General features: G+C 32.6%; 3 protein-coding genes across 4 annotated transcripts; 1 reads left to right on the top strand and 2 right to left on the bottom strand.

The window, feature by feature from the left end:
• Nucleotides 1–2,974: 2,974 nt before the first annotated feature.
• SP555 (SPRY domain-containing SOCS box protein SP555) lies at nt 2,975–5,603 on the bottom strand. The gene is made up of 2 exons (XM_085955259.1): nt 5,584–5,603; nt 2,975–3,868 (listed from the first exon to the last, which is right to left on the bottom strand). Exon 2 carries the CDS (start codon nt 3,849–3,851, stop codon nt 3,114–3,116), a length of 738 nt encoding a protein of 245 aa, XP_085811385.1. The 5' UTR covers nt 3,852–3,868; nt 5,584–5,603; the 3' UTR covers nt 2,975–3,113.
• Nucleotides 5,604–8,110: 2,507 nt separating this feature from the next.
• LOC147066371 (lysosomal phospholipase A and acyltransferase-like) lies at nt 8,111–15,618 on the top strand. The gene is made up of 6 exons (XM_085955257.1): nt 8,111–8,430; nt 9,551–9,925; nt 10,906–11,133; nt 12,138–12,309; nt 12,998–13,120; nt 14,017–15,618. The coding sequence occupies exons 1-6, from the start codon at nt 8,337–8,339 to the stop codon at nt 14,264–14,266; spliced, it is 1,242 nt and encodes a 413-aa protein (XP_085811383.1). The 5' UTR covers nt 8,111–8,336; the 3' UTR covers nt 14,267–15,618.
• Nucleotides 15,619–22,601: 6,983 nt separating this feature from the next.
• Nucleotides 22,602–30,503, bottom strand: LOC147066370 (TBC1 domain family member 20). 2 transcript variants are annotated; one of them, XR_015071582.1, is made up of 8 exons: nt 30,239–30,503; nt 29,962–30,081; nt 27,972–28,216; nt 26,133–26,335; nt 25,792–26,008; nt 25,033–25,142; nt 23,981–24,465; nt 22,602–23,436 (listed from the first exon to the last, which is right to left on the bottom strand). XR_015071582.1 is itself a non-coding variant. In XM_085955256.1 (7 exons), exons 1-7 carry the CDS (start codon nt 30,381–30,383, stop codon nt 24,222–24,224), a joined length of 1,284 nt encoding a protein of 427 aa, XP_085811382.1. In that variant the 5' UTR covers nt 30,384–30,503; the 3' UTR covers nt 23,713–24,221. The 2 variants fall into 2 exon arrangements, 1 of the variants encoding a protein (XP_085811382.1); XM_085955256.1 differs by lacking the exon at nt 22,602–23,436 and having other exon boundaries at nt 23,713–24,465.
• Between the last annotated feature and the right edge of the window lie 30,445 nt (nt 30,504–60,948).

Below are 60,948 nucleotides of genomic sequence, written 5' to 3'. Positions count from 1 at the left end.
GTCAGCATCTTTAACCATCAGATCATTAAATAAACACAAGCATACTATTATAATGGAAATGGAGGGGAGGGGTATGAAATGAAAACACTGACATATTATATTGTTTGACATTATTATTAAGTAGAAAATTTCCTAATAAGTTTCAGTCAATTTTAGTGTACGAAAATAATATGAAATTTACAAATATAACTAAATAACCTTATGAATTCAAACACATTTTATGCTAGGTATTTAAAATTGATTTATTCCTATAAGCTGTAATTTATACAATAATTTACCCGGAGACTGGTTGGAGATGATATTAACAGTGGGTAATGATAAATATGTAGGTATTGTTTAGTGTGCATTTGGTATGTTTTAGCAACATTATCTCTCATTTTATAATTCACCTTTCAGATAATCACCCAATCTCCAATACAATGTATGTCAACTTACATAATAATCTCGCCCTAAAAATATAGGTACTTTGTATGATAATTTAAATTATCGTTTAGCTAACTTTTTTATAATGCCATAATTCGTTTAAAATTATAATTATCAACCCAAAAATTAACATGATTTTTTGTTTCAATTTATCAGTTCAATCAATTTCAAATTTTACAGAACACATCTAACACGCACATCATTGAATGAAAATCTTGCAAATCAATAATTATATCATTTAGAAAATATAAATAATATAAAAAAAAACAAGAATTGTTCCATTTTGTTAACAAACACTATGTTATTGTAATTATTCTAGGATGGCTTGGCTTATTTAATTTTTAGAAATAGGTATGTTATGTTACAAACATATTATAAAGGCTGTGAGAATTCCAATTTCTGATAAAAATTGATGATAGGTATGTAGGTACTATTATTTATTATAGATTAAATATTTTAATTTGTCACCATACATAATTATTATATTTAATTAAAAGGTATTGTGAACGATGATTCAATTTAATAGTATGTCCTGTAATTCATTTTGAATCCTAAGTACAAATTTCATAATTCAAAAGTGCAAAGTATGACATATTTACAGGAAATAAAACTTTCAACTAAACTTTACTACAAAAGTTGATAACATAAACATAAATCACTAGGTACCTGCTTAAAGATTACACATTACAATAAAATTTGAGCCAAAGACATGCGTCACAAACCCATTCATACCAGATAAAGTTTAATGACAATAGTTTTTGAATAGAAATTAATATGAATTATAAATATTAAAATATTACTTTTATAAATTTGGATAAATTTAAATGAAAGAAGACTAGAATTGTTAACTATTTCATCCCTACTTTCTTTATAATTTGTTTTAGAACCATTAGAAATAAAAATCTATTTTTATCAGTTGGTATTTATTTACCTATATACATGGTTAAATTTCATGAAAAATATGTGTCATATTAAATAATTTTCATGTGTCGATTATCGAATGATTATTACGAATTGTCGCCAAGTATACAGTGCATCTCAAGATCTTAATGAGTCCTTACATTACACCAATAATTTATTATTATGTTTACCTATTTAACTTTTAACATTTCCAAATAAAATTATTTCCCCAATGTGTAAGTAGTACGTTGCGATAAAATGTCTACCAAATAAATATACAAATATTAATTGCACACTATAAACATTAGGCAAATAGCACTAACCTTGTCCTATTTTGAGAAATTTATGTTGCCTAAGATAAATAAATAGGTCATTGTTGCAATATTCATGGTGAACTGACATAAGAAAATATTCTTATAATAAGGTCTCATAAATCTATTTAAAATATTTTTTTCTTGAACTAACTAATTTAAAATATATAATAAGTGTGCCCGGACTAGATTGCAATTAAAAGTGACAAACTTATTCAAATACGGGTTATGTGGAAATAATAAGTACATACTTGCATTTATTACCAAAATGTAAATAACCATCGGGCAAAAATTATCAATCAATAACTTGCAAGGGTTTAAGAGATTTTTCATGATAAATTCATACTGCCCCAAAGTTCAATACAATTATTTGAGATTTCCATTTGATATAATGAATTAAAATTAACAATCGTCGATCAAGGGTACAAGTGCACAAGATAATAATATATCATCGACATAATTTATTTTCATGACATTATCATTAATTGATATTTTTTAATGGGCTGCCTATAAAAAGGACCTTCTAAAGTCAATACATACAATAGTGAGTGAAAATTATTTGAACATGGCACATTATTATCTTCAAGAATAATCAGTCAAATTTCACATATATACAGACAATATTATCGTACGTGTTCAGAGATGTATAACAATCTTCATAGGTCAGTAAGGTTACAGATTTACTATACATCTGTATTTTCGAAAAAAATATTATTAGTAAGTACATATTAGATACCTCAGTCTATATAAGAATGTTTTTTGGGTATTACAAATAATATACACAAAAAATAACAAGTCAAATAAAATATCTAATAGGTATATTATTATTAAGTTGCATGCTATGTATGTCCCTGTTAATATGACTTCCCGGTATAAGTATACTGATGGTAGAAATTAGTTAGGAATAGCTACAAATCAAATATTATTTTAATTGAAAGAATTACTTTATTTAATTTTAAAAAAATATTCAAATCAAATTTTAGGACAAGACGGATCTGAAGCCATTTAACTCGGTCTTGTTGCAGAGCCCATTCTCAAGAGATAATGTGGTTAAAGTGTACTGTTAACTGTATGATAACAACAAATAGCTGTGAAAGTCTCAAGCAATTCTTATTCATTCAATACAAATATACACTAAATTTTAGAATGTTATATTCTTTATCATTGCAAAAACTCAGAGCTCATAGTTATCAGTGATAATTTGCATAAATCATGACGGATCGATAGCTCAATGAATAAGAACACTCAACCGGACAGCGAAAGTTGTCAGTTTGAGTCCAAAATTATTTTCTAATAGCTATAGTCCGTAATTTTTCAAAATTGTGAATTATCAAGCAATTCATAAAGTGTTTACTCTATGTGTCTTGGCTTACTGTTTTTATGGTTGATGTATTCTTGCAAGAACTAAAACTACATAAAACCCAACAAAACTTGCTATATTGTACGGACTTATTATATTGTGTATTTACCTATGTTAGGTCACTTTTTCTTTTTAAAAAAATTCATAAGAGCATATTTTTGATCCGGAACGATACGTTGACTAGATTCCATGACCGCTTCGATTATATAACGTTTCATTTGCAAAGGCAAAAGTAAATTCTCCACATCATTTTTATCACAGATTCTTTTAACGATTTCAGCTCTGCAACGATCTTGCAGATTAACAAAGTTCCTACGCATCTTGCAGAGGGTCATCTGAGTCTTGGCGGCGGTAGAACTTATCATGGGGTGCAGAGGTTCCCTTATCTTGTGTAGGCCTCGGAAAGCGACGCCCAGACTGACACCGTCTTTGTAATAGCTGATGGTTCCGAATATACCATCAAACAATATGCCGATGACAGCCGGTTGGTTTTCTACAAACGGTTTAGTGTAGTGGAACCAACGGCCAGCGTGCCACACCAAGCCTCTGTGAGATAATGCCCATCCGTTTTCGTCTTCTCCGATCAAGTTGGTGAACGTTTCGGCTTGCAAGCGAGCTTGCTTGGTTCCCACCCCGAACATCATGCTCGTGCCGAACACTCTATGTGAGAGTTTTATCTCCCAGTAGAATCGCCCATTGTTGAGGATACGAGTTCCCCTTACAGCGGCTGTTCCACTGCTCCAGTTAGGATGGAAGTGAGCGACTCTCAGTAAAGAGTCTGTCAGCTCTACTTCAGAACTGCGATCTCGTCTGTCCCAGCTCCATTCATCGCTGCAATCTAACATCGGTATTTCCATTGATAGGCGAGCCGAACCTGTATAATTAATTATTACACTGAGATTATTTCTTTATGTGGAGCTTTTCAATCACATTTTCCAGTCAGAACTTTAATGTGAAATATTTTGCATGTTATACATTCACTGCTGACCAGATAATTACTAATTAATTACCACATTTAAATATCATGCTAATTATATCTAATGGCCAACTAATGCCAAGGCGACAGTCGCGTTGTCAGCACTAAATGAGTTAATACAGGTTCAATTACCGGTGAGGTAACAATATTTTTATGTGATTTACTCAAAGTCTGGGTATTCGTGTACATAATTGTTTTGTTACTACTATGTCACTACACTACTATCATTTGGCGTCATGGCATGTTAGTTGTAGTGTTAAATAGAATATAACATGATTATTATAAAAAAAAAACAATCATTCAGTTATGGCCTGCAATTGTTTTGGTTCTGATAAAGAGTATCTCGTTGCTGAAATGTATGGTGTATTGCGGACACGTTATGTTAGTGATAGACACATTAAAATTTATTTTTTTAAAGATACAATACTATTTAATGGAAATATGTTCGCACCGTAACAGGATAACAAGTAGCAGGGAACATATTGTTTTAATCCAAAATACGACTACTATAAACGTTGTGTCGTATTCCGTTCCACAGTACAGGACGTCAATGGATGTCCTGTCATATCACATCTCACAAAATACGACGTTTATAGTCGCCATGTCCGCGAATGTGTCAAATATTATGTGTTTTAATGAAAATCATACGTTTATTCTGAAATCCTATCTCCAAAATTTTATGGAGTCAATAGGTTATCTGGGTAATGTATTTACTCGAACTTCTATGTTTACATACATTAATTAATTATTACTAGCTGGGCCAGCTGGCTCTTGCCAGTCTGTCTCGTTAATTATTATAATTAGTGAGTTATTGAACTCTGATAGGTACCTAGTATACATAATTGTATGACATGTTTTTGATTCGAATTAGCGAAGTGCCATCATGTACAATTCACCTAGTCATATTATAGGTACTGTTTACACTAATTTAAAAAAGATAATATATTTAATGTCATTGTTAATGTTTAAAACCCAGGTCAGTGAAAGAATTTTGGAGGTAAGAGGGGTACCTACAGTTCTTTCGTGATACGATTGCGATGATGTGCCATGAACTTATCATGTAATTAAGTACGAGAATAAAATTGACTAAAGCGTCAATGACATTGAGCTACTTTACGAGCTGCTTGTTGGCGAATTTACAATCTGCCTGTAAAGTCGCCCAGTATCATCATCGAACAAGCTAACAAGCAGATTGTAAACAATCTACCGAGAAAAATTGAAAGCTGGTCAACTTTACACGCTACACGCCGGCGTGTGGGCCTACTGCGTCTGCGCAGTAGAGCGTAGTAGCGACCTCCCGGTAAAAAAACGAACTACGTTCCATCAAAATGGTCGCTAGCCTGTTGGCTTCTCAGCGAATGGAAAGTTTTGTGTGTCATCATCACAATCGCAGTAGCTGAATCGCCCGCTTTTAAATACGCCAACAAACAGCTTGTAAAGTAGCTCAATGTCATTGACGCATTATGTAGAAATAGATGGTTTCAACTTGCACGTATCACACAATTTCATGGAAAGTTATCTAAGAAAAAATAAAAAATATCGATACAATTATAAGTGATAAGATATTGTGTTATTTAACAACATATTATTGAATTTCAAAGGCCACATTATACGTAAGAGTTTTATCACACTATCGTGCATCTACTATATTAGCTATCTACGTGATCATGACCCAGAAATGTCAAGTTTTATTTATTTACAGGGCAAGAAACTACTTACAAGTAAAAAAAAATATTGAGATACAAATGTTTGACTTTATAAAACACACATGGTGTGCGATTTATTTGAACGGGCAGCTCCTTCGAAGATTCATTATTTTACGACAACGACACTACTTATCCACAACATATTACGCTCCTTGGCGATATTTATCTTTATCATGCACTTTTGAGTTTGCGCATCCGTCATAATAAAACGCATAGACGAAGACGATCAATAGTGTTTTTGGCTATTCATAATATTCATAACATAGATAATATTCATAATGTCACAACACAATAAAAATATGTACCACAAACAATAATATTATTTTTCTACTTGACGTCAGTCGTTGCTTGTTGTCACGGACTGAGGGGAAGAATACTAAGTTGAAATTCAAATATAAATTTAATTGAAATTTTATTGTTTAAACAATTATTCACATTTTTTTATACTTCTTGGTAAGTACACAATCATGATAAATAATAATCTCTAAACAAAGAAAATCACGTTATACAGCACTCATAAAAAATGACGTAAGTATTTTAGCAGTTTCAGCAGCACTATAAAATCGTATCAATACTAGCTTTCAGCGTTCGAAATGGACCGGAACGCAACGGAGCACAGTTCCAATTCGGGAAATCCACGATACTACCGCTCTGTCTCGTTCCATTCTGGCATTCCGGGTCGGGAATTATTACATTGAAATTGACATTAAATAAAGTTTAATAAGAAACTTGATAATAATGTAGTACACACTAATGTTTACAAACAATAATAAGATCTTCTATTTTTAATTAGGTAGGTACTAGGTATATTATATTTTATAGGGTATTTTTGTACAGTTCGGGCTTGGTTTAACTCATTGTGAAACGCTTTTGCCAATATGTATTAGGTATAATATTCAAGTATTTTTACTGCTACATGATGGGAACTAGGTACACGGCTGCTTCTTTATGCAACACACGATATGTGGACATCAAATTTTCAATCTGTTCATAAACACTCACAAGAATATTTACTAAAATCACTAATATAACAAAATAATCCCTAGGTATTGAATTGGGGTAAATGTGTGAACATATTTATTAATTAAATTTAATTACCTACCTATTAACTGATATTTATAATTAATTCAACAATTAATTTTGCACTTATAATAATTAGTCACTAAAATTTATGTGTTTTGATTACATACCTATGTAGGTACCTCCTGATATTATTGTTTTTGACACATATATTTGTGAATATTAATCATAATGAACCCAATAATAATAACACAACTGCCTCTTGCACTCTTTACAAATCAATTCTTGTGACGTCATATTGCATATTATTTATTGTATTAGATATAACTCTAACAGATAATATATTATTATTATTGTACTAACTTAGTGAATTCTTTATCATACCTACTAGGTATAATAATATCTTCATAATTTTATTATTTATACCACTTTACTGTAGTAAGTACTTACCAATCTTATTATTTATTTCAGTTCTAAACAACCATAATAAATTTAAAATATTCTATGACACCTGAGTAGGTACTTACACGTGCATTGATTTACCGGCAACAATAGTGTGTAAATTCAACAATCGCGATAATAACTGTTTACCAACACCCAAAAAGAGCTGACTGTCTCGTCAATCGCATTTTTCAAGATGTTGTCATTTCGTAGGTATGAAAATTTGTAAACGTCTCGTAAAAATTCAGAAGCCTCTGATTTTTTTTTGATCCATGCATGCAATCTAGCAACTTGCACGATAGTATGTATTTACACGCAGCACTCGAAATGGAGAATTTTACGAACCGGGGCGCTCGGTAATTTTATGAAGATATTAACATAGTTATCTAATTTTATGTGTTTTATAAAAAATAAGTGTGTGATTTTTTGTTATATTATGGCCATTCTAGCTCAAATGATAAAAGTATTTTTTCCATGAGATGGAACGACAATGTTGCCGATTTTACAACCGGAGCGGTGCTCCGGTGCGTTCTGATCCATTTCGAGCCCTGTTTACATGGCATTTTCTTGTTATGGCCGCGATAATAATATTATGTAGGTACTGTCATTAGTGAATATATGCGCGTGTAAACGGAATACTTACCTATTAGGTAAGTACCTATATTAAAAACGCGCACGCGAAACACGCGTTCAGAAAACAAAAAGATTGAATTCAATCTCTTTGTCAGAAAACTATTTTATTTTTAAACAAAACTAAATCTGAATTTATTTAGAAGAAAAGTATGCTTTAGCATAATATTTTTATAACCGTTATCTAGTCGATTAATTATTTTATATTATATTATATTATTATTTTATCCCATCGGGCCAGTATGAAATTCCGTCCGCTCGCAAGTCTATGGTTCGTGACCTACAAACAAAAATGTAATCGCTGAACAGCTGAGCGAGTAAGCAATGAAACGACCAAAAGTTCATAGTAATCAAAATCATCCTTACCGTTTGACGCTTTGACGTTTGACATATTGTCAAAATTTGTGTAATTTTAGGTGTTTCTTATTGAAATATTATTGCCGTAATCGATAAAATACAAAAAAGAGATGATTGAAAACCTTGTGTAAATGAGTGTGTCAGAATTTTGTTATTTCTAAATTTAATGATTTATTTGTAGTTATTTTTCATTATAGTCAAGTGATAAGTTGATGAATAATAATATGGTATTTACAACAGCATCCTTCTCTGTAATATTATTCACATTCTGTATTTGTGTACAAGGGAGGTCACCAGTGATATTAAGTGAGTTATAACACTGTCAATAAAATAAATAGTGTATTAGTAGGCGCCCTGTTAAAGTCACTACAATAAATTCTCATTGTCATATTAGTTACGAACCGATTATGTATTTAATTGCTGTCACTTAATGTTCGGGGAAACATTTGATCGGCTGGCAACCTGTGGGTGTGGGTTCAAATTCCATAACTGGGTAAATTTTCCAAGTTTGTGTTTTCAATTAAAGTGTGATTATATCTCGGACACGGAGCGAACAGGTGAATCTAAAAATCGAATATAAAAAGGAGGGGAATCATTAAACAAACTGATACCTCCTGTACCCGAACGATTGAACACCCAGACAGATTCACAAATTTATTTAAAAAAAATTAGATACCTACTTATTGTGTTATTGAATAATATTAATAGGTAATCACTATGACATGACAAAGCAATACTTGATCATTTTATGTCATCTGTCGTTTTCCCGCATGTATTGTTCATTTAGTCAGGTTCCGAAAAATGGTCATACAATATCACCAAAACAATGCATTGATCGCTCCTCTATTCATTGTTTTCCCGCACTAATCGTTTAAAATTTCATTCATTTTGCCATATTTTTCTGGATTGATTATTTTTGGGTGGAAAAAAATGTACATAAGTTCTGGGATACAAAAAAATGCCCCAAAATAAACCGGTTCTCCCTCCCTGAAAATTCGGCTGTCACTGACTAAGTACTAACTCTGGTTGCCAACCATGGTTGTTCCCACACGTCCATGTTGTAAACAGCGTATTGAATGATATCTAGTGCTCTTATGGAGTCGGATGGCATCCACTGTAAACTCCATTTATTTATGCAAATAAATGTGGAATTTTTATTGTTATTTATTCAAAATTTAAATTTTTTCCTTTATATTACATTCATTGTCTTCCCGCGTGTATTGTTTGGTTCATCTAATCACTTCAAAAACGATCGATCAAGAATCCACTGTGTTGAGTTAAGATTAAATCCAAAAAATATAATGTGATGTTTGTATATCTAGTGAGTATAATTCCGGGTAGCAAAGATTTTGCATATAAAATAGAACAATGCCTGGGTACTGTAGAGACCAAAATTATACATATTAATTTGTATTTCAACTCGTAGTTCCGGGTGATGGAGGAAGCCAGCTCGAGGCAACTTTAAACAAGACAAACGTCGTTCATTATCTGTGTCAAAAAGCAACATCAGATTATTTTAATATCTGGCTCAACAAAGAATTGCTAGTGCCCCTGGTAATCGATTGCTGGATAGACAATTTGAAGTTGCACTATGACAATGTTACCAGAAAAGCGGAGAATCCGCAGGGAGTCACAATAAGGATTCCCGGTTGGGGAAATCCGGAAACCGTGGAATGGCTGGATCCTTCTCATGCATCGGCCGGTGCATATTTTAAGGACATCGGAAATGCTCTCGTCGGCCTCGGTTACGTAAGAAATGTATCCATCAGAGGTGCTCCGTATGATTTCAGAAGAGCCCCGAGTAAGTATTAAAGCCAAGATTCATTCTAATGGGAATATATTTTGCTAATTCTTCTTATTATTCTGTCTCAAACTTGTAATCGAAAATATGAAATAGGCAATATTTTGATTCTCATAATTTAGTAATTATCAGCTAATCGATACTGTCAACCTTCTATTTTAGCCTATTCCATACTTGAAACTTAGTGTACCTTTTTAAAAACATTGTTTTTACTGATATACCCAAATTCAGACAAACAGTTAAACAATATTATTGTACAGTGAGAAAACTATTATAGCACATTTATAATGCACACAATTATTCCAGTTGTAGTTTATAAAATAAACATTCACCTGTATATCAGCAGATGAACACATACAACACTTGACGAAACTGGAAAGGTGATATGAAGTACTTCGAGTTTTGGCGATCCTGCCCAACATTCTCTTAATGAGATAATTAAAAATGTATCCAATTTTTCTCTTTTAATCAAGCATTGTGTATTCAGTGTATTGTAACAAAATTCATACTGATTACAAATACTTATATATTATATTTTTAATAATCTGCTAGTGCAGACTTCTTGTTTATCTACTAAAAGACACAGCTCAATAATTAAGGTTATTTTCATTTGTCATTTTTTAATCAATGTTATGAATTATATTTAACAATAATACAAATTATTTTTAATGATTTCCGAGTTGTTCAGAACTACGTTGTCTTTCGTTTATTTTCTTTGGGTGCCAATAACTTGTTATTGATGAGTTTGAAATGGTTTAAAAGTCACATATATTTTGAACCCTGTTCGAATCTTGTCTCTGGTTAAATTTACATGTGGTTTTTTCAATGTGTATTTAGATCCAAAGCATGGACCCAATGCAGTGAGTAAATGGCTAACAATGATTCATCATTAAGAAAGGATAACCTCCACTTTCCGGACACTGTTTCATTTCACCATGGAGTGAAAATGGCAATTTACCCTTTTATTATTATTATTTTAGATGAAAATGACGAGTACTTCGTAAACCTGAAAGCTCTGGTAGAGGAAACATACAGTCTAAACAATGATAGTAAGGTAACCATATTGACCCATAGCATGGGTGGTCCGATGGGGCTATATTTCCTTCAACAGCAGCCTAAAAAATGGAAAGATAAATATATACAACGGATGGTCACCCTCGCAGCCCCCTGGGGTGGAGCAGTGAAGGCTGTAAAAGTTTTTGCTATAGGTAACACTTAAGTAACAACTGTGTTAGATTTAGTTTATTTTAGTATTACTTATTGATTATCTTCATCATTTTGGCTATGTGGCATGCGGGTTTTCGACCACCTCCAGAAAGGAAACCTACAAATAACATACGTCTAAAAATATATCATCGCTAAATATTATCAACAGCCCAATATGACAAACGAAATAATATACTTATAATATGTTCTATGACTGAAATAAAATAAATGATAAATAATAATCACGAGATAAAATTATTAATTATTTTTAAAAATATTCTATCTTTATATGAGGTGATTGAACAAATAGAAATATTTTTTTTAATTATTGCATTATTAATTATTATTTCAATAAAGCGTCAATGCAATAGTCCTCGTTTCTAAATATATAAGCTTTGCCTTATAAGCCTATAGATTCGTATGAATAAAAGCAGACTGCTGAATCGATATTAATTCAATACTCGCTAGTTTGTCACTTATTATTTATTTATTCTACATTATTCTGACGATAGATGGCTCTCATTTATATTTTATTTTTTAAATATTAATTATTATTCTGACAATATATTCAATTGGTTCCCGCACATTTTTTTATTTAACTATTTAAATTTAAATACTTTCTATCTATTTTTCGTAGAAGGTAGGCTTCAAATAATCGCCTACTATGGAGCCTTCGCCACTGATCTCCACTTATCGATATTTAGGTATTACTCTGGCCGATCATTCTGGTCGTTATTGTGTCTAATGAATAAATTATTGATCACTATTAGCCCATAATACATACTTATATATTAATATTGAAAAAATAAAAACAGTAGGTAGTGTTTAATTTTTTTAGTGCATTAAAATAAAATGCATATTCCAATTATATAGAAGATAAGTTGATTACTTACATATCACAAAAAGTTGATGAACTACGCTGCAAGAGTGTCTGAATGAAGGTATAAAACATGTCGATGGACGAACTATTTGTGTGATCTCATCCTGTTGTGAAATATTTTTACAGGAGACAATTTAGGATCTTACGTTTTGCGTGAGAGCATTTTACGAGAGCAGCAAATAACTTCTCCGTCACTGTCTTGGCTTCTACCGTCCCCACTTTTTTGGAAGGAATCTGAAATTCTTGTACAAACTGATAAATTTAATTACACCATAAAGGATCTGCCAAAGTTTTTCAGGTGAGTGTTTTATTGAGACCATTTTAAGAGTAACTTAAAATTCTTTGTCTCTACAAGTAATTTTTAGAATAGTTTTATTTTATGAAATATTTTATGACAGCTTGAAAGCTTAAAACCATTAAAATATTATCGCACAAGCAGTAGGCTTATATTTAAGAAATTATAAACCCAACAATCAAATTTGCTCTTATATTTTTTACTGTTGGTACCTACGTGGAATGAATTTATAAAAAAATAGGTTTTTTGTATCAGAAATGAGAATTAGAATGAAATATTATTGTCCATTTTCTCAAGTTAGTGGTGGACAATTAAAAAAAAAATTGTGTGCACTTGGATGCCTGCGAGCACCATGTTGCAGTCCTCTACTTAAAGTGAGGGTTGCATAATGCGTAATGTGTAATATCATGTGTTGTGACATTTAACATTCTGTAAAAAAACATCTGTATTATCTAAAACAATAGAATGTTTCATTTGAATCATCTTCAATGCATGTTTAGCAACTTGTAATATGATGATGTACCTATTTATGTAACTAATTTTATTTTAAAATGGCCCCCATGGACCCTGGACCTGCCTGACAGTATTGCGGGTAGTACTTACGGGTCTTGCGCAATGTAGTTCTGGCACCGTTTGTGACTCACTGTATAGATTGATTGTTCAAAAACATCCATGTCTATTTTGGTTACAGTGACCTTGAGTGGACCCCCGGTTGGGAAATGCGCAAAGATAACATCAAGTATTCAATGGACTTTTCACCGCCCGGTGTGGAACTCCATTGTTTGTACGGAACCGACGTTCCTACTGTGGAAAGGTACTATTATATTCTATTAACAGATACTCTCTGCATGGTTATTCTAACATATCACTTAACACCAAAATCAATAAAAAAAAGTTATAAATGTGATATGTCGCATTCTGACAGTTAATTAATAATAAGAACTGTCAGGTATGATCCTTTTTAATGCGGATTGAGATGAGCACGTTTACTGGTTTAGAGTGTAACAAATACGCATTGAGAATTGAGAAGCTGTGATTTTGTAAGTTGATACTAATTTCTGACACTAAAGCGGTCGCCGGCTCAACTCAACATCATAGATACGCATACACGAAGCTTTGTACGAGTCCATGGAAAGTCGGCCGAGCTCCACAAAAGAAGATATACCTTTCACGACATGCGCACTAACTTAAATATTACTTTATCACTGTGTTACCAATTATTATAGATAACTGCGTTGAATACGGAATTGCCCTGAAGCGATATCCATATTATTTTTTGGATCAAGAAAAATAACGGAAACGTGTTAATTAGTTAGAATAGCTCTGCTAAAGAAGAAATTTCAAATACAGTAAAACGTAGATTATGTGGATTTCATTATGTTTATCAGTTTTCTATATTCATCAAAATAGGGCATATATGTTTATTGTGAAAGTAAATTAGATTTTATTTTTGTTCCGTTTTGTTCGGTCATCCGAATTTATCATTATGATTACCTTCAGCCTGAAAATTGATGAAAACAACATCAACTTTTGTTCCTCTACCGGATTTAAATGATTCAAAACTATTTGGGAACCCGTGTTCTACATTTTGAAGATCGTTAACTTTTGTCTCAGATCAAATTAGGGATTTACTACTCCCTTTAAATAGATAAATAAGTTAGCAAATTAATGTTAAGTTCTATTATTGATATATTAAATTTATTTCTTTAGATTGGTATACAAACCTGGAACTTGGCTGGATGGATATCCCACCCTGCAGAATGGTGACGGAGACGGTACTGTCAACATACGGTCGTTGGAAGGTTGCATCCACTGGTCCAAACAAAGGACTAGAAAATGGGGCTTGTTTAGTCCGGATATTAGGGCGGTTGCCCATTTATCGATTCCAAAAGCAGACCATCTCGGTATTTTGAATAATCCGGTGATGCTTGACTATTTGAAAAAGCTGTTTGCTCAATAGTTAGTTGTCTGTAGAATGTTGATAATTGATTCTCCAGACTTCTTCGATTTTATTCTCCAGTGCTATATTTTATAAATTTGTCTTCCAAATTATGCATAATATAAAATTATTATTTAATCGTTTCGATTTAAAAAAAAAATGTTCAATGGGAATTGTTTTGTTTCACGTTCTCTGCTTTTTGGAATCTTTTTGTCATAATACATTTTTACCATTGTATTATAGAATTCAAACAAAATTGACATTGTCGCTTCCGGAAAAAGTAATCTTTAAAAGATACAATACAGAGTCGGTTGTTACTGGACTACTCGACAATAAAATTACATAATCACAATATGTAATTGTATCGCGAGTCTTATAATATGACATGACATAACTGCCGTGAACTTCAGGCATCCTTTTTCACGTGTAAAATTTTTAAAATTCAATGTACTCAATATGAATTATTGTATTCTATTATAAATTTACACAAACTAATTCAAATGTTTTCCCTGCGGTTGACGCATCAGATTATTAGCGTTTATTCTGTTCAATCAGACTGCTACTTAACAATTTTCCTATTTTTTAAAACATTTATTTTTGCAACTATTATTTATTGTACATTAATGAATTATGATTCTCTTTTTGTGATATTTTCTGCATATATAATAAGACATAGTTAATACTTGTACAGAATTCATTCTTTTTCATTATATACTTTTGTAGCAGCGGTGAAATAGATAAAAACGTAGTCTAAGGAAAATGCTATTTTGATTTATTATAAGATGAATATTGTATTTATTATTTGACATAAACCAGATATTATAATATATTTAAAGGATTGCTCTCTCACTGCTTTTCTATACAGCCGTTGACCACTCAACTTATAATAACCAATAACGATAACCCAACATAATATATCGTTCTATCCAAATTCTTTACAAAAGTTTTGTTCATATAAATCTATTACCTGTCTTAGACATAGTCAAATATTAATGAACAAGATTATATTGGGAACTATGTTTTATAAGATACAAAAAAAAATTGGGTCAAAGAATTTGTTTTATATTTCATTGGGAACTTGATAAATTGAAGGAACAGCTTCATACAACCTATTTGAATCCCATCATTGAAATGGACCAAATAATCAAATAATTCGATTCAATCTACTGCAGTCGATTTTATACGTCTTGTATCTAGGGTTTCAGCAAACTATCAATACTTCTCTTTTGAAACAATATCGGTGTCGATACTTTTGTTTGAAACATTACCAGTACCAGGTATTGAAACTAAACTTCCGATAAAATATTGACCCCAGATATAGATACCTTTTTTCATATAACATCTCTACTTGTATGTAAAGCATCTAGATAATCAAATAGAAAAAAAAAAGTGTCATGAGTGGCGATCAAATCCAGATTTTAGATTGATCTGACACAAGTGTAGCATTAGCTAGAACAATAATTAGCAGTTGTCCATAGCTAAAATATATAAATAAGAATATTGTGATGAATGTAAAAAATTACTACTTTTTTTTCTTGCCAGCTTCCTTTGAAGTTTAATTTTTTTTTATCACTAGTAACATTAAAAGGCCTGGTTCTCATACACATTGGTTGATGGTCATTACTCAAAAGCACAGATTTTTTGAATTCTGAGTCTCTGGTCTAGTATATGGATGGCAACCATGAGTCTAATTAAGTACCTATTTGAAATGAGTCTGTGTAGTAAACAAAATGTTTTGCTCAATCCAGTCCCGCCCCGTTTACAGGTATAAGTTTACGGGTCATTGCCTTACACAAAGATGTCCACTCAGGCTGAGGGCCTCAGCCGAATGCTTTTTACATAATATGGGCAGATGGTACCATAAAACTATAACGGAAAACAGTCTTCTTATAGTCTTGTAAAAGTAGTCTTGATAATAATGTGACACCCGAAATAGCTATTAACTAATAAATCAACCTGTAAAATTTAATATGATTTTATCATCATTGTGTATATATCAAGAATGCGCTACATGTAAAATATCTGTGTTAACCGATTTATAGTAAATGTAGGTATTCCTTACATATTGTTAAATAGCTATGAAGGCTACATGTATATCCACTAAGATAATCTGCGACACCCCATATAAATCAATGATTTTATAGTTCAGTGTCTTGCTAATGAGGTATTTATTTTCATTCTTCTATATTTCATATTTTTTTAATATAGGGGGGCGATTTTTTACGACCACGTTTCTTGGGGCGGACCTGGCTTAGTCTTTGGAGCATCTGAACGTATGAAACGTATATAATATGATTTTTTGTACCTCTTTATTATGCTGCCAGCATATAAAAACTCATGATTTTACCTTGAACTTGACATTTTTTTGGTATCACTGTCACAAGAAACACATTATTTTTAATAACGTGTAACTTATTCCTCAGTTTATGGAAGTCAATGTACCCGAATACATAACGTGGCAACGAATATAGCATTATCTTATAATTTGAAAGGAATTATTAAATACAGATAAAAATTAATTTAATAAAACTGGTGAAGGAAATACTTTTAAACAAAGAAAAACAATTATTATGTATTAAACTTTTTAAGCTTATTGGGTAAACAGTGGACAAATTTTCTGGCCGATGGTCATGACAAAACGTATTTTGTTTTTCTTAGAGTTTGAATATAATACGAATCTTTTTACAGAGAAATATTTTAGGTAAAAAAACATTGTGTTATATTCTGAAAAATACCATTAATTAAACTGATTTCAAGAATTATAAACATATTTATGATGTACCTACATGTGGATTCATTATAGAGAAGTCATTATTATAATTCTGTAAGTATATTGATTCTGTTGTGTAAAATATAGTAATGTAAAAAAAATCAAAAGAATAGTAAAGTATTACATAGTGGAGTCAGTATCTTATTCACTCTTAAATATTCACACAATGTAAATTCGCTGCATTTATATCTGTACTAATATTAATACTCATCAAAAGTTGTTAATAATAAAATTAGAGGTAGACCTAGCAAAAACAGAATGTGACACAAAAATGATATCGATGTTTTTTTTATATACGGTGAATCGGTTATAACCAGTGGCGGCTCGTGGATAAGATATATGGGGGTACTGCAGTTCATTAAAAATAAAAGTTTATTTGGATTATATTTTACTATTAACATGAAAATTAAATTAATTAATTATAATAATAATTAAAATAAAGAACTTTGCATAAATTGTTTTCAGAAATAAATTTAAACAATGTTAATAAATCATTATAGCTATATTATATAGCACGCGACGCAGAAACGGAGAAATACTGAAATCGGACTGTCTGATCCGCAGTACCGATTAGGCTTCCATTTGTGAGCACCGCTGCCTGCGTCCTCCTCCACCGACTCGAGAATATTCTATTGAAATCGGTACTGTGCAAAATCAAGTAGCTACCGCTGTGTTTGCTAATATTATTGGACATTGGATGTATCGATGCGCGGGCGAGCTGATTACACGCTTAATAATATTGATATTTTCATAGATACATAAATTTATGTATATTATAATATTACATTTGTCTCAATTTGCTTGGGGGTGCTGCAGTGCATATGGACAAGCCGCCACTGGTTATAACACTATTATAGTGGTACCACTTAACAATTACGGTGTACAGAATCGAATTCTGCAAGTGCGACTAATGTGTTTATTGTCTACGATCGCTATCACTGACTTTGTTTGGGTTGCGTCTGCATTACCATCTTGTTCAGTCTACTTTTGTTTCCTGCAAAAGCCATTGAATCCTACTTGCATATTTATAATGTGGTACATTTTGGTAATTATTTAATCTGAAAATTGATTAGAATATGCATGTATTGAATTTATGTTTATTTTTATTACTTACTAATATTGCATTTTACAACAAATTTAAAATTTAATTCTGACAAATGAAAATAAAATTGTGAAAGATTTTTAAAATTATGTAGTGTCTGAATCACTAATGTTTGCTAATTAACTTTGATAATGAAATAATAGAGGAAATGTCATGAGTAGTAATAATTATAGTATTATTGTGATATGTGCAGTTGACTCTATGTTTTGTGTCGACTCATATGAATTGTAATATGACCCATAATCATACTGCGAATGGTAGCAATACGTCTTCATATTAATAATAGTTATTTCAAGTTAAATCAACTTTTTAACTCATTTAATGCTGACAACGCGACTGGCGCGTTTGCATTAGTTGGCCATTAGACATAATTAACATGATATTTAAATGTGGTAATTAATTAGTAATTCTCTCATTGATTGATCTGGTGTTTCCATGGTAGAACTTCATTGTATAATAACAAAGTATTTATTTATTCTACAATTTTTTAGTTGTCGATGTTAACAGCTGTGGATTTTTGAATTTATGACTTAAAACTTCTATCAATAATGTCAACACCAAAGTTATAGAATTAACAAAAACTTCTTTCTCTTTTTCTGTCATGACATCAAAGTTTGATTTTGTTTTTTTGACTGCTTATAGCTCTTATTATCAAAGTAAAAAATCTCACTACCGTGAGTCGAAGCATAATCTTGTCTTACTCACTATCTATGTAAATATAGACCCTCTTTTGTTTTCGCGAAATTGTTTGTACATAACTTTTTTGAACCCTCCGACATATAAAAAAATGTTACCAATAAACTGAGGCTATGTCATCTTTTATTATTTTATAGTTAGTTTATAAATGAATGATTCTATATGTACTATGTTGAGAACATTAAATTTGTTAAGCATGACAATTTTCAATATTTCATTTATTGCGATGTATTATTCTATGTCAAGTTGTTAAGTTTTAAGAATGTAAAATTAAAAATATTAAAACACTGATAAAAGGGTGGTATGTTATTTAATGTATAATAAAGTAATAATGTTTACAAATAAATAATATAATATCTAACGAAGATCTATAATAAAACCTTTAGCACAGCATGTTTTTAGTAAAGCTATACACTAAGTAATTGTATTTTTACATATTTTTTCCCCGAGTCCTTTAATGTGTAATGAATAGTGATGAATTGAGAGTTTTATGCTTATTTTTAAATTAATTTCACAACCAATAACCAAGAAACTTAATGGATCCGCTGATTAAAATTAGAAGGTGATGTCTTTTTTATAAATGAAATTAAACGATGCTTTGCATGACATTTTACAAAGATAGACTGCGACGACAACTTTGCAAAGAACTGACTGTGTTGGGGGTGGGGTCGAGCGTTGCAATGTAAGAATTGCGAGAATATTAGTTCCCCAAACCCCCAGTTTTCTAGTTAGTTGGTGCAGTATAGAACAATATGATTGAATTTATTATTATTAAAGCCTCTTTTAAAAGAATCTCTTCTATGTCACACTAAACAAATGCTAAATAAACTAATATGACAATATAGCATTCATATTCTCAAGCGGTGTAATTTGGCTTATCACGGTGTGTACAATGGCCATAATAGGTAACTGAATACTTCAGAATATTTTCTTCTACGTTAATCTGGGAATAGAGTTATCAACTGCTTAAAAATGTTGAGTTGCTATAGTCAATGTACGCTGATATAGCCTAGAGTCCAAACACTCCATAAAAATATTAATGGTCATTTTTAAATCCCGAAGACTTATATGCTGCATTCTAACCACACCAATTACATTACATATTATGTAGTTAGTTCACGTCTATTTTAGACTAGTACAATAATATGTAAATACATAGTTTTCGTTGTAAGCAATATAAAACATTCATTAACTTTATTATAGAAGGTATGGTAAAAAAATAAATTATAATAATACATAGGTATCTATAAAATATAATGAAACAAACAATATAATATACTTAAGTAAAAAAAAAGTAAGCCGGCATTGATATTTTAACGTACACCTTTTGTTATCATTCTAAAATGAATTGAAAACTATAGAATTTACACATACATAGTTTTATATATCTCCTGACCATGTCCGATCCTAATAGGATCATATGGGCCTCCACAGAGTGGAGGTTTGTATTAACAGATTTTGTTTTTATGAGAAATGGATGTCAGCCACTTGCTCAACCTATTAGGTCCATCTGACTCGTACACAAATTGAAAAACAATATAACGTGTACTTGCTAGACTCAGGATTCTAACCTGGGACCCACAACACTATAGGCCGATGCGTAACCCGCGCGGCCATCGTGGGTGTTTAATTAAATTAAAACTGAATAATCGTAATCTCATTAATAGTGGACACACTTTTTCTATGTATATTTCGTAATTCCAAATAATAATTATTATAATAACGTTTTTCTATCTTGTAAACATCGTAAATCTCAACTTTTTTTCAAGGGTTGAAAATAGAATTTGGAAAATTCATAAAATGAAAAAAAAAAGAGCGGATGGTTACAATAATTACACTTTACATTTATGAAGTATTTATGAGATTTGCCAATATGTCCGTTATATGGACACGATTTGCAAGGTTTTTTGGATTGATTTTTGAAATGATAAGATTATGGGTGCACTAATTTTACAGAGATATTCAGTGATACTAACGTATTTAATAAAAATCAAGTTTTTGACAAAAAAAATGATTAATGAGTTTCACGAGATAGACTGACGATAATATATATCCATTTACACATCTTTTACAATTGACACAATAATGTATTACCTATGATCTATATATGAATAATTAATATTTAAAAAGAATATTTTTTGGTAGACGTAATTATTTTCTTAGGAATAAATACTCCTATAATTCTTCAAAAATCCATCATTTTTTACTTCAAACGTAATAATATTGTTTTCAAGTTGTTAACATCCATGCTTATATGATGTATATTATGTTATAACCGTTGTAAGCAAGTATGTATATGTATGTATTTTATTTATTACAAAATTAAAAAATGTGGAACAAATAAGTTAAGGAACCTCTTCAAAAATAAGTACCCTTTAATTATATTAATGACACATTCTGTCATGGGAGAAAGTAAACTAAAAGAATACAGATCTAGGGCTGATGAAATGAGAGAAACGAGGACAATTATTGAATATTCTGATATAACACTTGAAAGAATGTTGGTTTATGTTTATATAGAGCTATTCCAATATGTGAAAAACCCCAAAATACTTCACATTAAAAAGGCTATTTAAAATACTTTATTAATTAATGAGGTTGTCGACAGCACTAGCGACTGAATTTTTTATAAAAAGTTATTTATTTGGTTTAGTAAGTAAAATGCTTTATAAATGTAAGAATCGGTATAGTTAATATAAAATCACTAGACTATACATAAACAACACATATAAACATTCTTATACAAAGCTTAACATTAAAAATAAGGTAGATACAGTCTCTTATAAGTAATAAAAATATTGACAAATCTACTCGCTAGCTTTACAAGTATTTAACAATTACATTTTTATATCAGGAGGGAAGTATTAAATTAAATCAAAGCCACGTAACGTCGTTAATTTTCTACAGACACGTATCTCAAAAAACACAACTTTTCAGGAGAGGCAAATAGCGACTTTATTCTCTCAGTTTTTAATTCAGAAATAAATTTTCTTCTGTGAAATATCCATTTAGTACCAATCTATCGCACAACACTTTCGATCGATCAGTCATATTGTCAAACTTATTACTGTGAATCATTCCACAATATTACTGCAGTAAACATATCTTAAATTGCGAGAAAGAACTTCAGTATAATCATCTGTCGGAGTTCAGTATTCTGTGTACTTACAAACACGTATCTCAAGATATGAGTTTATAATATTTATAAAAGTCTTTTATTGTGATACGATATTTTTGTCATTGCTTACATATATTATGTTATAAAATATGTTTTATGTGTTGGTGGAATATGGGCGTATTCAAATTCTGTATTCATTACATCAAACAACTGAAAATTGAGATACGTGTTTGTAGAAAATTAATGACAATTAACCCATATACCTACTGCAAAATTAATCAAAAGTCAAGCATCAAATTAAAAAAAAAGTTTTATTAAAATAATTTACGAAAAAATACCATTACGCAATCTTAATAGTTTACTAAATAAACTACGAAAATGGTAACCAATGTTTGAAGTAGCTTTCAGTATTTATATGGCATAGTAAGGGAAATAATATGTAATATTCATGAAACAATAATTAAAACATATTTAGTAGAGGAAGTTGCACTCCATGACCTATAATATGAGTGCAGATCGACAGAACTGTTCTGGTAGCAGACGTCAGAAAAGATCACCCTGATGGTGACAGACCTCCGATAGGGGACGGCACAAGAAGTTTGACCATTTAGTGGGAACTCTCAACATGACAGATTATAATTTTGGTGAATATTTTTAATTTCTTCTGTTTGACGTTTGTCTGTTCTGTAGAATTTTCTGTTACATAGATATCAAGTTAAAGCAAAGCATCTGTCAAATAATATTTAAAGAATCGACTACTCCTGGCTTACACTACAAGTATTCTTCTTTCTTTCGACCATGTCCCATCCTAATAGGATCATATGGGCCTCCGCAGAGTAGAGGTTTGTATTGATAGATTTTTTTGTTTTTTACGAGAAATGGATGTCAGCCACTTGCTCAACCTATTAGGTCCATACCCTGACACACACAAATTGAAAAACAATATGTGTACTTGCCAGACCCAGGATTCGAACCTGGGACCCACGGCGTTATAGTCCAACGCTTAAGCTATTTATAACACAATGTTTAATGAGTAAAAAGTTATTAAACAATAATAATAATAAAGATTCTATGTGATAAATTATGCCTAAGACAATATCTTATTTATTCAAAATTTACACAGAATATTTAAATGTTATGAAGGTGCAATTAAATATACATTTTAATAATAATATTTAATAAACATTTAATGTCAGTTACAATCTTATAATAATGAGTGCTTTAATTATCGGGTGAACCGCCACCTGTATTCTTCTATGAACATTTTTTTTAATAATATTTTTCACAATATACATTTTATAGTAAGCCAGGATAATTTTATACACTACTAGAGTGCAGTATTTTTTAAAGAAAGCACTGAACACTGTGTGTTTTGAATTTTTGGGTATTTACTCAAATACTTTGAAAACGCACTGTGAAAATAATTTTTCATGCAAAAAATACTTAAGTTTAGAAGATACAAAACATTTATAATATTGTCACCGTTCAGGCAAAAGTCACCAACCCTGAAAATGGCAGTTTTGAGTTGAGTATGTCACCCGAAGTGTAAAATTATGTTCTTTAAGATGCAAAACTCATCACGGTACATTAGTTAGTAAAATTTTGCTTAAATCCGAATTATTTGTTTTTCACTAAATGACTTTCGATAAAATCTTAACAAGCAAAAATCATTATGGGTGAATAGACATTATTGACCATATAAAAAAAAAATCCTTCGTTATAAATATACAAGCAAAAGTCACTATACTATGGATGGTGAGTTTTACTGATCCTTCTTTCTTCTAACATTGTTCAGATTATTAACAAGCAAAAGTCACCAAACCATAATTGAGCTACCTTGCCTCCTTCAAAACCTTCCAGATGTTTTAATTAGCATCAAAAAGTAAAATTACCTTAAAGAAATTATTAAGAAGACATGAGAAAATAATTTAATATAGGTAAAACCTTAAAAACATTAAAATCTGATTTTTTACTGCATTTTCAAACTTTCAAATTGCGATATCTCAAAACTATGTTTCTAGGGTTGGTAACTTTTGCCTGAACGGTGACGATATATTGTATGTAGCAGACTTTCCTAGCTTCGTTATGTCGATGGTTTTTTTATACTCGCTTCACTACAAGTTTTTTTACAATACTGCACGAATAGGTTTTTTTTATATAAACAATAAATAATATACAACAAATCAATCATGTCTTATAGATAAAAACCTAAGAGAAAAGAGGAATGAGATAACTAATCGATGCGAGACGTTTAAAATCTCACAAATACAATTAGATAAGAATGCTTATGCTATCTGATGTAGTTCAAAGCTGAATAATCGCATTTGTAGAAGGCGTAAGCGCCGACAAGTAATGTGGCTGTGGCGAAAATGGCACGGTATTGCGGGGGCACCATTCCCAGGATGGGGGTGTCGTTGATGAACCTTCGCAGTTCTTGAAGTTTGACACTCCACAGAGGTCGACCTCCGGCCCCTGTCCGCCTCGCTACTTGTCTCCTCTTCGATCTTTCTTCATCTTCTTTACGCTCTTGCTCCCTGAGAAGAGAAATAAAGGTGTTCACTTATGTATACTTGATTACCTACTGTATGGTAATTTTCAAAAAAATATAAAGATATATAAAAAATTAAATGATTTCCAAATTAATCCATTCGCACCCACGGTGGCCTAGCCAGTAGAATGACAGTCTCTGAAGCTGTGTTTCAGGATCGATCCCGCAGTTGGCAAAAATACATGTTTAATCCACACCCATGACTGAATGGGCCGGCAAATGACTACCACCATTCCTCGTAAAACAATCTGTTGATATAACTTTCACTCTGTGGAGAGCCATATGGTCCTCTTAGGAGCGATGATGGTAATTTACTTTAGTATGTATTGTAGGTCACTCCATTAATCTTCAAAACTGGAGGCAGTCCAGATTCAGATATTAAGATTGTAGAGCCAATGATGATGACGTATTGTGGGTAAAGAAAACACCACATTGTGGTGGTTATGCTACATATGGATTGAATGAATAATGATTTTTTTTTTTAAATACTATGGACTTTTACTATATCTTTCATTATTTATAATAGTATTCTACCAAAATGAATATTACTCACTCTCTTAGCTCAAACAGAATGACTTCCTTCTCCATATCCTCAGGTGGATGACCATCATAGAGTTCTAAGGCCTTTTGAAGAATATCTTCAAAGGGTAGATCTTCTGGAAGCTAAAAAAATTCGCTGAATGTCAGGAACTTACATATTTTTTATAATCAGTAGATATTAATACAAAAGTGACAATATCATAATACATATATATTTTTTAGGGCAGATAAAAGAGAATTATAGTGAAATAAATTGTGAATCTAAAATTTCCTCACAATATTAGAATTATTAATGTTTGGTTAGTATATTATCTTCCGTGTAGATTAAAAAGATAACATGTCAGCGTCTGATCATTTTCTTATTTTATATTAAGGCTATATATACTTCAGCTGAAGCATAGTCTAAAAAGATCGTGACTACGCGACGCGCAGATTGTAAAAACGACGCGTGACGAACAAAACATAATTTGTCATAAAAATTCAACATGCGTCCATTTAATGTTATGTTTATTGTTATATTAGTAATGATAATAATATATTCATTGACATGTTTTCTTTTTGGAGTAAATACGTAACGTTTTTTAGTCATCTTTACACGATTTAAAAATATATTCCTCTGACGCCATCACAAAACAAATTGATATGCTCACAGCTCGACTATCGCTCTCCGATTGGCAACGAGGGCGAAATTATGTACCGTCTATTCTTGAAAATTATTTGCCGTTTCACTGATGTATGCTCTTAAGGGATAGGAGAATTTTGTAAAACTTACTTTTGATAAAAAGCAATGCAGCGTAGCCAAATCACAATCCAGATCAAATATGTCCGGGGATCTGTGCAGAACTATAGCTGCCGTCACATATATTGGAAACATAGGTGGTGCACAAAGGAAATAGTCATAAAGTCGTACGACATCAGTGTATCGATTAAGGCTGTGTCCAAACCACGTAAGATACCATGGAAGAGCAAACATGGTGCCCACAGTTGATCTACAAAAATAATGACAAATAAAAACATTTTGTAATTAAATTCACTGAACTACAAATATGTAAAATTGTTTAATGTTATGCTGACATCTTGGAAATAGTAATATAATGTTTATGTAATAGTTACCTTTTTAAAAAATCTGCTAATTGTTCATGTACCATTCTTATAATGGGGTGGAGATAATTAAGTCGATGTTGGGTAGGTTTCATGGTGTCTTGCATAAAGGGTTCTAAAGGTGCCGACTTTCCTTGAGATAACCGACACAGCAAAGGAAACGATGCTTTGTCGCCACATACTAAAAGTAATGTTATTGCCACGTCATGATAACCCTGAAAACAAAATAAGTTGAAAATTAGAATAGCTCGGCAAATGCTTCTGATATTATTGATAGGTTTTTAAGTCAGTATTTAACTTAATTCCATTAAATCTGTTTTTTTTTTACGGTGCATTTGTACTCCAAAAGTAGTTTCAAAATTAATTATTAGTTAGACATTTGAACACCGTAGTTCTAACTAACTAATGTAAAGTCTTATTGGTTTTGAGTTTATCAAGATTCTAGATTGAATTCAAATATATTACGCAATGATAATATACACCCGACCCACTTTTTGCACGGTTTCGAAATAACGCAGTTTTAAAAATGTACAGAATACTTTTTAATATTTTTTATTTACACAATTTTTTTTGCATTAACACAGTTTAAAAAAACTAAAAAAAATAAAAATACGTATATATGTACATATTTATCAAAAAACTGCATTATAATGGACGGCACACCACTGGTGCATACATATATTGTCACCGGATGCCGCCCAGACATACATACGTACATATATTGCGCCACTAGTCAGTCACTTCGGGTTCGATACGAGAGACGCGCCGCGTGCCGGCATCAGCGTCATTAAATCTATCCAGTGATGACAGTGATTTTTCGCCAGCAAAAAACAGCAGTAAACGGGCACATTTATTGTCAAGTAACGACACTGAATGAATATATTTCTCTTTGCTAAATTTAATTTAAATCGAAAACAATGTATTTTTATTTATAAATAGTTTTATGTATAAATAATAAATAAATTCTATTTATTTTCGAGTTCAAGAATTTTGTATTTTGGTAATGGAACCTATCTATCATTTTTGTATGGGCACCTTATCTTTTTTTACACGGTTTTGTTTTGCACGGTAGTCTTTGGTACATATCCCCCGTGCAAAAAGAGGATGGGGTGTAATATATAGGTACAGCATACTCGAATTCCATGTAATGACGTCTTAAATATATCAAAATATAGCAATGCATAAGTAAGAAAATACTTATTATTAGCATTACTGACAGTGATTCAAAAAAGGAAAAGACCATTTGTTAAAAATTTTGTTGTTTCGGTACTTTCTATCTCTGTGGTAGTCAGTAAAATCTATCAGTCTACATTGTTGACCAATACCAAATTATCGTTTTATAATATAATTAGAATATGTTTTATGTCATTGTACTTCATTATTTGCAATTGTTACTATTTAATAATATGGCAGTCAAAAGTAAATATTGTAAATGTAATATTTTGACGACAGCCAGTCTGTGATTTTCTCAAAGCCTAGGTATTTGTGATTGTTTCACCTCTAATACTATACCACTGTGTCATTACACTAATGTCATTGGGCTTTATGGCCTGTTGTAGTGCTAAAAAGAATAATATAATATTATATATTGTACAAAGTACTAGAGTTTCTGGATATTTTCACAGATTGTTGTCTTTAACTAGCAAAACAATGCACAGTTTGATTTTGCGGGTCGCAATTTATTGGAATTCGGATTTAATGGACAAAACTTTCAGTCCATTAAATTTAATATAGTCTACATGTTATATTTAAATCTTATACCAAATTAGTCTATTAATTGACGTTTAACTGAAATCTAATCTGGTCAGAAAATTATCAATTCTATAATATTAAAAGCGAAGGATAAAATACCTGGTAATATTTTAAATGCGGATATTTCATAATAACTCGAAGAATAAGTACGGTGAGTTGATCTTGAAGGGCGACTCTTTGGTTATAGGGGATGCCGGGAGGAAACCTTTTAAGAGATCTATTAACATCCAAAACAACTTGATTGTATTCTGCATGGTCAGATAAAGACGCCAAAGTGGGCGCTTCAGATTTCTCGTCCTCCCTCACTCCAACCAGTAATGGCCAGACATGTCGCCTGATAGCATCTGTTGGAAAGTACATTTTTTTAAAAATATTTTCATAAATGTTTTGAACATCGTTAATTTAAAATCTACTGTATTGGAAGTTAAGTTCCATAGTAGAAGCAGCTAACAAAAAAAGGCGGAAGGGGGCTGAGCAAGACGGTTCAATGACAGAAACGATGTACTGCCGGTGACAGCAACCTTAGACAATATACAAATGAGTCCTGATAACTTCTTGGGTTCGGAAATAAATGGTAGCTGTGCACTGTACTCTCACATGGTACCATTGTATATCCGACCTGGTGCCCACAAAGGCAAACTTTATCGCATTAAAAATTTTGTAGTGACATACGGCGAGCGTTAAAGGATCTCATCTTTTACTTGGCTCGGCCGCTTTCCTTTTATTTTATTTTCTACTTTGTTTTTCTTCAAAATTTAAAGGACACTTGACAACCAAAGTCTTGGGTAGTTGGACATCTAGACGCTTAAACAACCACAGGTGCTAAACATCACCTTTTGGGAATCAAGATAATCCCAATTAAGACTGGGTTCGGTAGGGAGTGGATTAGTTTGTTGGGCATTGGATGGGTATTATTTAATTACTGTACCACTATAGTAATTTGTAATGACATTAGTGTTTTAAGCGTCCAAAGTACCAATTGTTTGATGGCATTACTTTCTTATTAAAATTTTCTGTGACATCACAAGAGAACCAATATAGATAAAGTTGTCTGCAGTATCAAAATATAACAATGGCCCGGAAAATAAGTATTTTACGGCCACGAGCAGTAAAAAGAAATGCATTTCTTACATAATACAAAACTTGTACTCATTGTCTCTTCAGCACTCAAATACTATCAATAGATTTAGATAATACAAATGAATTTTAAAAAATGTAACACAGAATATAATATATTCACTTAATTATATTTTATAGTAATGTGCTTCTTAGACGTATCTACAATCTTATTCTACATATACACTTGTTTCACAAAATCACTTTGCAAGCTCTTAGATTCATAAATATTTCAATATGTATTGATACATAAATTCGGCAAACATGAGTTTCATTGGTGATCCAAGGTAGTTTTAATTACTTACATTCAATTTGATAAAGCTGTGTTCTGCCGAACCTATAGAAACTGAGGTACAAGTCGGTTAACAGGAAGCCAGGCGGGAACCGCGTTAATTTTCATGGCCGATTTTGGCAAAATTCATGAATAATTCAAGAATGAAAACCTAACCTAAACTAACAAATAATCCAGTATATCGGCTATTTTTTAAATTTGTTTGCCATTGGCTTACAGTAAACAGACAAGAACCGAAACTGTCATGTAAACCGTTGGTTCTGAACACTAAATAATCACTGGTTCTCAACATAATCAAATTGTTCATTTTTATTTTTTGGAATTTTAATGTATCAGTTCTGCAACCCAACCTCGCTGTGCCCGAGGCAGCCTACCACTCTCACAACACCATTATTTCGCTGCTACTGTTGTCAAAGCCAGTGTTGTGACAGAGACGTATATTTTGTTTTTACTATGTTTATTTCAGTTTAATTATTATAAACAAAATTTCCAGTGCCGATTCCATATTGACTAGGATGACAATATCGTCACGCAGCTGTGGGGACATGTTTGGCTTGCTGCCATAATATTATTTAGTCTTTCCTATAAAGACGATTTTATTCTATTACTATACGAATTGATTTAAAGGGTTTTGAAAGGAAATCACATTTAGTCATTTATACAACACATCTATTTACATACCATTTATGAGTCCTCCTTTACTTTTTGCGTGGCGTTTCCATTCATCGACTGTGACATGTGGACTTTTCAAAGCAGTTTCTAGTAACTTCTGCTTTCTAGTGTTTTCGATGTTTTCATTAGCTAAAAGAGAAAGGATTACTCACTATGACAACCATTTTGTTCTAATTACAATATATATTTAGAATACTTTATATCTCCTGTAGCGATACTGTTTATGAATGTGATTTATTTATCACTCCTAAATTTGGAAAATAGAAATCATCACGAAATGTATTACCTTCGTCAAATTTTAAAGCTGATGGGGCAGCAATATCATCAATATTTTTTCTATCAGTAGCTTCCCGAAAACCAGAATCGCAATCGGATTTACCGTTTAAATCGTCCGATAGATCGAAAGAGTTTTCGTCATGATCGGTTTCCATGTTCAATGATACATAGAAAATATAAATAAGATTGACTTGACAGCAACTGGTAATGGACTTATACACCGACTAATATAGTGACATTACTTTGACAGCTATCTGCTAGACAGTAGACACTGCAAACTGCGAATGTTGAGGTAACCAAAAATGTTTATATAAATATCCGCAATTTGGGGTGAGTATATGCCACATTATATTTCACCTTATTTCCTTATACCTTATTCCTTATACCTTATTTCACTTCACCACGACCTAATTTAAAAGAAAAAGTCTGAGCGAGTAGGTATATAATAACTTCTTACAGAAAATTAAAATTATTGTTTCTAGATTTAAGAATGTCACTTTTGTAGTATTTCTCTACCTTAACTCGTAACCAGTTTGAACCATGGCAGGCATGCATACCTACATTTCCTTCTTGGTCTTCAATCTCGGGTCCTTAGATCCGCACCCCCCGGATCGAAAAAATCTATCAATTATATAAAAAAAATGCTATCAATCCAAAGAGATTGAAGACTAGAATCAACCTTATTTAGGCGATTGGACTAATATTTATTAGGTACTCAGGCATCGCGGTGATATTAAAATATATTATTTTAATATTGCTAGGTATGCGACATAATGAAAGAAGTTTTACCTACCATTAAAACCCTTATTATTTTTGTTGGCTCTGAAGTCCCTTGGGATGTTGATCGTATTTTTTGCCTTGTGTTCTTCTGTGCTGGCCCCTTTTTACCCCCTTTTCTTCTCGATTATTTATCTCTCTTGTTGCTTATCTTGTTTAGCAGGCTGGCAGGACTGACGCTTCTATCGTAGCGTCCTTTGTCTTTGGTTATTCAATTTGATATGTCTCAAGGAAACCAGGTAGGTTTTCTCTGGACTTCAGAGTCAACAAGAATAATAAGAGTTTTAAAGGTAGGTAAAACTCCTTTCATTATTCGCTATTGACTCTGAAGTCCCTTGAGATATCTGTTTGTTATCACCTGGTAAAGCAAGATAGATCCTGCAAGATAAGGTGGATGAACCTAACATGAGAATTAGGTATAACATCTCCTTGCTTTTAAGCTCAGTGCACCGGGCTGAACAGAGAGGTCAACATATTTTGTTCCCCCGCTGTAGAAGTCTGTGTGTCTATCGGTCTCTGGTAAAATGTTTTAAAAGTAGCTTCTTGGAGCCAATTACCTCTCTGCAGGATGTCATCTATGGGGAAATTCTCTAACCAATTTAGAGAGGCGACTGCTGATCGAGTACTGCCTGGTGATTCCTGTACCCCTGCATCAGCGAGTACTGACTTCACCCAATTTCCGATTACTGCTCGAGTCGCAGGTTTTGGGGGGCCTCCTGACGAGATAAATAATGCCGGAATATTACCACCCTCTTCTCTTCTCTCATTGGAAACGCGGATAAGTTTTCGTAGCCAAAATACTGGATCGATGTTTTGGCAACTGGAAGCGCTTAATTTCCATCCAGATTGGCGGTACCTTGATGTGTCTGTCTTGGAACCAAACACTGGCCATAGAATTATATGGTCGCCGTTATCTACTAGAACTAGGCCATTATCCGCTACACTGAGTAGGGTAAGGTCATGAACCCGTCGTCCCGATGCGAGTAATAATAATATAGCTGTTCTGCGTGAAACTTCATATAGGTTGTATACTAGTGGTGTTGTTTTCTTGAGGTAGTTCACGATTATTCTTGGATCCCAAATCGGTGGTTTTGTAGGTCTAGTCTTGCGGGTGGATATGGCTTTTAACATATGACGCACTACTATGTTACTGCTGATGTCTTTACTGATCATAGGTTTGCAAAAGGTAGCTATGGCTGACTTATGTACAAGAATAGTGTTATATGAAAGACCTTCCTTATTGTATAAGTGACCCAGGTATCTAGCCACTTCAATCGGCTCGGGGGTATTATAGCTTATCGTGTTGTCCATGCACCATGTCTTCCATTTGTCCCATGCAGGTTTTTATGTCTTCAAAGTGGATGGTCGCCAGCCGGAAGTGAGAAGTGATCCGTCCTCTACCGACCAGCTAGAAACTAACTCTGCCCACCCAAAATTATCCATAACTGAAGTGATAGGTCCCGGACTTGTGGAAGTGGATGGTTTGTCACCGTATCCACTAGAAATGACTCCAAGTGCGGGATCGGGTAGGGGGGTTCCAGCGATCTCTGCTGGTAGGTCTGCGCTCCAAAAACACTTCTTCCACCATGGGGCCACTAGTAAATATCTTCCCCTTGCCATGTTCAGGTGTGCCAATACTTGTGGAATTAGATTCGGTGGCGGGAATATCGAGGCTAGTTTGAAGTCCCACTGTCGACTGAAGGCATCGTGGAACAGTGCAAGGGCATCGTTCGGATTTCGTGAGACATACGTTGCGACAACATGGCCTGTGTTGGACGCGAACAGGTCTACGTCTGGGAGTCCCCATCTTTGAAATAGGGGGGCTGTAGCCGCCATAACTAGGTGCCATTCTGGGATAATTTTGCTGCGTGAGAGATGGTCTGCCACGCAGTTGTATTTTCCTGGAAGGTATTGTGCAGTCAATGATTTACTGGCCTGGTTGGCGATTTGCAGGATCTGTCGGCAAAGACTTAGTAGGGTTGCGGACTTTGTGCCCCCTTCGTTGTTGATGTAGGCCACCACTGTTTTGTTGTCGGTTTGTAGGAGTAATTCTGATCCCCTGAGCGTTTGCTCCCGGAGTTGTATGGCTGAGAGTATTGCATACAGCTCTTTTCGGTTGGAGTGCCACGTGGATTGGCGTTTTGTCCATGTAACTGATAGGTGGTACTCGTCTAACTGAGCTCCCCAGCCTGAATCGGCTGCGTCTATGGTGAGGAAGTGATTGTAGGTTGCCCTGTGAATCTTTCCTGAGGAGCCCACCGCTCGAATCCACCACATGATGTCCTCTCGAGCTTGTGGTGGAATCGATGTTGTTTTGTGAGGGTGGCTTCTTGATAATTGAGCGCTCGTACGTTGTAGACGTCGGCAATGCAACCTCTCCTGTGGAGTGATGAAGGTTGCAAAGTTGAGTCGCCCGAGGAGGCGTTGGGCCTGCCTGAGCGACCAACTGCCTTTTTGGATCTGCAATCGCAGGTGGTGACGAAGTGATGTGCACTTCTCTGTTGATAGATATTTCCGATTGTTGTGAGTATCCCACGTGATACCCAAGAACTCCCGCTGTTGGCTTGGAATCAGACAAAATTTTTTCTTGTTGATTATCCAGCCTAGTGCCTGAAATCTATCATATAAGTCAGTTGCGACAGAAGAATCTCTCTGGACTGATTTGCCATCAGAAAGTCGTCTAAGTAAGTGAATACGTGTATTAATTAAGGCTCTAAGTACCAAAAAGTAGTATTGCTTGTAGATACAAAATACCGAGTCATTGCAGTAAAATTTCATGAAGCAGACCTTTTGAAAAATGTGGTTTTACAGTGTGAAGTAATCACGGCAGCTTCTATAATTTTAGGTATTAGGAAGTCGCAAGTGTCAACACATCATCGTCAGCCATTTTATATTGAATGAAGTTGACCACTGTAGTGCTATTTACACCATTATAAATAAAACAGGCCAATGGACTTACAACGTCAACAGGTTTAAATATTTTGCTGTATTTTTTTGACTTGCTTGAGGCACTTAGACCATAGCTGAAGTTATTGGCGTTAGTATGTAGAACACTTTTCTATAAAAATGTCAGTTTTTTTGATTTTGGTACTTAGAGCCTTAATTAATACACGTATTCAAGTGACGATTCTCATACCTTTTCCCCAGAGGTGTTCGGCCACCCAGTTTGTTAATGAGGCAAACAGTCTTGGTGCTGCCGACAGTCCGAACGGAAGGCACGTGAATTGAAGGAGTTCTCCTTGGTAAATTAGCCGAAGAAATCAGCGATGTTGTATAGCTATAGGTACATGTTGGTACGCTTGGCTTAGGTCTATTTTTACTAACCAGTCTTCCCTTTGCAGGAATGTTGGGACCTTGAAATTGTGGAACGGTTTGAACGGCCATGGTTGTAGGAAACCGTTTAGGCGTTTTAGGTTGAAGACGGATCGTTGACTGCCGTCTTGCTTCCTTACTAGGAACAGGGTAGAGAGGAAACTCGGAGATGGTTCTGCCGATTCCAATACTCCCGATTTCTTCAGTTCCGCGATTTGTGAAGTGATCTCCGGCGATTGTCGCATTTGGAAATCCTTCTGGAATTGTACGGAAGGCATTATTAGAGGGGGTTTCTTTATAAACGGAATACGGGTTCCCGTTATTATTTTTAATAATGGTGGTGGTGCACCCTTGGCCTGCCAGATTTCCTGGAAATGCTGGAGGCGTCCCCCTTTGAACGTGGTGATGGAGACCCGGTCACCTGCGTCTAGGGTAAGTGCCCCTCACACCACCTCGGTTATCTCTGGGAAAACCTCGGTTGGATGGGCGTGGGCCTCTCGGCAAGCCACCCCTAACCTGGTCTGGTATCCTCCTCGTGTATCTCTGCCTCCAAAAGGTGTCCTTGTGTCCACCTGACGAAGTGCTAGGTTGACTCTCCCTGCCCTGGTCCACCACTTTTGTGGTTGACCACTTTGGTGGTATGATCGAAGATCTTGATAAGACCTTGTTAAGAGCCTCTCGCATGAAGGTGTCTTTTATAACGGAGAGGATTTTCTTCCGCCTCGTCTGAACCAACTCTGCCCGTTTTCCACAAAGGATTCGGGTGACGTCCTCAGACACTTTGTTGAGTGCTGAAGAGGTCCCGAACTCCTTTACGACCGTCTCAAAAAGAGCCGTACCGATGGTGTGGTCGCTGACAGAGTCGACCACTCGCTGTAACGCGTCCCGAATACACTACTTTTGCGCGAGCATCGCATTTTGGAGGCCGGCGATCGTACGCTCCATTAGATGTATCGTTTGCGATGAACGATCGTAGGGGCGTAACTCATCGTTGAGTCCCAACTCAACGAAAGACGGGGCCGCCAAATATTGGTTTTGGGTTTCAGCGTAGCGAACCCCCGCCCAATTATCTGTGTCGAAAAAATGGAGTCTGGTAAGTTCCGCTACCCGAGCTTTGTCTGGCGTCGGAAAAGCAGGCTCCTGAACTACGACACTAAATACAGGCAACGGAATCCTGTTGGGTTTTTCCGCTGTTTCAGGCCTTGCGGGTGGCCGTAAAAAACTTAGCGGAGAGTCGATGTTTACCGTCGGCCTCTGCAGAGTAGGCACCACTGCAGGCAGACCTTGTTCCTGATGGGTCAAGATTGAAAAAATCTGAGATACCTTGTTATCCAGTGACATTACTGATGCCCTCAGTTCACCTACTGGATCGTCCAACAGTAATTCCGACTCATTCGAGCCGGTCTTCATCGTTAGTCCCTCCGCGACGTTGCTGGCTTCATTACGCTCCATGTTAATGCACAAATTTCACAATTTAACTGTACTTTAACGTTTGACAAAATTTTTTCGCTTCCGACAAAGGAAAAAAAAAATCAACTATTGAATAACCAAAGACAAAGGACGCTACGATAGAAGCGTCAGTCCTGCCAGCCTGCTAAACAAGATAAGCAACAAGAGAGATAAATAATCGAGAAGAAAAGGGGGTAAAAAGGGGCCAGCACAGAAGAACACAAGGTAAAAAATACGATCAACATCTCAAGGGACTTCAGAGTCAATAGCGAATAATAATCTCTAAATGATGAGACAGCGCAGTGCGGACGATAGAAATAGACACGAATAATCGAAATAATCAGGACAGTAAAGTTAGGTCATACATTCTCGATACCAAGAATATGTAGGGTACCTACGATATGTTGTCGCGGCTCGTGGGTGAACATTACATCGGTGGTTATGGCTGCAGGCAAGCACCTATATTCCACTGTACGCACAGCGAGTGGAATGTATAGCGACGGAATTATTGAGTTATTATTATTTTACAAGTTTGTAATGTTTCATCCTTGAATGAATTTCAATCAATGTACTTAATCGCTTTCAATAAAAAAGGCTGTGTAATATTTTCACTTCATAACTTTGGAATAAATATTGGACTGACCAATCGCTGCTCTTGCATTCTACTCTCCATTTAATGGGAATGAATAAACCTATTTAAGTTCTGACCTTTAGTGTTAGCGTGCCTAGTAAAAAAATAAAATTATATTCTGTAGGTACTTAGGCTGCGCGCACACGGCAAAGCGAAGTTTCGGATTCATCCGCCAAACGACGTTTGCGTTTTATTTGCGAGCCGATTGCGTTTTAAATGCGTGTCAAATGCGTCAATATTTCGACAATGCTGTCCAAGAGAAAACACGGTTTTCAAGGGGATTCATAAACGCCTTTTTTTGAAACTGCACCCTGCTGCGAGAGTATTTATCTTTCATTACAGTGGCGTACAAGGGTAAATAAATCAATATAAAATCAGTACATAATATTGCATTATACCTACATTTATTTTCCCACTATTGCTTCTTTTGGAGCTGGACTGTTTTATATCGAAAGCGTTTTGAAAACTACCTATTGTTGAGCCTATTATATACCATCATCATCAATACTATCGACCGAGGGTACTTGATGGAGTTTGAATTTAAATTCTAATTGATTTAAGTTTTGTACTATTATTATTTATTAATAAAATAAAAAAAAGATTATAAGTTAATACACGAAGAAAGGGTAAAAACCTTATTACCTAGATACCTACTAAGTAAAGGATTAAGTACAAAAACATAATATTTTGAATAATTTGAATATTTGCAGTATTTCTAAAAACCTGTTGTAAATACTATTAAATACATTCGGTAGGTAAGCAGTTTTACAAAATATAATAAAAAGTTGTGACACAGCACAGCTATGAGAAGAAGTATTTCACGAGAAGAAAGGCTCGCCATATCTTTACGTTAAACTAAACTATTATTATTTATTTTGTAGTATGTACTTATTTAATTAATTTTTTTATTAGTTGACACTGTCATCTTCTATAGATACACTAAAATGGAAACGGGTACTAATAATATATTGAAGTGAGAATAATGAATACCTACCTACTACTATTGATTAGTACTACTACTAACACGAAATTACCTGATATAGTCTCATTACAATAGCTATCTTTTTAATATGTAGCTATTGAATTCTAAGCAATAATATTCTATTGGAAATATGAACAGATTTTAAGGGGAGATATTTCAAATGTTTATGAATAATATGTTTTAAATGTTTATTTAATAAAAGATACAATAGGTATAATAATATATTACATTGTTCTAACAAATTATATACAAAAAACCTATAAAATATTTTAATTAAATTATATCTGTTTTCCCCATTGCATTAACGCCACTGTGAAATTCTTGATGACACTAATTAAGAAAGAAGGAAGATTTTTTTAATTTTTTCGGACTAAAGTAATAAATTATGTCATACAATATGTGCCTTATTGTGTTCGACAAACAAGAATTTATTTATTGCACTATCCGAAGAATTAAAAAAAAACTTTTTTTTGTCGCCAGTGGCGAACTAAGAAAAATAAAATATAAAAATATAATATGTAAACATTACCTACATAATTATTAAGTATTTCTTTTTTACCATTTAACCTATATTTATTTTTTCCACTATTGCTTGATTTGGAATAGAATTCTGTTATACTCGTATTATATCGAAAGCGTTTTTTAATTTGATGATATTTTCATAGTGTAGAAATTATTTTTAATGACTTTCATGCGGATTTTTGTTAGCTATACGCAAATGCAGACATAGTCCAAATAAGCATTAAGCATTCAAGTGAATCTTTCTGGTTGCAAACAATTCATCATGACTTCGACAACAATAACAATACAGAACATGATAAAACAGAATAGCCAGGTTTTCTCCAGGTGTTCTGTTTTGTCACTGTCCTGTTTTGTCATGGAACCATTTTTTTAATGAAAAATACCCACTCATCCGGTCATGAGTTTGTCATTGGTAAATAAAATTTATTAGGCCTTTCTGAACATAATTATGTGGTTAATCAGTAATATTTCTTAATACGCGCCCCCATAAATTTCAGCTTTCAAAAGTTCGGTCCTGGCAGATTTCTTGAAACGGCTTTGTTTTAAAAAAATACCAAATACCTACCATTTTTGTTTTTTCGCTAACCCTTTTATAGAAAGTTCTTTTACTTAAACTAAATAACAATTAGTTTAGTTCAGACTACGTTGTGATTAAGACGTTATGGATTGTGACACGGATTCATTTATTGTGGCGATCAAAAACCACCAATGTCTTTGGAACTATAAGTGTGCAGACTATAGCAATAAAATAATTAAACAAAATGCGTGGGTGAGTTTGTGTAAAGAAATTATACAGGATTTCGAGGAGAAGGAAAAAAAAGAGAAAACTGCAAACAAACAAAAATGGTAGGTATTTGGTATTTTTTTTAAAACAAAGCCGTTTCAAGAAATCTGCCAGGACCGAACTTTTGAAAGCTGAAATTTATGGGGGCGCGTATTAAGAAATATTACTGATTAACCACATAATTATGTTCAGAAAGGCCTAATAAATTTTATTTACCAATGACAAACTCATGACCGGATGAGTGGGTATTTTTCATTAAAAAAATGGTTCCATGACAAAACAGGACAGTGACAAAACAGAACACCTGGAGAAAACCTGGCTATTCTGTTTTATCATGTTCTGTATTGTTATTGTTGTCGAAGTCATGATGAATTGTTTGCAACCAGAAAGATTCACTTGAATGCTTAATGCTTATTTGGACTATGTCTGCATTTGCGTATAGCTAACAAAAATCCGCATGAAAGTCATTAAAAATAATTTCTACACTATGAAAATATCATCAAATTAAAAAACGCTTTCGATATAATACGAGTATAACAGAATTCTATTCCAAATCAAGCAATAGTGGAAAAAATAAATATAGGTTAAATGGTAAAAAAGAAATACTTAATAATTATGTAGGTAATGTTTACATATTATATTTTTATATTTTATTTTTCTTAGTTCGCCACTGGCGACAAAAAAAAGTTTTTTTTTAATTCTTCGGATAGTGCAATAAATAAATTCTTGTTTGTCGAACACAATAAGGCACATATTGTATGACATAATTTATTACTTTAGTCCGAAAAAATTAAAAAAATCTTCCTTCTTTCTTAATTAGTGTCATCAAGAATTTCACAGTGGCGTTAATGCAATGGGGAAAACAGATATAATTTAATTAAAATATTTTATAGGTTTTTTGTATATAATTTGTTAGAACAATGTAATATATTATTATACCTATTGTATCTTTTATTAAATAAACATTTAAAACATATTATTCATAAACATTTGAAATATCTCCCCTTAAAATCTGTTCATATTTCCAATAGAATATTATTGCTTAGAATTCAATAGCTACATATTAAAAAGATAGCTATTGTAATGAGACTATATCAGGTAATTTCGTGTTAGTAGTAGTACTAATCAATAGTAGTAGGTAGGTATTCATTATTCTCACTTCAATATATTATTAGTACCCGTTTCCATTTTAGTGTATCTATAGAAGATGACAGTGTCAACTAATAAAAAAATTAATTAAATAAGTACATACTACAAAATAAATAATAATAGTTTAGTTTAACGTAAAGATATGGCGAGCCTTTCTTCTCGTGAAATACTTCTTCTCATAGCTGTGCTGTGTCACAACTTTTTATTATATTTTGTAAAACTGCTTACCTACCGAATGTATTTAATAGTATTTACAACAGGTTTTTAGAAATACTGCAAATATTCAAATTATTCAAAATATTATGTTTTTGTACTTAATCCTTTACTTAGTAGGTATCTAGGTAATAAGGTTTTTACCCTTTCTTCGTGTATTAACTTATAATCTTTTTTTTATTTTATTAATAAATAATAATAGTACAAAACTTAAATCAATTAGAATTTAAATTCAAACTCCATCAAGTACCCTCGGTCGATAGTATTGATGATGATGGTATATAATAGGCTCAACGATAGGTAATTTTCAAAACGCTTTCGATATAAAACAGTCCAGCTCCAAAAGAAGCAATAGTGGGAAAATAAATGTAGGTATAATGCAATATTATGTACTGATTTTATATTGATTTATTTACCCTTGTACGCCACTGTAATGAAAGATAAATACTCTCGCAGCAGGGTGCAGTTTCAAAAAAAGGCGTTTATGAATCCCCTTGAAAACCGTGTTTTCTCTTGGACAGCATCGTCGAAATATTGACGCATTTGACACGCATTTAAAACGCAATCGGCTCGCAAACAAAACGTAAACGTCGTTTGGCGGATGAATCCGAAACTTCGCTTTGCCGTGTGCGCGCAGCCTTAGTTGTTTGATTTACTGTAGCACGTATGTACCTAAATTACAATGTTTGGCTTATGTTTATGCCGATCATTCTCCGTTTATTTTATTTGTTCTTAAATCGGTACTAGATTTTCGTTTAAATTTAAAAAACGTAGAATACATATTATCGAAAAAATATATCTCTCTCATCGGTCGTTCACTCCGCTGAGTATCGTTTTGATGATCATACCATTATGAAATAATGCAATCACCTCTGAGCGATACCTCACGGTCCTCTGATTAGTCTATGGTCCTCTGCTTCTCTCAGGGCAGAGTGAAAGTTACCAGTACCTAGGTATACGGTTTCATCCTAACGCGTCGAAGATCTTCATTTGTCTTTCTTTCCCCCTTTGTCTTTGCCTTTATATTCTCTTGTCCACGAGAGAGCTTGTGATAGAGGTTCCTGGATGAGAGATTGTGTAATCGCCCATGGATCAGAATGGTCTGTAGAGGCTATTAGAGCAAAAATGTAACTTAACGGTGAAAATATGTTATAGCTTAACAGCCCACATGCTCGTCGTAGGTCAAAATTGAGTTTTTATTGTATTTTTAAACCATGATCCTGGACACTCCTTAAACGATGTAGATAATCTATTTATATAATTTTGAAGCCTTATTATTGTTTATATTTATTTTAAACATTTGATGCTGCATAAAGTATTTTTGTTACATACAATAGTATTCTTTTAAACCTCTCGCTCTAATGTTTAAGAATATAGTCATATTTCGGTACATGAATGTGCAGCGGTGTTAAGATTTTTTACATTTATTAATTTATAAAAAATCTTAACACCACTGCACATTCATGTACCGAAATGTGACTATTATCTAAAACATTAGAGCGAGAGGTTTAAAAGAATACTATTTTATGTAACAAAAATACTTTATGCAGTCATCAAATGTTTAAAATAAATAATATAAAGGATAATAAGGCTTCAAAATTATATAAATAGATTATCTACAACGTTTAAGGAGTGTCCAGGATCATGGTTTGAAAATACAATAAAAACTCAATTGTGACCTACGACGAGCATGTTCCCCCTTAATCTATAATCTCACATTAAAAGTGTTTACGCAGAGAACACAAAATTCTGTTCGTTGTGTTTGCGTTTTTTCTCGTGAAAAGTGATAAACTTTTGGTACACCCTACTTTATTTAATGGTTGATTCAGCATTTATTTGGTAGAATTCCATTTTACAAAATAATAGAATAAATTATACTTACCTATTAAATTCTAACTTGTTTGTCACACCATTATGATCAAGACTGCTAGTACTGCTGTGGTGTTACAACGGAAATAGCCATCTATTTATCAAAAATAACCCGTAGAATTTAATATAATTTATATTATCATTTTGTACTTCATTTAAGTTTGTGAATATGTCTGCAAGATAATATAGTTTTTTATAACCATGAAATATTTGTTGATAGATCAAATAATCGACATAGTACCTACATTATGATCCTTTACCTTGCGAAAACCGGTTTGTTTACTTCCTCGCGAAACTTCATTTCGGAAACGCTGATGTTTAAGAAATCCGAAACATTCTTCGGCGCCAGCGCCACTTTCAAAGGTACGCTTTGATCGCGCAGTGTCCACGGCTCAAGCCCTCGAGGTCCGTAACTGTGTCCTTCATGCAGATACGGAGCATGCGTCTGTACACCCTGATAATATCTAAAGCTTCAAGTTATTTCTTATCAAGTATGTGTCCACGCCTTCCTTCACTTCGTACATGAGGCTCTAAGATGCATATCACTGTCGTTCTGATTCTGATTATTTACTTATGTAAAATTAAAATTTATTTAAAGAACAGGGGAAAATAACAAAAAAATATCGATCTATTTCGGATATAGATACTTAAACCCCTAGGTTTTCACGATATTACCTAAGGGGTGGGGTCTTTTTGAATAAATTGTCCATGTTAGTATTTTTATAACGAAATTATCTACCTCCACATATTTTCCAGACAATACAAATAGCGACAATGATAACAGTTTTCATACTATTTTTAGATCAATTATTACGTAATATAAATAGGTACTTATTCGTTTGAAAATAGATACCTACATCTCCACAAGCGCGCACACAGAAGGGAGGTGGGGAGGGATCGGTTCGAACCCCTCTCATGATCCAAAAAAATACAGATTATGCAGGTGAATGGAATATTAGTTCTTCTTCTTCGTCAGGACTTCATGATTGTCACCTGGATGGCTTGGCTGTCGTACAACTTTCTCAACAGGTTGCCCTCTCTCCTTTAGCCCTTTCTACGACACACAAAGCCTGTGTCAGTAATAGCTCATGAATTAGTGCAACCAACTGACAGCGCGGACGACACAAACGGACATTAACGATCCTAATAAACACTAGCATTCGATAACCACTCGTGGATGCAACCGGTCACAATAACTCATAACTGGAAGCCAGCTGTCCATAGCCTTAAAGTGCAGAGTGTCTGGGTATGGGGAACATACCCGGAATAGTGCGGACGGGGAGTTACGGTTGACGCGACAAGAAACTATACGTAGAACTCGGGGTAAATGCGGAATTCAGTGCCATCTTCTAGATTTTGTTAACAAATTATTATGGATTTTGTTTCGAAATGGATTTCCCTCATACCATTTTTATTAATTAATATTGAATATTTTTGGTAGTCCTACTCCAATATTTCTCCGGCCAGAGCTATCTACGGATTAGGTATCCATCCTTCACAGCTTCAGCCTTTCTGACTATGGAATACTATTTTATAAATGAAAGTATTTTATTTTGTAAGCATGATTTCCATATCATTTTCGGTCTGATCAGAGACTTTTTGGAATTAATATAGGTACATAATTATAGTGCCTACTTGCATCCCTACTTTATGGTGATCACTGATCAGTAAGCATATAGTCGAATATGTCCGTTTGTACGTATATTATAGGAAAATCCGGTAAAGAGTAGGTACCATTGAAAATACCCGGAAGATATGGATCAAGATCGGAATTAAGATGACAAGCAACAATCAACATAATGATAAGTCTAGTCAATCGACGTAGTGCGATCGGGTGCTACATTGTATCCATCTACGGAGGCGAGAGCCGGACGTTAAAGCAATGGACCATCAGAAGACTCACCTGCGACTTTCTTTGACGCTAATGACGCAACTGATTAATCAGAAAAAAATGAAAAGGTGCCTCCAAACGGTTCAAGCAAGTCATACATTACAAATTCAAACATATAGGCAATAATTCATAACAAAATATATTACAAAGTAAAAATGTGTAATAGACAGTTTGAATGCATATGTTTATTTGGAAAATTAAAATTAGAAAGTTATTTTTTTATTGTAGCTTGCCTCAAAATCAGCCAGTGCGTCGGGCCTCTACGTCACCAAACGCGCACTGAGAAGACTGGAGGCTATCGGCATGTAGCTGTAACGGTATATGATGAGAATTTCTCGTTTTAAGGCGAACCAATGAGCCAAAAATTGTTATCTTACTACTTACTACCATCAAACGTAGAAAGACTGCATACCTCGGTCATAGTTTGCGAAAACGGAATAATTCTCTGCTCAGGGCTCGAAATAGACCGTTCCGTTTCATGTTATTGAGATAATATTGCATGTAGGTATGTAGTTTTTAAAGTTGTAATAACTGATTCATGGGAAACCTACAAGGTCTATAATATAATATAGGCTGTTCGGTCTTCAGATGTGTTTACAAAAACGGCTAAAGGGGCTACAGGTCCTGGACCTTAAATTAGTAGGTCTCCGGAACCTGAAAAATAATTTGAAATCACAAAAGAACCTTGCAGCGAAAGAATACACAAATGTACGAGCTTCTAGAATTTTGAAGACAAGAGCCCAATTCTAAGAAAATTGACGAAAAATAAGTGATTTTGCAAAAATGAGTAGTGTACCCATTTAAAAAAACTACTTTCATTTTAATGTTGTATTGGGGGGGGGGGGGGGGGGTAATGTGTATTAGCGCAGAGCCCCTTCGAGTATAAATGAAATGGCATATCGCCCTTATGGTATCCGAAAAATATTTAACATAATTTGATATTTTTGAATAATTATTCAGCGCTACGATTCATAAGATTTTCTATATCGAGCACTGTCTCTGCTACAACATAATTATTACGATGTACTTCAGCCCGCAATCCAGGGAAAGGTAGAGGTCAATGAGGACATAATATACGGAAGATATGAGGAAATTCTCTTGGAAATGGTGGTTTTCGGTACGTGGAGGCCCAAGGAACCAGGGGTTTTAAAGTCCCCCGTTTTGATAATTTTGACTGTGGCATAAACCGCCATTAGGGTATAAAATGTAGGTAGCAATAATTATATTACTTACAAGGATTTTTTTAATTCGATTGTTTTTGTTTTTATGCTTTGATTGATTTTTACAATATCAATGACATATTGTGAAGATTTCTGGAAATGCGACTGCCGTATCTAATTTATGGAAATCCACCACTGTGTTTTCGATAAAATAATGCAACCCCCGTAAGTGGCGTAATGCCCAAAGGGTTGGCGATCTAACAGTAACTGTTGGCCCATGGGGTCTATTCTATACTTATCGACCGCTAAAGTGGTAAAGTGATAAATATTATCAAACTTAGGGTAGGTTTGTATCAAAATATTAGCACTTATTGTAACAATTACACGAAGCTGGTTTTTATTGTTGCAATAAGTGCGATATTTTAACAGCAGCAAGACAGGTGCTGTTAAAATATAGCACTTATTGCAACAATAAAAACCAGCTTCGTGTAATTGTTACAATAAGTGCTAATATTTTGATACAAATCTACCCTAAGCTTGATACTATTTATCACTTTAGTGTTCGATAAGTATAGAATAGACCCACAGGATAAGGAAATGTACTGCAATCGATAGAAGACGGCATCAAATGAAGAAGAAAACTGTAAACATTAACTAACATAGGTTTTTAGAATAATAATAATGATTATATTTTGAAGGTTGTATTAGTGACATCCCGCGGGGTAGACAGATTAAGCGTCGCTTGGGGGCGGCAGTTACTCGAAAGGCGGCAAATCGAGAATAATCATTTGGTATAAGTATATAGAAATAGCTAAAATTATTTTGTTTACATGTATGTAAAAATGTTGTGTAAATAATAAATCTGTGTATTGCTAAATGGTACAAACCAAATGTGTCATAAATATCAACCAAATAGAACCACAGACTCTGGTATAATAACCTATATTATATTTATTCGCTTTTTATATCAAAATATTTATATCTAACACATTTATTTGATATTGGAGTCATGAAAGAAAGATAAAAAAATACCTACTTTATAAAAAAATGGGGCGGCATTTTGTCTTGGGAGGGCACTGAGGTTGTTTTAGTATTCTCCTTAAAAGTTACAATTTAAGTACATTTTACTTACATGTTATTATTTTTTATTTGACATTACGCCTGATTACGGGATCGGCAATTGTTTTTACCTAATTAACTGTAAAACACTATTGAACAAAAACACGGGTAAAATTTTCCACCAATTCTGGGATTGGGAATATTGTGATAGAGAATACTAATCCCGGACCTCGGGATTGCAACCTATCCCTATTAGGTAGTAGCTACATACTTAAAAATAGATTGTTCTAATCAATAACGTAACTCAGTCTATTATTTGGTTAATTTATGTTGTTGTGGTCTGTTTATGCTGTAAATTCCAAACTAGACATTCTGGAATTCGTGTAGGTATCTAGATAGGTGGAGTCATTTTATTTCATTGGTTTTATGTCATTATTAGGTTGCGTGAATTTTGTTTTTTCGTGGATACCTACATACTTTAATAATGAAAAGTTCCGACTGCGAAGAGGCAGGGCAGGAGGCAGTGACCGCCGGAGATAGCTCGATCGCGTTTACTTCTTGCTTAAAAGAGAGGCGAAAGCAATCTCCGATTCAGTAACACCGAGAAAGCTTTGCCACTGACTTCTCTCAGTTTGTTCTGTAATACCTACTTCCTTCATTCAAGAGTTATCGTAATCGTTCTACAATGGACAGCAGGTGGGTTGTTGCTTTTTTGTCATTCCGTTTTGTTGTTATTGATTGGTGTGTGTAATGCAGAGAAAGTTTACTTCGTAGGTCCAAGATTAGGCTCGTGATTTAGAAATATCAAAATAATAAAGAATATTACGGTTGCAAACCACTAACTGATTCGATGTAACTATTTAAAGTTTGGAAATAAATGGTTTTCGTGTCCGTCCCAAATCATATCGCGATTAAAATGATAATAAACAGTGTTGCGGGAAACGATAGGGTTTGCGTGACATTAATAAAACAGATAGAATTTAGCAAAAAAACATAATACATTTTGAAATTGCAATAATTCTCTTGTCAAATCCTTATCGTTAATTTAATCAGTGGGTTAAGTTTTTCACAGAAACATCTAATACAGGTTTCCTCCCCCTTACCTAAAGGAATATTAGTTACAAAATATTAAAAAAAAAACTTATACCCTAGTATATCTATGGTGAGACAGAATAACGTCAAATTGAATTATTCATGCTATCATTATATTTTTTTACAATAAACAGGATGATGTTACTTTGTCTGTTAGGTACTTTTATAAAATTCATATTTTTTTACTCGTTAATGAGATAATTACTTAATTAAAATTAGTTTGCTATTTTAACATGCGCGAAAACATAAATTAGGTACATATCCAATTAGAAGATATCATAATCGCAATATAAACAAATCTATGTAAGTGCTTACTAATGTTTTCTTCTCAATGCGTCAATTGAATCAATTCACCCACATATTCAAACATTGATTATGTCTTTTATTACCACGCCACTTAATTAATTTAATTAACTTAATTTTGAAATATCATAGACTGAGTTTTCAAACACATAAAAGTAGAAACCTTTTTTATACCATGTCCGAACCTAAGAAAATGACGTGGGCCTTGCATTAACAGTTTTTTTAACGATAAATCTATGTTAGCTACTTGCCCAACCTATTAGGTTCACATTCTGAGTCTAACACACATTGAACAACTATGTGTGAATTTAGGCAGACCCAGGACGATATTCGAATTAATGATTTCATATGAAATAGGATATTGGGTTAATCTATTTCATATTATATATAAATTTATTAAGTATGTAATTAATGTTAAACACAGGGAACTCAGAATTAATCTGTTCTGTGGTTAATCATCTTAAAATATACAGGTCGTAGATCGATGCAGCGAAAACTAAAATAGACTGTAGATCGAATTTACCTACGAGTTATATGAATATCAGTTTCCTTATAAATATTATAAAGATTTGATTGTGTAACTAGCATTAAGTACTGCCTAAATTATTATACCATCACTTTGCTGGGCAACGTCCTCTCCAAGCAGATTCTATTCTATTTGGACATATTATTATGAATTGTATGTCCAAGTATTTCCACAGAATTTAATTATTTATCGATCCGGCTATTAGGTCTACTTTCCGTATATTTTCTAGCTCTTGAGTACCTACCACAATATTACTAGATTTGTTCAATTATTCTCTCTTATTTTAAGTTTATTCATTATATAAAAATAAAAATATTTTCTTTACGAGACCAAATCACGTGTATCGGAGTAAAATACAAAAAAGGTTTTCATCTTAATGTGAATACTGAATAAATTGTTATTATTTATATACTTACATATATTATAATTATATACATACGTATGTAAAATCATAATACTTTCATTTTCACGACAAATTAAAATACGCGAACCAAAAAATCCCAACAAAGTTTCGGTTGATTAAAAATGAATCCATTGAAATATTGGTAAATCAACTATGTAATTAATATAACATTTAAGCACTTGTAATGAATTAATTTAATTAAGTAATTACTTCAGTAATTAATTATTTACTACCAGTTTAATAGCAATTAAAATCAATTAATTAAAATATGTACCTACTTAACTAAGAAAAATATATAAAATATAATGTAAAACCAAGCGAAAACTCGTAGAAAATACTAATAAATTTAATATAGGTTGGCAGGTAGATTAATGATAGTATTACGATATAATATAGGCGAATCGAAGCTATGTATCCGTTAATAATAGACTGATTTTCAGCAGAATGACTTTTCTTGTGTAGTTTACATAATTTTAATAGGTACAAGTTTTCGTGAACAATTATTATTATATAATTTTGCAATAAAAAAATAATACTTATTGTCTTTTTTCGCGTAAAGTTTGGCGTGTTATTAAATTGAACGTATTGAAAAATTGCTGCCGAAACAGTCAGTTACGAATGATATATTTTTTATTCTAAAACTTTATGTATACGTATTATAAGAATGCCATAAACATAAATTATCTAGGCATTAAGATTAATGTATTGATTTTAACTATAAATCATGAATGAAATAAAAAAAGTTGTATTTCAGGCAGTGAAATATAAAATTATGCTTCAAAAGACAATAAATTAAATTAATCCGTTATTTCCGCTCCTTCAATTTTGCTGTGAAGGAAGTGAAACTATTTTGATCAATCAATCAGTGCATTCGGTGAAACTTTTTGTAGATTTCGAACTGTTTTTGAATTCTAAGCGCCATTGTCATGAACTTGTTACCGAATAAATCTTTTTATTTACTCGGCAACGCTAAGCTGTAAAATGTGCATTTAATTACCTAATTCAATTGTCGATTGTGATAACTGATAACTATACCGAAAAATCGGGAGGTTGGTATATAATACATAAATAATATTTTTATCAAATTAGTACGGGTAGTACGGGTTAGTAATCGTTTCCGGTGTGTGATTGTTAGATTTTTTTAAATCCGAATATACATTTCCGGTGGGAATATTTTTTCAGCTTTATCGTAGGTATTGCATCTATCTGTTGATATAGGTATCAAAAAGGTACGGTTTTCAATTCGCTACATATTTTTATACAAAATGGAGCAATATGATTTTCGAGCTGATGTTATTGTCTTACTACATTGTTTTACAATTATTGTGGAATCTGGTTTTTTTAATAATCGATCTGCGGATCGAAATGTTCGGTAATATTTAAAAATATAATATGCAACTATCAATGCGAAAAGTATTGATGCCTTGTTTGGTAAAAATACAAATAAATTTTCATGTTCACGCATTTAAAGCTGGTGGTTACAGTTGGTACAATTTACACTTTATGTGTAAAGTTTGCTACACATAGACACATTTATTTCTAATAAATATCTAAGATGTTTTAATGAAAAGCAGTATTTTTAAATTATGATTTTTTCATCCGTGTCCCGATAATCTTTATCGGAATAGTAAAAAATCTTCGTTAGCAGATAAAAAGTAGGCTTTGAGCCAGTGGCGAGGGGTGGAGGTAGGCCGTTAAGATTCGACATAAATAGTGCACACTAAGCTTTTCAATCATAGGTAAATTTGTTTTCTTTAGTTTTTTTTAAATTCATTAAGCATTGCCTAACCAAATCATAATCGATTAAAAAATTTCTTCGAACTATAAAATATTAAAAATAATTGGATATTTTGTAAACGAATATTTTGTACTATTATCTATTATGGCTTGGTTTATGTAGGGTTTATTTGAATTTTAAAAACTAACAAACATAATCTACCCATTGTAGTCTTAGTTCAATTAAAACAAATACGTTCGACAGACAAAGTTTAGTGTGCACTATTTATGTCGGATCTTAAGAGCCTACCTCCACCCTTCGCAGCTGCTTTGAGCAGCACGTGCACCGTAAATACGGATGTCCAGTAATCCTATCGTATAGCTTATCTACCGATTATTGGCATACATACTCATTTATAATTTATTGTATGAAGTAGATATGTAAAATTTACATGTTTAATGGTCCAAGAACTCCAAATTGATAACATTAAATGTATGATTTTCTATACCTAATCTAAAATATTATCGCAGAAGATGATATCCCTATACGTAGCTATAATTGGCTAAATATGTAACTAAGAATATAAAACACATAAATCGATGTATGTAGTATGAAACTGATGTGGTCTGAATTAAAGTTTTAATTTTTCTTTAAATACCCATGTTTAAAATCGAAGCGATGGCAAAGAAACACGGATCTAAATTTGTCCTTTTGAATTTTCATTATTGATGAATGGAGGTTTTACTGGCAGGTGTAAATGTAGTAATTAATTCTTCTTTTTAAATGTGTCACCTGGTTTATACAAAAAATGTGTAACTACGTTAAAATACGTATAATCACGATGAAGAAGGTTCAACAGCTTTACTATAAGTAGGTACCTACTCGAATCATAATGATGCAACATGCAACAGTAATATTTTATTTTACAACTTTTCGTAGCTATGCAAAAACATGAAATACCCTCAAAACTATATGTACCTACTTACATACTTGGAAGAATTCTATTTCACAAAAGTCTTTACTTTGTGGTGTGTCCAAGGCAGACCATAATATCAGCAGGTACTCCAAAAATCCTTGCCATTCGCCAAGCAATTTTGATTGTAATACCAATAACGTCGTTACAGTCATAACTACATAGTATAAACAACTAATTTTGTAGTTTCTGCTAAATTTTTAGGTAGGTACCTACTTACTAAAATAGAATTTTCTATTCCCGCCAAAAACGAATATTGTACCTACCGGTTATCGAGTTGGTAACTCTGTTTAGATATTGCAATCCATAATTATTTCAATTTGCCATGAGAAAACATTGTCCAGCGAAGCATTTGAACATAAATTACAATGGTTGGATGTGATTCGATTCGGTAAAGATTTTTTTCTAAGCGTATTTGCATTTTGTTTAAATCAACAGTAGGTAGTTTTCTGACTTGATTTAAACACCTGGGATGCACTATGAATATATTATTGTAGTTGTAGTATGTGAGAAATTTAAAATCAATCGGATCAGTAATACATTGGACAATATATTTTTAGTACAATGCAATGTTCTTCGTCACAATATAGTCTCACCACTTTCACAGATAACTTTCATATTATCATTATCTAACTGTAAAATATTGTGCACACTTTCAGGTGTGTTTAATAGTCCACTTACTTGTATGTTGCTTTATTTATTATTATATTTATTAATTATTATATTTCAATGTTCCATTATACTTAACCTTTTCACAATATCTATTTTAACAAATAATATTACCGCAAATTCATTTTACACAGTGTAAATAAACACTATTAGTATCACGTATTGATTAGAATACTATTAATAGAGTAGGTTATATGCATAATTTGAAAACACCTCGCAATCATTGTTTTCCGGCCAATGTTCGTTAAATTTTAATTAACTATTATATGTACACATATACAAATGAAGCGCTCATCAAATTGACAATCGTTATTATTAGTAGCAAGTGCAAGTAGGTTATGAATAAAATTTTGAGAGATCCCGACGTCGACGAAGAATCAATGTAAGTACCTACCTATTATTGGTACGATTCAAACCACAAAAACCGTTTGCCAATATTATTTAAAAAAATCTAATATGTACCTATCTTTCTGAAGTGTTTTCAAATTATGTATGTTCAATAGAGAATGTTACATTAACAAATCTTGTGAATTATTCGTTGAATAAAAAAAATATTATTAGAGTAGGTTACATACATTAGAGAGGGATTATTATTTTAATTTATTGTAAAATAAAATACAGTGCTCGAAATAATATATAATATTTACATAATTATCTAATTTTAAGTGTATTTCTAAAAAAAGTGTGTTTGATTTTTTGTTAAGTATATGGCCTATCTAGCTCAAACGGTGAAATTAATTTTTCCTTGAAACGGAGCGATAATTTTGTGAATTTTATGAAACGGAACGGTGCTTCAGTGCGCTCCAGTCCATTTCGAGCCCTGAATACTACTAATTGAATGCTAGCCCAATTAACAATAATATAGTATTATAAATTATAATGTCAGATTCATTACACAATTTTGTAAGGTACAAGTACTGGAAACCTATTGAAGCCATGCTTGCAATATGAGATGGTTTAATTGGCGGAAAAACTTTATTACAGGATAATAAAATTTATGTAGGTTAGGTTCTATTTGGTGTCGTATAGTCTAAGGTTAGGTTAGTTTACGTAGGTACCTATTTGTTTTTTGCGTCTATAATCCTTTGTGGATATTGGCCGCCACCCGAAGAAGTCTCACAATATTTTTTTCATAAGTGGGACTCGAATTCGCCGCCCATACTTGACTTTAGAATGGGGACACCACTGGATATAGAGTGGCCGCCACCTAACCTTGCCATTTGGAATAGATTTTTTAAAATTAAAACGTGAGTAAACCAATCGAGTGCTTGGGATTTACTAACACAATTATACGGCGTACGTGAGTAAACCAATCAAGTGCCTTGCTTTTACTAATACAATTATACGGTTATCTATACACACAAATCCTTGTCACTGTGTACAATGGCAAGGTTGTCTGGAGGATACTCTACCTACTTTTAACTATTTTTCGTTTCTGGCAGGTATTGCCAACCGTAAATTTTTTATATTTAAAAGATCCATAAATCAATTTAGTTAATTCCTTATATTAGAGAATGAATCAATACATTTATTTTAAGTGTGTCCTATGTCTATTGAATCATCATTATGGTTTTTGTCGTATTTGGTTTTAAATCGTGTCGGAATCAATTTGCTACATTGTATTCACGTAGTTAGTAGGTGAACAGCCAAATGTATTTTTACGTGATTGCATAAATCTATTAGGGTGGCGCTAGACCTACGAAGACGTAACCCCTTGTAGCTGCGACAGCTAGCAATTGCAACCCAGGTGTTCACCGCTCGCGTCAGAGCGTTTCGTGTTTAAGCTCGAGATATGTATGTATATGTGTATGTGGGGTCGGGGGGGGGGGTGGTATTCAGTGATCGAAGCATTTCGAAGTAATCTAATGTCAGTCACATCACATAAACTGGGGACTTATCGAGATCTACACCGAGTCGCATTCGTTCGACATCTCTAGAGCGCAGCATGTGCGAACGTCCCACATAAACAATATGATTATCTTCCGAGGAGGTACCTGTTATTACTTTTTCAATATGGTCGCGAAACATTAATGTTTTACATACATAACTGTTTGATTTATCAATAATAATTGGTTTATCATTTTATTCGGTGTACGTGGACTTTTCAATGTTTTGTATTTATTTAGTTTGCATCGAGCTTGTTAAAAATGTAAGGTAGTCCTATGTTGGAAATATTTGTGAATGTAATTCGTTTAAATGAAAAACTAGCGTGCATATCAGGATGTCAATGAAAAATTTGAATAGAGCAGTTTTTTTTTTTGAATTCCGGGATACTTTGATGTGGCCGTTGAAGCGAAGAGAGCAAGTAGACTGTAAAAGACGTGACCGCAAATAATCACTTTCACAATAATTCAGAAGCTTTGATCGCTTTCAAGAAAATATCTATCGACACCAAATAGAACACACCATTTTCTTGGCGGCTTTTACTTTTTTCGTTAGTCGTACATTACGAATTTAATGATATGACAAATTGCATGAATATTATATCAAATTCGGTGGTATTCGTCAACAAATTTTGCAATAGAAACACTGCTTGAATTCAACATTTTTTTTTCATATATTTTTTGTTATAGTATCGGCACCTATATTATTATTGTCTATGTTTATTATGAATATGACATCTTAAATGAATGAACATCAATGTTATTACTCTTCAGAGTATTTATTGAGTTTATGAAAAGCAAACATATTGTGATAGAAGCTACGTTTATACAAAATTAAGTTGGTACATACCTAATACCCATAATAAGAATAATAATATGTAACAAAATTACCATTTTTTCGCTCCTATAAACTATGAGAGAGTTGACACTCGTGTTCAAACACTTATTATATTTTATGCTATTTTTGTCAGAAATGGGATTCGGTCCCGCCCCCAATGAATTTAGAATCTGGCACTCATGCACTACTCCACTGTGGGGTTGATAAAATATGTAGGTATAAATAATTGAATGCCCCAAATTCTATACAATGAAGATTGTATAAACCAAATAATACAATACAATAATTATTATTAAAAAGTACCCATTCCTTGTGAGGTGCAGTGAATTAAGGTTTTTAAAATGTAGCATTGTTTGGTGCAATTATTTGTCGGTATTTACGAGAAGCTACAAAAAATAATATGATTATTTAACATTGCTAAAATTCGTTAAATATGTATTTTGGTTTGAAGGGCTATGTGTTTTAACCACACTATGAAAATATTATACCTACTTACCGAATTAACTTTCCACATATTGTTATCATAATATAACTACCTACTTTATTGTAATATTATGTGCAAACATAATAATATAACTAATTAAAATGTTTTGATGTGCCTACCATGCATTTTTGATTTGTTTAAATTAACTTTCGGAATAATTGTAAATGTTAATAAATTGGTATAAAATAAAACAGAATGAGTACCTAACCCATTCTGTTAATGAGCCACTTGATGTATATTTCATGTAGGGCTAGTGACGATTTTCTAATAATATTATCATTTATTACGTATTCGATTGAATAAAACTTACCAATAATAAATAAATAATAACAGATTGTGTAATTCGTTGCACGGAATGTATCGGAGAATGGGGAAGCAGAAGCCAAAGTAATGAATAATGGCTGATTCGATAATAATGGTGGTAAATCAAGTTGTTTATTTTACTTTCTTTCGACCAAGTCTTAAAAATGAGTGCAGCCTTGCAGTACAACGACGTGATCGCGTTTTGCGTGTTCTCATATTATAAATAATAAATACCTACAGAGCATTGACTTTGCATGTAATTAAGTTCGATTATTATCGGTAGGCCATTTTATTTTTCAATATAATATAATAAATTTCAATTAATTTACACAAGACACACGATCGCACAAGTTAGAATCCCGCAGCCAATGACATATTAATGTCATTGCCCGCAGCGAGATCAAACTCGTGTCATATTGTTTTTTCACAGTGTGCAGAGTTCAGAAGATGTACCCAATGGCATGGCCAACCTTTACTTAGGTGTAGGAAGTTGTATTTTTTTTTTACTGTGGTACAATTGTTTAATTATTTTATTCAAATATACTAATTTCTTGTCATACTATGTAATATAGCCACTTAAATGGTTTTAACTATGAATTATTGGGGTAAAGCCAAGAAATTATCTGAAATAAGTTTTGAATAAATATTGTGTTATATTTTAATTAACACAATGCAGTACCTTATTACTATATTATTAAACAAAATTTATATTATTATGTGTAGCGAGGTTATACGCGAAACAATATTTCCTAAAATAATCTAGAGAAATAATAATAATAATTGCTGTAAATGATAGGTACAACTTAATAATATTATTATGTTAAATTTGGTTAATTAAAGTCAATGTCTAAACCCACCATGAAACATCATTCATGAATTTTCTTTTTGAGAGAATGTCCGATATTTCATATTTTAAAATGTAGATGGCTTTAATGCCCTACGTTACTAGATTCTAACGTCAAAAGAATTTATTAATATTTTATATTATAATATATTGACTTTTTATACAAAAAATAGATAGTTTTGTCTTTCGAAAATAGAATTATTAAAATACATGCGTTTACCTATGAACTGAAGATTGTAATACATATTTCAAATAGTTTTTATAATATATGGGTATATACATACATCATTTTAAGACCACAGAAATTCCTATTATATCTAAGTTGGTACAACTATTGAATTATTATGGAAACGGGTTTGATTCTATTTTAAATAAGAAACTATTGAGAATAAGCTTTTTCCTATTTCATTGGTTTGTGGATTAGCGGAACATAGTTTATTAGTTTTGTTCTAGCCTAGTACTAAGTATATTATTATGCACCAGTAAATGGTATGGACTTACTTCGGTACCTACCCGTTTCTTATAAAAGAAAAACAATATGCATATAGCTGTGATTATAAAACATTACATAGCTACGTATCGACTTGATTGTTAAGATCTAACTCGATACCGTTGCAAGCCTTCTGATGAAGATCATTTATCATCGCAGAAAAAAATGATAATCTAATATTTAGACAGCTATTAAAAGAAAGTTTTTTTTTAACATTTCTAGTAAAGAGTTTTTTTAATAGACTGCATTTGCCAGTTGTTCGATTTTACTTTCATTATCTATGATCAGTGTCTTTGATTTGATATATTGTGACGAGGACTTAATCTCGACGCATTCGTACATTTAAATTGCTGTTACAATCTGCTTATTCACGCTACGTACGAATTAACATCATGCCTCAAGTGGATTTATATGCATACATCACCATAGGCGAAAAACTTTCATTTTTAATTATTCTTGTAAATAATGTTATTTATAAATTTTTACTCGGACAGCGATTGCTTTTATTTTTATAAGAGCCGAAGACTAGTAGGTATATTATAATTATATTCTGAGAGGCAGGTACTCGATGAATAAATAATTGTTAATTCTTCTTTATGTAGTTTGCCCAATTCAAACGTCAGGTTCTTGGGTTCGTTATAAAATTTTATTGGAAAATACTCAGGTGCTTTCCGAAGAGACCTCTATCAAAGAGGACCCTTCTGGTGTTATAGTTATACTGCCGCCAACATTGCTATAACAATCCTCGCTATACTCAAACCTTCTCACCATCTCATGGTGGTGAACTCTCCAGCAGTGTTTACATATTATTTTAAAATTTACATGAACAATCAAAAATATGTAAAATACGTGTCTCATTACTCTCATTCGAATCAAAAATTTAAAAAAGACGGCTATAGACAAAACAGCAATATAAAATTCTAATCTCCCAACTCATTAGATATTAGTTAGACAAAATGCCGCCCCTAGGCAGCGCTAAAATGCCGCCCCATTTTTATACAGTATTTTTTATCATCCTTAGGCTGCGAGCACACGGCAAAGCGAAGTTTCGGATTCATCCGCCAAACGACGTTTGCGTTTTATTTGCGTTTTATTTGCGAGCCGATTGCGTTTTAAATGCGTGTCAAATGCGTCAAAATTTCGACAATGCTGTCCAAGAGAAAACACGGTTTTCAAGGGGATTCATAAACGCCTTTTTTTGAAACTGCACCCTGCTGCGAGAGTATTTATCTTTCATTACAGTGGCGTACAAGGGTAAATAAATCAATATAAAATCAGTACGTAATATTGCATTATACCTACATTTATTTTCCCACTATTGCTTCTTTTGGAGCTGGACTGTTTTATATCGAAAGCGTTTTGAAAATTACCTATTGTTGAGCCTATTATATACCATCATCATCAATACTATCGACCGAGGGTACTTGATGGAGTTTGAATTTAAATTCTAATTGATTTAAGTTTTGTACTATTATTATTTATTAATACAATAAAAAAAGATTATAAGTTAATACACGAAGAAAGGGTAAAAACCTTATTACCTAGATACCTACTAAGTAAAGGATTAAGTACAAAAACATAATATTTTGAATAATTTGAATATTTGCAGTATTCTAAAAACCTGTTGTAAATACTATTAATACATTCGGTAGGTAAGCAGTTTTACAAAATACTCGTATAATAAAAAGTTGTGACACAGCACAGCTATGAGAAGAAGTATTTCACGAGAAGAAAGGCTCGCCATATCTATACGGTAAACTAAACTATTATTATTTATTTTGTAGTATGTACTTCTTTAATTAATTTTTTTATTAGTTGACACTGTCATCTTCTATAGATACACTAAAATGGAAACGGGTACTAATAATAATATATTGAAGTGAGAATAATGAATACCCACCTACTACTATTGATAGGTATGTGCTTGTGTACTTGTATCGGTACAAGTATATTTATATTAATTATTGTTTTTTTGTTATAATATATTAGTTGCGATTAATTGACAATAAAATTTTGATAATTTATCTATTTAGCCGCTACAGTACCATATTATTCAATTACATATTCAAAAAAAGTTGGTGGTTATGAATTCAAAACACCTTTCATAAAAAATAGATTGAAATATTAGTAGGTATACCATCATCAATACTATCAACCGAGGGTACTTGATGGAATTTGAATTTAAATTCTAATTGATTTAAGTTTTGTACTATTATTATTTATTAATACAATAAAAAAAGATTATAAGTTAATACACGAAGAAAGGGTAAAAACCTTATTACCTAGATACCTACTAAGTAAATGATGAAGTATAAAAACATAATATTTTGAATAATTTGAATATTTGCAGTGTTTCTAAAAAAACCCGTTGTAAATACGATTAATACATTCGGTAGGTAAGCGTATTAAAATGTCATTTCTCGTAAACAATAGTTTTCTCGTTGTGCAATATGTTGGGAGTTTAATAATATTAACTAATGAGAGATGTCACCAACTGTAACTACTCACTAAATAAAAAAAAAACGAATAAACAATGTTAAGGTATAGTTCGTAATATGCAAATTTAAATAATTTTTGATGAATACCTATATACCTATACCGAAAATATTTATATAAGTACCTATAGATACGTATTGAATTACCCACCTACCTATTCATATTATATGAAATACATATTTAAAATAACACCATTCTTTTGGGAAGAATACAAGTAGGTATGCATTTGGTTATATTCGATATTAAATAAGTATGTATCTTTAATAGAATCATGCCTCCGTTTTAGTAGTAGAATCTTTATGTAGGTATCGAATCTATAAAATATTTTTATTAAATTTAATCTGTTTTTAAGCGTGAAGGCTCGCCATAACTATAAGGTAAACTAAACCATTATTATTTATTTTGTAGTAAGTATGTACTTCTTTAATTATTTTTTTTATTAGTTGACACTTTTATCTTCTATAGATACACTAAAATGGAAACGGGTGCCAATAATAACATATTGAAGTGAGAATAATGAATACCTTCCTACTACTATCGATAGGTATGTTCCTGTGTACTTGTGTAGGTACATGTATATTTATATTAATTATTGTTTTCGTGTTATAATATATTATTTGCGATTAATTGATAACAAAATTTAGATAATTTATCTATTCACCCGCTACAGTAAAATCTATAAAATATTTTAATTAAATTATATCTGTTGCTCTACATTGCATGAACGCCACTGAAGCAATGGAGTAATTAATTATGTCATGCAATACGTGCCATGAATATACTACCTACCACATGTTCTTTTAAATCTTCCCATTTAGGCCAGGACCGAACTTTTGAAAGCTGAAATTTATGGGGGCGCGTATTAAGAAATATTACTGATTAACCACATAATTATGTTCAGAAAGGCCTAATAAATTTTATTTACCAATGACAAACTCATGACCAGATGAGTGGGTATTTTTCATTAAAAACTTGGGTATAATGTAAAGGTTTAAGCCTACGCAATCTGCACCTAGCACATTGTCATATATAATAATATGAAGAATGTTAAATCTCAGTCGGTTCCATGACAAAACAGGACAGTGACAAAACAGAACATGACAAAACAGAACACCTGGAGAAAACCTGGCTGTTCTGTTTTATCATGTTCTGTATTGTTATTGTTGTCGAAGTCATGATGAATTGTTTGCAACCAGAAAGATTCACTTGAATGATTAATGCTTATTTGGACTATGTCTGCATTTGCGTATAGCTAACAAAAATCCGCATGAAAGTCATTAAAAATAATTTCTACACTATGAAAATATCATCAAATTAAAAAACGCTTTCGATATAATATAACAGAATTCTATTCCAAATCAAGCAATAGTGGAAAAAATAAATATAGGTAAAATGGTAAAAAAGAAATACTTAATAATTATGTAGGTAATGTTTACATATTATATTTTTATATTTTATTTATCTTAGTTCGCCACTGGCGACAAAAAAAAGGTTTTTTTTAATTCTTCGGATAGTGCAATAAATAAATTCTTACATAATAACACTAACGGTGAAAACAAAAAGTACTAATATCCATAATAGCTATAAGTTGGCGAACACAATAAGGCACATATTGTATGACATAATTTATTACTTTAGTCCGAAAAAATTAAAAAAATCTTCCTTTAGTGTCATCAAGAATTTCACAGTGGCGTTAATGCAATGGGGAAAACAGATATAATTTAATTAAAATATTTTATAGGGTTTTTGTATATAATTTGTTAGAACAATGTAATATATTATTATACCTATTGTATCTTTTATTAAATAAACATTTAAAACATATTATTCATAAACATTTGAAATATCTCCCCTTAAAATCTGTTCATATTTCCAATAGAATATTATTGCTTAGAATTCAA

This window comes from Rhyacophila brunnea, unplaced genomic scaffold, assembly GCF_057557595.1.
Source record: "Rhyacophila brunnea isolate RB1 unplaced genomic scaffold, BYU_Rbru_1.0 scaffold_5, whole genome shotgun sequence".
In the NCBI taxonomy this organism is placed as follows: Eukaryota; Metazoa; Arthropoda; class Insecta; order Trichoptera; family Rhyacophilidae; genus Rhyacophila; species Rhyacophila brunnea.
Note: the sequence above shows the minus strand (reverse complement) of the source record. Positions and strands in the feature narration are given on the sequence as shown.

Excerpts from the sequence above, each read along its gene's own strand:
- SP555 (XM_085955259.1), bottom strand. The coding sequence starts at position 3,851 with ATGGAAATACCGATGTTAGATTGCAGCGATGAATGGAGCTGGGACAGA.
- LOC147066371 (XM_085955257.1), top strand. The coding sequence starts at position 8,337 with ATGAATAATAATATGGTATTTACAACAGCATCCTTCTCTGTAATATTA. Across the intron at positions 9,926-10,905 it reads TGATTTCAGAAGAGCCCCGA|ATGAAAATGACGAGTACTTC; the intron begins GTAAGTATTAAA and ends TTATTATTTTAG. Across the intron at positions 12,310-12,997 it reads GATCTGCCAAAGTTTTTCAG|TGACCTTGAGTGGACCCCCG; the intron begins GTGAGTGTTTTA and ends TTTTGGTTACAG.
- LOC147066370 (XM_085955256.1), bottom strand. The coding sequence starts at position 30,383 with ATGGAAACCGATCATGACGAAAACTCTTTCGATCTATCGGACGATTTA. Across the intron at positions 26,009-26,132 it reads TTAGCAGATTTTTTAAAAAG|ATCAACTGTGGGCACCATGT; the intron begins GTAACTATTACA and ends TTATTTTTGTAG. Across the intron at positions 25,143-25,791 it reads TGCATTGCTTTTTATCAAAA|CTTCCAGAAGATCTACCCTT; the intron begins GTAAGTTTTACA and ends GAATTTTTTTAG.